Genomic DNA, 68,472 nt, shown 5'->3' with positions numbered 1-68,472 from the left:
GTATACCTATAGAACTGACTGTAGATACGGGTAGATATAGTATACCTATAGAACTGACTATAGAGACGGGGTGATATAGTATATCTATATAACTGACTGTAGAGACGGGGAGATATGGTATACCTATAGAACTGACTATAGAGACGGGGTGATATAGAAGTATACCTATAGAACTGACGATAGAGACGGGGAGATATAGTATACCTATAGAACTGACTATAGAGACGGAGATATATAGTATACATATAGAACTAACTATAGATACGGGGAGATATAGTATAGCTATAGAACTGACTTTAGAGACGGGGAGATATAGAATACCTATAGAACTGACTATAGAGACGGGTAGATATAGTATACCTATACAACTGACTATAGAGAATAGAACTGACTATAGAGACGGGGAGGTATAGCATAACTATAGAACTGACTTTAGAGACGGGGAGATATAGTATACCTATATAACTGACTATAGAGACGGAGAGATATAGTATACATATAGATCTGGCTATAGAGACGGGGAGATATAGAAGTAAACCTATAGAACTGACTGTAGATACGGGTAGATATAGTATACCTATAGAACTAACTATAGAGACGGGGAGATATAGTATACCTATAGAACTAACTATAGAGACGGGGAGATATAGTATACCTATAGAACTGACTGTAGATACGGGTAGATATAGTATACCTATAGAACTAACTATAGAGACGGGGAGATATAGTATACCCATATAACTGACTGTAGAGACGGTATATATAGAAGTATACCTATATAACTGACTATAGAGACGGGGAGATATAGTATACCTATAGAACTGACTGTAGATACGGGTAGATATAGTATACCTATAGAACTGACTATAGAGACGGGGAGATATTGTATACCTATACAACTGACTGTAGAGACGGGGAAATATGGTATACCTATAAAACTGACTATAGAGACGGGGAGATATAGTATACCTATAGAACTGACTATAGAGACGGGGAGATATAGTATACCTATAAAACTGACTAGAGACGGGTTGATATAGTATACCTATAGAACTGACTATAGAGACGGGGAGATATAGTATACCTATAGAACTGACTGTAGAGACGGGGAGATATGGTATACCTATAGAACTGACTATAGAGACGGGTAGATATAGTATACCTATAGAACTGGCTATAGAGACGGGGGGATATAGTATACCTATAGAACTGACTGTAGAGACGGGGAGATATAGTATAACTATAGAACTGACTATAGAGACGGGGAGATATGGTATACCTATAGAACTGACTATAGAGACGGGGAGATTTAGTATACCTATAGAACTGACTATAGAGACGGGGAGATATAGTTTACCTATAGAACTAGCTATAGAGACGGAGAGATATAGTATACCTATAGATCTGGCTATAAAGACGGGGAGATATAGAAGTATACCTATAGAACTGACTGTAGTGACGGGGAGATATAGTATACCTATACAACTGACTANGGGAGATATTGTATACCTATAGAACTGACTGTAGAGACGGGGAGGTATGGTATACCTATAGGACTTACTATAGAGACGGGGGATATAGTATACCTATAGAACTGACTATAGAGACGGGTAGATATAGTATACCTATAGAACTGACTATAGAGACGGGGAGATATGGTATACCTATAGGACTTACTATAGAGACGGGGATATAGTATACCTATAGAACTGACTATAGAGACGGGTAGATATAGTATACCTATAGAACTGACTATAGAGACGGGTAGATATAGTATACCTATAGAACTGACTGTAGAGACGGGTTGATATAGTATACCTATAGAACTGACTGTAGAGACGGGTTGATATAGTATACCTATAGAACTGACTGTAGAGACGGGGGGATATAGTATACCTATAGAACTGACTATAGAGACGGGTAGATATAGTATACCTTTAGAACTGACTATGGAGACGCGTAGATATAGTATACCTATAGAACTGACTATAGAGACGGGGAGATATGGTATACCTATAGGACTTACTATAGAGACGGGGGCTATAGGATACCTATAGAACTGACTATAGAGACGGGTAGATATAGGATACCTATAGAACTGACTATAGAGACGGGTAGATATAGGATACCTATAGAACTGACTATAGAGACGGGTGGATATAGTATACCTATTGAACTGACTGTAGAGACGTGGAGATATAGTATTTCTATAGAACTGACTATAGAGACGGGGAGATATTCTATACCTATAGAACTGACTGTAGAGACGGGTAGATATAGTTTACCTATAGAACTGACTATAGAGACGGGGGGATATAGTATACCTATTGAACTGACTGTAGAGACGTGGAGATATAGTATACCTATAGAACTGACTATAGAGACGGGGAGATATGGTATACCTATAGAACTGACTGAAGAGACGGGATATATAGAATTATACCTATAGAACGGAAAGCTAATATTTTAAACGACTATTTTATGTCTATCTCTACTATAGACGACTCAGGTGTACCTTTACCACAAGTTGATATGAGAACCCAAAGTCGTATAGATAATATATTTTTTACACAAGCTGATATTGTTGACATCCTTAAGTCTCTAAAATTAGGTAAAGCTTTTGGATATGATAAAATTAGTCACCAAATTCTTAAAAACACAGCTCTTTATGTTTCATTTCCGCTATTTCTTATATTCAGAAAGTCTCTTGATCGAGGAATTTATCCCAATTCCTGGAAAAAAGCTTTAGTCAAGCCCATTTTTAAGAAAGGTGATAAACAATGCCCCAGTAATTATAGACCAATAGCTTTATTAAGCACTGTAGGGAAAGTTTTTGAAAAAGTTAATACAAAATTTCTGCATAATTATTTATTAGAAAATTCATTGTTATATAAATACCAATCTGGATTTCAGCCATTTCACTATACAGTGCATCAACTAATTGAAATTAATCATAATGTATGTATAACTCTAGAAAACGGTCATTATACCTGTCTTGTTTTTTGCGACATTTCCAAAGCTTTGGATCGGGTTTGGCAAGCAGGTCTTGTACACAAATTAAAAAGCTATGGAATTAATGGAAATCTTTTAGACTGGCTATCCGAATCAGAATCGCCATCACCAAGTCTTTATCCACAATGTTACTTCTCATACTAAAACAACTAATGCTGGTGTACCCCAGGGTTCTGTCTTATGTCCGGTTTTTTTCCTGTTGTATATCAACGATATAACTGATAACTTTGACAGCCCTTCCCGTCTTTTTGCTGATGATACTTCCCTATCCGTCTCTTCTCCTTCCGCAATTGAACTTGAAACTACTACTAACCGAGATCTTGAAAAAAATCATAACTGGGCAGAAAATTGGCTTGTTAAATTTAGTCCTAATAAAACTGAAGTACTACTAATTTCAAATACCAATGCTGAGCTTGATGTCTATCTTATTTATAATAATGTTAATATTGATTTTATTGAACATCATAAACATCTAGGCATTTTCCTAGATGCTAACTGTAAATGGACTCATCATATTGATAACATTTGTAAAACTGCAGTTAGAAGCGGGGCGTATTGTCACCGGTCTGCCATCTTTTGCTAGTAGAGCGTCTCTTTGTATCGAAACTGGTTGGGAAGTCTAGTCTCAACGTCGCACCCGCCGCAAACTTCAACTTTTCTACAAAATTCACAACAATATGACTCCCTCTTACCTAACTGACCTTCTCCCGCCACTAGTAGCTACTTTAAATTCTTATTATTTGAGAAACTCTGAGAACTATTCCATTCCTAATTTCCGTTTACAATCTTCATTTAACTCGTTCATACCTTCTATTTTAAGATTATGGAATGAGCTTGACACTTATATTAAAACTGCACATTCTTTTAAGAGCTTCACAAACTGCCTCAAAAAACAAAACGAAACATTAAAAGTGCCTGTTTTTTTTATTTAGCCGGTGACCGTAAGTTAAATACTTTACTAACCAAACTCCGTCATAAATGCAGCCCTTTAAATGATGATCTCTTTAATGTTAACCTAATCACCTCTTCTATTTGTGCATGTGGATACCCTAATGAAAATGCTCATCATTTCAAATGTTTAGAAATCTTCATGAATACTTACCTCTAAGCTTAGAGAAATTATTGTATGGCCATGAAGATTATTCGAGTGACGATTTTTTTTTTTTTTATATATGTATGTATCGAGTACTCGCAGGTTTTAATATGGTCACGTTCTTTTGTCTCCTCTTCAACAGTCCTCATTATCTTTCATGTTCATTTCTTAGCTTGACGGGACGGGGAGATATAGAAGTACAAATGTATACGTATAGAACAAAGATTTTGTTAAAGCATGTCACTCCACTGATGTGGAAGATAAATACATGTCGTTTTGGCCTGGTGTAAATTTCGAAATCAAAGAGTACTTTATATAAAAAAAACATTCTTGAAAAAGTTCTATTTCAAGGCTACCCAGTTAGTGTGCACAATACTGAGAACGTTATATAACCTATCTGTATGTAACGATACTAAAGTTCCATCTTTAGTTAAACTGGTTAGGCTGTCTTTTGTCTATAAGTCGTAGAATCGTGTTCTCGTCCTTTAAAATATTCCATTGTTCTTGTCATGTTTTGTTAAAGTTACTGTGCGGTGTACCGTTCGATAAGCATTAATCAGTGTTTTTAAATCGTTTTGGGGATTATAAACAACCAGAACAGTGAAGTGATTGTCGAGTAACTTGCGCAAAAACCCCAACAAAATCCACAATAAAAATGAGGATAGTGTATAAGGAAATTTATTTTTGAAGCTAACAAATTACGAGTCTCCTTAAGACTAACTACCTCTGACACATCAGTGTAAATTGTTACTGTTTATGAGAATAATTCTCCAGTTGGCATTTTGTACCATGGACTGAGGGACCCGAAGTTTAATAAAAAAAAAAACAATGGACTTGGCGTTTTTGTTATTTCTTGTCATACAGTGGAGAGAAGACTTCACGATACCGCTATATTGTCACCTTCTAAATTCACTTAAATTCGCTCGTGCTAGTGCGACAAATTCTAGGATTTGGCGTTTTTGTTATTTCTTGTCATAAATACAGTGGAGAGGATACATCACTTTACCGCTATATTGTCACCTTCTAAAACAGTGGATTGTCACCACCGGCGGACTTTGTTGGTTGACTTAGAAACTTGGAATAGGGAATCGGTATACTGTCTTGTGACTGCCATTTCTTTGATTGAGATATGAAATTATTTAAAATCTGTCTTAACCAAGCTTCTAAAGATTTTTGTATCATATTATCTCTATACTATATTATGTGTATGTTAATATAGTGCTTTTGATTTACACCACCGTAGGCACATAAGAGTGTTCACAACTGTATCAACCAGTTAAATTATTGGTAACATGCACTAAATTATCAAATTATTACGAAATTTTGCACTAAGGTTTCTTTTATTTCTTTTATACAAATATGATCGAAACCCACTCGAATCAACTCATAGAAAACACCCCCTACTTTTGGCAATTATAACCAATCAAAACTGCGCTAACAAAAGCGCACAGGTCATCTATCACGGCCTAGTAAATATACAGCAAAATATTTTTGACACAGAATTCGCCTAAAGTAGGATCGAAATTCATTAGAACCTGACCAATCGAACACAAAACCCCTACTTGTGACACTTTGGCTTCACAATACATCCAGTAAAAACATATTTAATGAAATTTTAACTACAAACCCGTCAACCCCGACCCCCACACCTAATTTATACTAATACTCACAAACATAATTATAAAATGTCAGAACAGTTACAGACGAAAGCCAAGGACACGTTTTATAATAACGAGAACATTTGTATCGAAGGAAAGTTTTCCATAGTGTGCAGGAACTGGATTCGGTTTCAAGAACGGACACCAAAAATCAAGGTTAATTAGCACTTGCATGACACTAACCACTAACCAATAACATCCAGTCCGGCGGAGGGGACTACAATGTATAAACGGTGTCCCGCGTGGGAGGGTCCAACCTGCACGTAAAAGATCCCTCTGTGCATTGTCGAAAGAGTAGGCGCGTTAACGCCGACACAGAGGATAGGGTGGGGTTAGATAAAAATGTTTAAGACGATTCGACGGACTTCCAAAATATAGAACCAAAACAAAACACAAATAGAGTAGTCTAGGGTTATAGGACAGCCTGGATATGGTAGACACGTCACCCTCCTACACCAACGCCATATAATACATCCAGACACGATACGGCCAGCGACCCCCCATCCTTTAATATAATAATAAAAAAAGTAATATATATATATTATTGGCTCAGTAACTTATACATCCCTCCCTTAAGGCCCTTTTAGCTACCCGCTTCCTATCTGCCAATTTTTACTTTTTTTGATTGCTAAAATATTTATCTAACTTTTTCTTTTTTTCTTTCTAATATATATAAGCATTCACCATAGAATTAAAGGTAAAAACCCGCAAACACCAAATTTCATCAAAATATAAGGTAATGATATAGTATTGGTGACTCCTCCCCACCCCCTGAGGGAAGGCAACTTCCCTCACGCCGACAGAACACCGACTTCCGTCAGTGAGATGAAACCCGCATGGGCGGAATCATGTAGGCGAAAAACCCGTCAACCAAACAACCAACCATTGGTAACATGCACGTGTTAACACTATATTCTACATATTGGTTTCACTTAAACTTGTTTGCCGTAATATATATCTTCATAACTAATTAAACCTGTTCCCTGTATACGACATGGTGTTATTGAAAATTGAAAAATTCTTAAGTTTGAAACGAATCATTTTATTTTACAATTAATCTGGTAGGAGACACAAAAAACAGACAATTATTCATAGAAATTATATTTCATAATACATAGTCGTGGAAAATATCTGAAGACGTGTCTTCATGCGACAGGTGAGCTATTTGTGGTTTTATGGTAGGATTACAGAAATAACCCCGACGCCATTAACCGTATAAATATCACTATTAAACTGTACTATACTAAGCAGAACAGCAATAAATGATATCGTATAATACAGGACATGATATGGCATCAAGTAGCATGTCATATCGGTTATTGGATATGCACTGAATATTATCGTGATTATGATGGTGTCCGCATGGCGTATTCGAGGGAGGCTGGACTGATCTATCACGAGAAATCCCCGTAATGATGTATTCGAGGGAGGCTGGATCGACTGATCTATCACGAGAAATCCCCTTAATGATGTATTCGAGGGAGGCTGGATCGACTGATCTATCACGAGAAATTCCCGTAATGCGAAGGGATTATTTTAATATTTGAAAAAAAAAACATGTGGGTGCCTGACTGACAGATTCGTGATCAAAACAACTGTTGTTTATCTGCCTTTTTTTTCTCATTCCATGTTATGTGTATAGCAGCGTGGAATCTTCCTTGCGAACATTGATCAAAATACCCCAGAAGCACGTTTCGTGCCCTGAGAAACTCGTGGCTCGGTTGTAACACCTTTGACCGTGTGTAGTAAAAATCTAGGTCACATACTTCCATATTCGGCAAACTGATTAATTATTCATGAGGTGAACAACACACCTGTTCCATATAAGGAAGTGCGTCATGAAATATTGAAAACGTCATTTGCATAATAAGCAGAGCCTTCGACTGTTTCCGGTGACGTAGAGCAAACATCGGCGGGCCGAAGCGAGAATCTCCTTATAAGGTAATCTTCGGCGAACATCGTGTCTCGGAAATATTTCGGCCGACCAATCAGATCATTCGGGTGTTTACGCCACCACTTCGGTATTGTTGTGATCTAGAAATGAATGAAGTGACTTCAGACAGCATGCTGTCATTCGTTACGAACACGTTGTGTTGTGAAGTCGGGACTAGTGTACCGAGAACTATGCCTCGAGTTGTTCCCGATCAGAGATCGACATTTGAAAATGAAGAATTATTTAGAAAACTTAGTCGTGAATGTGAGGTTAGTGTTGATTTCACAACTTTTTACCATGAGGAAGTTGCCAAGTTTCTGTTGGGTCACACATGACGAAGTTTCGTTACTTTCGTAAATACGTTGTTTTTACTTATAATTCGTCACCGGGAAGTTTTCCAATTGAAGGATCATAATTCTTGTGTTCTTAAAATGGATGTCGTTTTGTGTTTTCTTTTAATCCTGGATTTAATCTTCTGTTCTAGGTGAAATACACTGGATTTAGAGACCGGCCCCCAGAGGAGCGGCAGTTACGATTTCAGACTGAATGTAGGGAAGGGCATGCGGCCTTAGTAAGTAGTTGGCCCAATACACACACTCACCGTTACTCGCTGTTAACCTGCCGTTAAGACCATGACAATAGTCGAAGTGCATGTAGCTTGTTCAGGTTATAATACTTTGATCATATTGGCATTAAAATTAATGTATAAAGTATTTGTTTTTTAAGTTTTATGATCAGTAAAAAGTTCGCGCACAGGTTAACGTGACGTGAAAATTGATGAGTAACGTACATATTTAATTTGAATACATTTCGTTGAAAGACAACGGCTGAATTGTTTTCTGGTGCCTTTTAATTTGTTTAACTAGAAATCAAATTATACATTTAAACAGTAATAAATAAAAGCTTTTACTTCAGTATATATACGACGAGCTAATATACTATTAGTAAAAAAGTAACTGCAGAATATAATATCGAACATTTATAATATTTAGCAGACTATTATCAGTTCCACTCAGCTTAATTTCTTGTGGGTTTTTTTAGATTTTTTTTTATAAATAGATTAGGGTATATAATGAAATATTATATTTTATGAGAAAAACATTTTGTAATATCTTCATAAAAACAGCCGATTCTGATAAAGAATATATAAAAAAAAAATATGAAAAGAAGTGGGCCTAATAATTTTGTTGTTGGTTTTCTTTTTCAAGATTTTTGATATAAAAAATGCAGTTTAAAATATGAAAACAATATTTTTTGCTTATACAAATATTTGCTGAGATACTTATACAAAGTATATAACCTTTGTAGAATTACTCATTATAAACTATGAATATAATTAATTCTCTCTATTTATTATTTTCCTAAACGAAAGAACTGTAGTTGAATCAAATCACTGCATACCACGTTTTACTCATGTCGTATGGTAACCGGGCTAGCTCTCTTCTAAGCAGAAGGGAGGTAACTCCTACAAGCTAAAGTCGTATTTTCGCATATTTTTGTTTCATTTTAATTCTTCATATAGGGTAAACAGCGTAATCAAGTGAATTATCAATTGATGTCTGACTTTGTATGCCAAAAAGGATGATTATTTGTTCTGATGATAATTGCATTTATTGAATTGCTTTATTATTCTTTGTACAAGTTCAAAATAATTCATAACCTGAATTTTTTATGTTGTAAATATTGATTTGTGTTAATTTGAGTGAAAACCAAACCAAATGAAAATGTTGCAATGAAAACAAAAATAAATTATAAGGAGTTACTACAAATATTATTGATTGCTTTTTTGAGGTTGATTAAACCTCTAGATCTCAGCAAATATTAAAAACTTTGATGAAGATTTGCCACTTCCATTTGGTTCCTAAGTTTTCTTTGAAATAATATTTAGTCATACTTGCCTTATTTCATTGTGCTATTTTTTCTTACAGGCATTTGTTTGTACGGGAACAAATCTTGAACTTGGTTTTTCTTCAAATGCTTGGTCGGACAAAGATGAGGACAGAGTAACGACGCGGGAGTTCGTGGATTTTGACAGAGAAAGTGGAAAGGTAGGAAAAGTTTTCTATTTCAAAATTAACTGTTTTGTAACCAAGAACTGGCATAGAAATATTACACAAATATTTCAAAAACTGACATTGTCCGCTTTACTATTAACAAATGACAGTGTACGTATCGTAATAGTCATCGAAACGTCACATAGAAAACTTTATTGGTTGTGTAAAAAAGAACTTTTCATAATCCATACTTACCAACCTGAAGAAAATGTTCAGAAATATTAACAAATTCATTTACAAATCAATTATCCTTACATGTAAATAATATAAAAACAACTGGAAACTTTGTTTTAACATTTTTTTTCATTATTCAAAATGAAAAATTAATACACTATAAGATAACAAGGACTATGATATGAGCTAAACACAGAAAAAAGATACACTGGATTTACTAAATATTACCAACTAGGATATCAAAAAATAGTTTTGCCCCGAGTTGATTTTACATATTTAAACAAAAGATTTATGTATTTAATCAGGGACAGTATACGTCCCTGATTTAATACTCTGCTATATCAAAGTTTTTTCATGACTTCAATATAATTAAACATATTCAGCTTTGTACAAGGTAACTTACAGGCTACCAACAGAGGCAAAAAACTTAAAACAATATAAAATCTGGATTTTAGATCTGGTAAGAGGGAAGCGACAAATGTGGTTACACTAATATAAATGAACAGAAATTAACGAATGCCAAACCCATTTTAATTTTCTCTTCTATTTGACATTCACAATATCTGTGCATGTAATTATTTTTAATCAGCCCAATTCAAAATTACGTTTGTCTTTTACAAAAATGTCATAAAATCTTGTAGTCATCTTACATTTTGCAGGTGTTGAAAACTGTCTATCTGTTTTATCTTATATCTGTTATTGTTGTGTTTTCTCTCAGATAAACAAAAATAACCTTAAATAGTTCATAGATACCTTATAGAGTTAAACAAAAATAACCTTAAATAGTTCATACATACTTTTACCTTAAAAGAATTTCTCTTAAATATGACAACTTTTTCAAAATATGCATTTTGTTAAAATAACATTATAACTTTATTTGCATGAAATATGATAAAGCTGTGTTATATATTGTTGAAAAAAAATCAATGCAATCTAGCCAGACAAAGAAATGATTTATAAAATATATAAAAACAAATTTTACACAATAAAATAATTTGGGTTTTTTATGTAACATTACCCAATAAATACATAAATAAAATTTCAATGGACTTCACATAATTTATCTAATTATAATCATCTCTGAGGCATGGCAACATCCCAACTTTTCCCAACAGTAATACGGTAATGATTTATACTATAATCCTGATATTTTGTAACTCACCGTTACTTCACCGTTGTCGACGTCATACCATTAGTCTTAGACTACTATGGCGCTTCTACTACTGCTACTGGTACGGACTCCCGGTCTATCAGATTTGTTCTTTTCGTTATTTGTTCACTCCTAATTGTTTCATGAGCACATTTATCATAATATAAAACCTCCACCTCAAACCTATAATATAAACTATTAAAAACATCACAGTATCACAGATATAATTATGATGTCAGCTGGATATTATAGAAATTAAAAAGTATCAATTTGTTGACCGCCGTTGGTTTTGACTTTTACAAAGCTGGGTTTCTGCTGATTTGGTCACTATGAGAATTCCCATAATCGTTGTTTATGTGGTATAGCACATTGTGATTTCCATTATCATTAATATTATTCATGTGATATATCATATATTGCCATTCTCATATAGAACATATGTTTTGGTTACCATAATCATTGTTTTTGTAAGAATTAATTTAAGTTAGAGAAATATTCCAAAATTATAGAAATTTTTGGATGGATTTTCATCACTGCTCCCAAGGGAATTTTGAGAGTATTGAAATTATAGCCAAAGGATAGGATAAACCTATGTGAACATGAAAACCATTATAAGATATATATATCATTCTATATATAATAAAATAGGAATTATGTTCCTAAGCATGTATTACTGCATACTTATGTATTCTTAAGTACATGACTTTGCAGATTAGTAAATTACCGGTAAATATACATACAGAAATGATGATCACGATGATAAGGACAGAGAAGTTCTTCATTTTAAACTTAAATAATATCCAAGCTTCTGACTCATTTAGTTTGTCAGTCTATTGGGACATGGAATAAAATTTAATGCTTTCCAAAAAAATGAAGTCTGGTCACATTCATTTGAATTCTATAATTCATGCCTCTCCTATCAAATAAGTGGGGATTACAAGTTAGTTTTTTCACTTCGTATCAAATGAGTGGGGATTTAGGGTTGGATTTTACCCCTCCTATCAAATTAAGGACTGATACTGAGGCTCTTCACCCCTCCTGTTATGTCAGTGGGGGTGGGGTAGGGGGTGGGGAGGGTGGTGCTGACACAGAACAGGTCTAAGTGATGCTATCATATGACAAGATTGCTTCTATAAATCAGATCACTGTTTACACTCATGCAGTAATTGAAATATATTGATGTGAATTCAGAATTGACTAAGTGACGTTTTCTCATGCTCATGGAACAGAATCTTATTTAATTTATTTACCGTCGCTTACTCTAAATGGGAGAAAAATGACGTTTACTCTTCAATTACTATTCTTAAATGAAAATTTTAATACACAACAAATTTATATTCAAGATATAGATGTATGGTCTCGTTACAAATTGTTCATGATGTTAAAAGTTCACTCAGTAATGAGATTAATTACCAACTGATCATTTCTATTAACAAGTTTACTTGCATACCCCTTAGCTGATGTTAGAGGATTGATAACAGATATGGAAGTCACTGATTGCCAGTGGAGATATTGATGTTACCCTTGGGTTATTGATAGGGTTTACAAGAGATCCCAGAGGGATCTTGGCGCCCACCATATTACCACCTTCTATTGTTCACTGAAAAAGCGATCTTCTCTCTTCTTTTATTTTATCTGTTGGATTGAGTCATGTAAACAGTAAATGCACCTTGTGGTAACTTTTGATCAAAGCTTCATACTGCTGTGTATGACATTGTTCTTTCAAATTGAGACTTTCTTTTGAACTATTTACTTACACAGTAAATGTCTAGCAAGGGGAACATAAACTTGAAATTTTAGAAAGAACAATTAAGTACTTCTCGAAGAAATCAAAGATGGCTGCCTGGAGGCCATATTGTTTTCCTTATCAGTCCCAAATGAAACATGCACACCAATTGACCAAGGGATAAACATCTGTTATGTTATTCTTTATAAATAACAATAACAAACTTGAGATTTCAAAATCCAAGATGGCTGCCTGGTGGCCATCTTGTTTTTCTGATCAGTCCCAAAATGAAACATGCACTAATATGGACCAAGGGGAACCTGTAACCGTCATATGAAATTTTGAGAAAATAAGTTGAGTATTTCTGTAGTAATAGTGACAACAAAAATTGTTCAAGGACTGCCCAGATGGGGGCAGACAGAGGGACAGAACAGATCATGAAGGACAGCCATTTGAATAGCCCACCATCTTATTAGGTATGGTGGGCTAATAAAACCTCATGATTACTAACACACAGGAGAGATCCTGTTGGTGAGATTATATTTCATAGTACTAGGGAAATGATTTCCTGGACCAAGTTGTAAAAGTTGTATCATCTTCACAACAACTGTCAAGAAGCTTTTTAATCACAAAGGCTTAAAATTTGCATTTATTTGTGTGTTTCTTGTCTTCTGAAGATGATTTGTTTGTTCCTGAAAGTATTTTTTTGTTTGAAATGTTAGTGGCTTGAAGTTCTTTACAAACATTTGGATGAAAAATTATGCATTAAATGTTTTGTTAAGCTAATAAGTCTTTCATCAACTGAGGTCAGCTAAGCTGTTGTCAAGGTAGGTGGGAAATGTCAACATTATAATGCATAAATATGGCTTCTTTAAGGAATTTTGTTACAAAAATAACCTTTTGTAATTGAAATATTTATTACTTAAGAAAAAAGTTTGGTTAATTAAAGAAAGGGGAAAGAAGTGTCAAGGAAAATGAAATTAATTTGATTCAAGATTAAGTCAACACTAAGCCTGACTTTATCACCATGGGGACAGACATACATCTGTATCAGATTTTAACCTTGAGTGAAATCAGGGCTTGCAGTTGATCATTGACAATTTCAGAAGTCAAATAAAATTTTCTCTGAATTTTAGACAGTCCTAGCATATGCCAAATAAAATCAGTCCTTTAATAACCCAAGATTCAAAGCTCATTTTGAGGACTAAAACCTCAAGGGTCTGCTGAAAGCTCAACAGTGAAAATTGATTTTGGCAATAATGCTGGACAATTTAACTCTGTTAACAATCATTAAGTTATGTAATGTACTAAAACCAGTATTACCTTCAACTGAATGCATGGTAGTCTGATATTGGTTGTGGTGTTGTCTTTTGAATGAAGTAGTACAAAATGTTTATATTATGGGGGGGGGGGGGGGGGGGGGGGTGATTAGTGAATACGATTATGAATATGATTATGTAAGTCTGGACCTAATTTAGTGAAATAGAGAAAAGAGACCACAGCATCAACACCAAGGACAAAATATACAGTCAAAACTGATAAATGAAAATAACAGGAACTGAGGAGACATCAAATCAAAAGGAAGAACATCATGACCTAACCCCCCCTTCCCCCGAACACAAGAAAGGAAATACAAATGGTTCTGTGTTGTAACACCTATTCAATTAGTTTATATAATTGACCTTCATCAGACAAGGAAACTGTTAGAGCAATGTTCTCATCATGTAGCTAGCCAGGTAGTTGTGTCCGTGTGTAGTACAGGTAGTTGTGTCCGTGTGTAGTACAGGTAGTTGTGTCCGTGTGTAGTACAGTTGTATCTTAATTAATGCCATTCAATACCTGCCTTACAATCTGGGTTTGTGGTATCCTATCTAGTTAAATATTGGAATACACAGGAAAATTATAAGGAAAATACTATAGCCAGCTATGTAACTGTGAATAGGTTTTTTCCTGTTCACTTTCCTGTTCGGTAGCAGGGGTTCACCTTATCAAAACTGCCAGAAATCCTAGGTGACTCACTTCATCAGGAAGCCACTCAGGCGTGGAGGTAAGAGTTGAGAGGTCATGACCCCCCTACACCTCTCCTTGTTTTTGGTGTGTATTTATACTGTGTGGGATTGTCTAACGTGGAAGTCATTTCTGACCTCATTCTCTACACTCACTATAGTGATTTTCCATTTCTACGCATGTACTTCCTTTATGTGTAAAAAAAAAATGAAATCAAAACAACCACAGGTTTCCAATTATGAATAATATGTCTTTATTATATAATACGATGAATATTGGATTCAATTTAGTTGGATAAGTTGGTTGTTTATAAATATTGGGTTTTCCGAGTTGTAATCGTTTTGTACTCTATAAGTTTACTTTGTTTAGTGTTTATGGACTGTTAGGGTGAGGGTTAGAAGGTACAAGGTCCCGTGTCCCTACTGTCTACGATTATACATGTTGATATAAACGTAGACAGATTAATTGAACCGTGACTAGATCTGGTACCAAAACATGTAATGAGAGTTAAGGCCAACAAAAAAAAACTGTTTCCTATTTCCTGATTGCCATGATTTTTTGGCCTACAGTAATCTTTTTTGGATAATTTTCAAAAAAATAAATCACTGCAAACGGCTGCACCTTGTGCACTCTAGTTAATATACGGTAACAGAAGTCCTACAATGTCTTTGTTTTCATGTGTAGCAGGAAGCACACCTATTTGGCTTGATCGTTGGGGCCAGTACTACCTATGCCAAGCTTGGGTTCAATAAGTTGTGAATGGTATATAAAGAAGTTGGGTTGGGGTGATATAGGATGTGATCTGATACATGTATGTCATGACTACATCTACTGTACACTCACTGTACCATTGACAGCTAGCTTCCAAGTTGTTTATGGGGCAATTATTACTGTGACGTAAAGAGAATACACAGCCAATGTAAATGAGCCATAACTGACAGTTTACTTTGCATTACGTAAGACACTTAGCATGCTTCATCATATTGTCTGCCAGGGAAGACTTGCATTGCAAAAAATACTGACATATACATATACAGGATACAAATATCTGCTTCTGATTAAAGGATTTTGAGTCGATTTTATAAAATGAAATTACACATCTTGATATTTTCTTCCCAGATATTTGTATTTGTATAAATATGATAAAGAGCTGTGTGGGACTATGCTGAACTGTATGTAGATCAGATAAACATCCTGATATAGACATTGATATCTTTTATCCTGCTATACTGAAGGGTCTCTGACACTGTATACATTTATTTACACTGAGTTTCTGCAAATAAAAACAAACCATTCGGATTGATATGTCTGGCCTGTGTCCCACTTTGACCATAAATGCACAAATCAGTGAAACTAACTTAAACGCAAAAACTTTATGTTGATGGAGATGCTGACAAAGTCAATGGACCATGAAAGGTAGGCTGCATCCAGCATTTGATGCATGGGTTGAGATGTACTACCTAAGATGCATCTATGGTCCAAGTTTGGTTGGTCTAGCACATATACTTTAAGTGAAACTAACTTAAACGCAAAAACTTAATGTTGACGCCGCATCGTCGTCGGAAAAGCAACACCTTAGTCTCGCCTTCTTTGTGGCGGCGAGACAAAAATGATTTTAACTTAATTGTAAACATCAGTAAAAAAAACTAAAAATTAAACTGACTTGTTCATTGTAGTCTTATTATAGGGCTATCAATCTGAACAGAATGAAGTTTAATGATTAACTGACCTGACAATATATTGTGGCATCAAATTAAAGGTGCTCTATTTATTTCATCACCGTCTTAAAACAACAGACATAACAATGGTTAAAATATTCACATAAACTTTCATTGAGATAAAAAAGATTCAATTCATATTTATGAAACATATCTGAAATTGCTAAAGTGAAAGATTCTAGTCATGTTTTCCTCAATGTTTTAATAATTATCTGTAGTAGGTAAGATACAGGTTTGTAATATTTTTCTGTTTTATAATATTGATTACAGTAACCTGGACAATATAAAAAAGTTGATTTTTAAATTAATATTTTGATGACTACAAGCATGTCTATTTCCTTTAACACGTGGTGATTTATCAGTAATCTGTCAATTGAATTCCAATTTAGAACTTCATTATGCAGAATTATGCTTTAGATCTAATTTCAGAATATATTGCAGTTTTCAATTTTAAATTAATTAAATTTATTTAGTCCCAAGTAGAATGTGGAAGGTTAATGAATATGTATGACTTTCATTGTTGTTAGAGTATCTGTCAGTCGTCATGTCAGCCCTACCAGATATAAACATATTGCTCTCAAACAGGTTATCAAGTACATACACCATTTTCATCTTTTTGTGAAAATTAAAATATGTTGCATGACAGATGGCTTGGAGATTTAGAAAAGAAAGAAATATAGATAGGATCTTGTACCCTGAAGCTTCAAGGTGGATCGTTTTATCTGTTCAGGTCGGGATCAGTCACTTGATGAGCTACTAAAAGTTCCAAAATGTCCACCCCTATTTAAATTGTCTTTTTACAATAAAAGTCCCCATCTATGTCTGTACACCACTAGTTGGATTCAGATGGTAAACCACAAAATGTTTCAAAGTTTTTGCGGGGTTCCCCCCCCCCCCCCCCCCCCCCCCGAGATATTCAAGATCATTGTGAGATTATTTGTTTTTATCATACTTGGATTAACAGGATCAATAGCGGAGAATGATTGACATCTAGGTCAGCTGTACATCTACATCAATGTAGGCAGAGATTGCTATCATATTAACTCTTAATTGATTTGACCTAGTTTTTTTAAAAGCCTTGCATCAATAAGGATATATATACTTTCACCTGATATCAAACCGTTAAAGAAAGAAAACTCATAATGCTGTATTTGTATAAGAATGATATCACCAGTGACACAAGATTCAGATCAAATCTCTAGTTTCTGCAGTTTCATTTTCTTAATTAAATCTAAAATTTCCATTAGACACATCTGAACAATCAGAATTCCTATCCTGATCTGACAGGAGAAATCATTGAGTTTCTTTGTATTTTGCTTTCTCACAATAGAGTCGTTCTGTAGTACCAACTCTGTGAAGGAACTAGTTAATAAAACAATTGAAAAATGAAGAAATTAAATAGCCAGCAGTTTGTAGTGTTTCCCCCGAAAACAGAAATCACTTGAAAACATTCCCATGATTAAACTTTTAGTTTTAAACAAAAGCAGAAATGAAGGAAGAAATGTTTGGAACGTCTAATGGATTACTTTACACGTTGTTGGGCATTTCATGCCAGGATCTTTAACAATCAAAACACAAGAGCAATGTTATTGAACATTGGCCCAGTGCTGCCCCTAGTGTCACCACTGGCCACTAAATGTGCCGTGGTGTTAGAAATGTCAGTCCCTCAAAACAGGCAGAAACTGTGTGGCCAACTTAAAACAACGAAAATACAAAAAAATATGCTCGCGGCTAAGTGGGATGAGCCTTGACAATTGAAATCAATACAGAGGATTCACTGAGGCGTGAAATGTATGCCTTGTCGGTGAAATAGAATCGTAATCGTGGGGTGACAATAACTATTGTGAGACACCACAATATGTTTACTTGTGTGGTTTATTGTCACCCAGTTCATGATTTATTTTATAATCTTTCTTTGTTTTAAAAAACATATTGTTGTAATGGGCTGGAATATGAATTCTATGTTTATGGTGGGATGTGATTACTTACTTTTTTTGCATTTAAAATTTTGTTGACAACTTATATTTCATGTTAAATGTGACATTAGTGTTGTGTTTAATGGTTTTGTAAGTGCCTGTCACTGACATGTCTTCATATCAGAAATTGCAATTTTGTTTTTTATAGTATTATTTTAAAAAAAGGATTGAATTGATACATAATTTGTTTTAAGTGAAATGTTGTTTTTTTAAAATTATAGATGTAGAAGTATTTTGTTACCATTGCATAATGAAAAGCCAGAAAGATTAAAACAATCATCTTTCCTAACAGATATCAAATTAATGAAAGACATGAAAATTTGTGTATTAAGAAAAAATAAATAACAGAACTGTTTTCTTTCATGAAACACAGTTTCAGCATATTTTCCATGAATATTTATATACTTACAACTTGTTTACTTTAGTAACAAATGTGTTTACCTGTTATGTGTATTATCTAATTGATGTCAGTTACAAAGGTGAGACAACCACACCTATTGCTGTGAACACGTATAATCTGTTACGTACACAAGATAGCTATACGTCACCCATGATTTATGCTCGTCATTACACACTTATACGGTATCAGATGCCTCGGTTTATGCTGTTACCCTTACTGTGATTATATAATGTTTTACTATATGTTGTCCATTTGTAATCAAGCCTTACACTACGGTCAAGGTACCGAAATGGTTAGTTACCTTATTTTAAATATGTCCTTTTTGGGCACGTTTGTATAAATATTGTAATAATATGCCAATGAGCTGCAAGGCTTAAAGCTAATAAACAATACAATACCCTCACAGGAAACAATGTCCAGACTAATGAGGTTCAAGGTTCATAAACAAAATTTAATTAATGGTTGTGAAATTTAATGACTAGATACCTGGTCAAGTGGTTCAAGTATCAATTAAAATTTTGAAATGTAGCACTCCAATTAAGAAACATTAATTAATTAATATATTAATCATCTAAGTATGTTAGAATCATTCCAGTTGTAGCAGGTGTTAATTGTACATATTATGATCACAGTTGCCTTCTTGCTTCAAAACAGAGGGAGATTCCCTTTAGCTCAATCGGAAGAGCAGTGAACTGGGAAGCTTGGGGTCGCTGGTTCGATCCCCGGAGGAAACCCACTTCTTTCTTTCCTTTACGTTGATACGTTAACTCAACCGTCTCAAAATCATATGTGACAAAACTCTAGGAGTGTTCACACATACAGGTGTGTTAACTCATTCATCCCTGATATTTCACATTGAACTATTCCAACCTTTGAATTGGAAGAGTTCAAATGTGTCTTTAGGGGTGAGGGAGTTAATTACCAGTCGAGGAATCAAATCTACCAATATAGTAGCAGTGATCTAAAAGTGTTACAATTCAACAATTCTATCAATTCAACAATTCTATCAATTATCAATTCAACAATTCTATCAATTCAACAATTCAACAATTCTATCAATTCAACAATTCTATCAATTATCAATTCAACAATTCTATCAATTCAACAATTCTATCAATTCAACAACATATCTAGCATCAACTTTACTCATTATTAGTGATTGTCCCAATAATTCAACAATCTGGGAATCCAATTTACCATTATTGACAACTATCTAAGATCAGGTACTTCAACAATTTGATATCAATCTAACAAGGCTTTAAAGTCTATTAATTCAGCAATGAAAAGTGGAAGTTGATTATAATCAGTTGATGACAGTAAGTACATACCATTGTCTGATCAGAGAGAAAGCAATGTTTAAAGTAGAAATTCAGGTAAAATTGTGCCTGTGAAAAACTTGCATTACAAGCAAGAAAACAAGTGAAAGTACGAGTGTTTTAATATCCACGGTAAAGCACATTAAAATCCTGACAGACAGTGAACGTAAATTGTTGACTTTCAAAAACAAATCAAAACAGGAATCAGGGAAGCAGTGATTAAATGTTAGCAGATTGTGAACTGAAGTTACTCTGAAATAGTAAAGAAAGATCATTGGAAATATTTACAAGATGATTGATTTAAGGAGTGATAACAGGTATAGCTATAGACAGACGAGAGATTGCCCGCGGGCAACTTTCTATGTGATATTTTGATGTGTATGTCAACCCTACGAGTAGGCCGGAGACATCGCATACTGTTGGTGATGCATGTTTTTTCCCCTAATGAACCAACATCTAAAAAAATAAAGATATTTACCGTTTCATCTTCCTAACTGCGCAGTTGAATCCTGTAAATATGTGCAGTACTAGGACATAAACGTGTGACTAAGGTTCTATTTTGTTAATGTAAGAAAACAGGTAATGATTATATTTAAAACACTGGTGTAGTAACTGATTATTGTCTGTTATTGAGGTGTACACCATATTACCCAATCAAATGCCTATTTAAAATTACATTGTCTCCAGGAAATGTGGTCAAATTGAAATTTGTTATTATAATTTTCTTATACAATTCTTGAAATTGACATTTGATCACATTCACCTAGGATATAAAATGATCCCAAACAGGATAATTCAGGATATGGACAACACCTTTTGAAAATTAAAAAATTAAAGTAAATGTCAAAAATGTGTATGATATAATAGTTATGTATAATTATGAAGTACAGAACATTGACTACACAACATTGGACGTGTGGTCATGTGATCATATTCTCCTAGGTTATAAAATGATCCCCAACAGGTAAACTTCTGGAGATGAATAACACCTTTTGAAAATTTAATTGGAAAAACAAAATTTTAAAATTTGTATGATAATATATATTAAGTAGAGAACATTGACTGTGGTAGTGTTGTAAGTACACAAGTATAAGCTGAGAACATTGGACTGTGTGTCGTTGTATTGTATGGCCTCCAGACTTCTACAGGCTATAAAGTACAGTATTATATACACAGTACGTATTTCCTACTTGAGTGTGGGTTTTCCCCGTTTCACAGTGACTAACAGCCCACAGCTGTTTTATGTACTCTGTGTTACAGTATAACACTGTGGTAGGGCTGGGGTTCTGTACACTGTTATTGTTAGGTACAAATCCAAATCCCTTCACAACTCTATTACAGGGGTCAGATATCATTGCCCATCCCCACCCCATATCTGTACCAAATGACCTCTGCACATTGGGAGGGGGATGAATCAGGTGGCCCAGTTATTAGTGTAACACTCCAACCTTTTTACAGGAGGGGGAGGCGAGTCCACAGGTTTTACTGATATGAGTTTAATCTTTTCAATGCAGAAATCTCATCAGACAAATTAGTCATGATAATATACATTCCTAAACTCCCACATAGAGAGGTGTAAAGTGTTAACACACAAGCAGACATGTAATCAAGTAATCACGATTTACAAAGCCATAATGATTACAATGAAATTTAATACCAAACATTTATAAAATGAAGCTGTTAAGTTTCTTTATCGTTACATCAAATGAAAAAAAATTGTAACAGATATTCACAAAATAAACAGAAACTGATCAGGTCTTTTAGATAGTTTATTGTTTTTCTTAAATACTTAATGTTTAAGTTTAACTCATTCACCCCTGAACATTCATAATGAACTATTCCAACCTTTGAATTGGAAGAGTTCAAATGTGTTTTCAGGGGTGAATGAGTTAAAGAAACTATGACTACCTATTCTTCAAATTAAGCTGTATGACATCTGTAATGAGACATCCAGTTGATGTTATCTTTAACATTTTGTCTGTTTGGGAGAAAGAAAAATAAGTCCTAACTGACTAGTTTAACAACATGCTTACGAACACAAATAACACAAAGATTCCTAGAACACTGTGTTGGATTGATTACATTTAGATAAAGAAATCTATTCAAATTCTGTCTCAGAAACTGTTTATAATGATCAGTAGAGGAAGAATCAATAACTTCTTACAACAGATCAGATTACACTTAAGTTCTGTTAGATTTCCCTCAATACCAAAAGGTGTATAGTCTGTTGTAGAGAGACTTATTAAAAATAATTTTCTGTTTTTTCTGCGAAAGGAAAAATAATTAAAGGAGAAATAAATATATCATTGTGATAAACATTAAATTCAGTTGTTTTTATCACGTACAATATTACTCCATGATTACAGAGAGGTTCAAATTTCAGATATTTAATGGCAAAACCAAATTTATTTTGAAGGCCTGGTAATTAGGAGTGTTCTACTATTTTTTACAGAAGGCTTTATCCAGAAGTATTTATAAGCCCGTGTGATGTAATTCAACATTAGTAGGTCTTAAAAGCACTGAACTGCAGGGATGTTAAGTGAAGTAAAAGTTGACAGAAGGCGTGGATATGGTTCATTTTTCACACACAATCCTAGATTTTAACCGTTTTAGGGTTTGCCTGGTCCATGACCTGCGCTGTTAAGCCTTTCTCCCTAGCCCACTCTCCATGGTAAAATGTCTTTAAACCCTCCTTATCTTAATTGGCAGAGTGGGGAGATCCAAGGATTGGCTTCAAGTGTACATCTGTGATTGAAAAAAATCCTGTCATTTATTTGCCTACAAAGTCCGCAAAACGTTTTACGGTGAATGAACATAATGTTTATTATACATAAAATAGTATTAAGTTATACTTGTTTTTCATCACCTACCAATCTAGAGATCATTATTTCTGCATGGGTTACTTGTCAAAAGGGTTCTCTGTCATTTATTTGTAAATAAAATAAATCCAAACTCGCAGTATTAAACATTAAATCAGAAACAAAGACTGAAGAAAATAAAGGTTAAGACCGTTTATGGCCCTTTAAATGGACCATTAAATATATTTTAATAATAAATAATATTGCCCATGGGTTGGACAGTTGGCATAATACATCACATAGGCCAGATAATAAAAACCTTTATAGTTTTAAATCTGTCTAATATTTATACATTTCTGTTTCATGTTCCTAGTTTATATAATAATAATATAACAATGTTGACTGCAAATAAAATGTTTACAAGTAAATTATTTAGGTCAAATGTAGTAATTTGTGAACATGTTTATAATGAATTAATAAGGTCCATTGTAGTTTGTTTTAAATATGTTTTTTTAATTTGTTAATTTGTTATAAAAATGTTTTACTGTGTATATTATACTTAGGTTTAATAACTTAGGTCTTCTATGGCTTGTTATAAACATGTTTTACTGTGTATATTATGCTTAAATTTAATAACTTAGGTCTTCTGTGGCTTGTTATAAACATGTTTTACTGTGTATATTATGCTTAAATTTAATTACTTAGGTCTTCTGTGGCTTGTTATAAATGTTTCCTACTTAAAAAAAAAAGGTCAATATAAATATATTTAAAGAAATTGTTTCTGTTGATGGTCTTTTAAAATATTGATATGTACCGCGTTTACGACGATCTATCTCTTCATAAGAAATAGTGTTCCGACATATATAGTAATGATGTCACACGATGTCGTTGCTTGGTTACGAATGATTATCTGACCTATGACATTGTCTGTTTCAGGTTCACCTAAAGTCACAGTTTATATTGAATGGTGTGTGTGTGATATGGAAAGGATGGGTGGACTTACATCGATTGGATGGAGTAGCGTGTTTAGAATTCGACTCGGAACGAGCAGAGGTAAGTTTCTTCACGATTTCCTTACCTCAGGTTCAAAGGTCAACCTAGATAGATGTGTGAGAAGGAAAGGTCAACTCATTTTTAGAGCGAGCTTTTTTCGTGTGAGGTGAACATATTAGCTCATTCATAGTGTGTGGTGCAAAGGTTAATCATTCATTATTTCAGGAGCTAATGTAAATCATTTGATGTATTAAGAAAAAAAGTTAATTCAAGGTGTGTCACCAGCAGAGATTATTTTATTTGTGTGGGGAGCAATGGTAAACTTGCATATTGTGTGAGGGGCAACGATTGCCTCATTTGTTGCGTGAGGAACAGGTTCTGTCATTTGTTGTGTGATGAGCAAAAGTTAAGTTATTTGATGAATGGATAGTAAGGTTTACTCATATAGTGTGTTTGAAAAAAGTTTAACTTAAACTGTGTTAGGATCAAAGGTTAACTCATGCTTTGTGGAAAGTTCAGGTTTACTCATATGGTGTTTAGGAAGCAGAGGTTAAATTAATTTTCTCTTTGATTTTGAAATACTGCAACAGAAAGTTGGCAATATTAACCAAACAAAACTGATCTAAATCATTAAATATTGTGAATTAAAATTAGCTATTGGCCATTTAATTTTTCAAAAAGTTTCCCTTAAATATTGTGTTATTGAAGTTCTAGCGAGCTTCACGCATTACATGTGACTAATTTGTGTATATACCAGCTCGAATGTTAGAATCTTGTTGAGTCCCTTACATACAATTACCGACGGTATCAAATATATGCAAGTTTCACTGCAAAACCAACAAAATTTGAATAAAAAATAAAAGAATGACCAAATAAGAAATAGCTTATATGAATATGTAAGGCCATATATAACAAGAGGGTGTTGGTATTCATAAATATTAGGAAGGAAATACCTTCAGTGCTGTGTGACTGGAGAGTTCCACCATGGGGAGGAACTCCTGCATTGCATATCTCAGATGTTATACAAACACATATAGGGGTATTTCTGCTTTCATATCGCTGCACCATGCAACTCCAGATGAGCAATGGAATACAATTTGTCGAAGGGTTATGGTGAGGCATATGTATCAATACGTCATGGCGATAGATTTTGTCAACGGTAATGTTGATACTTGTCAGTGGAAAAGCTATGGATAAACACGGCTTTGTTACGCCACAGATTATGCACCTCTTTTAATGTAGCTGTTCTGCATCTGTTGAAATTTGGAAAAGTGAAACAGATTGCAAACTCTTCAAAAGGTGACAAAATTGGATGAGGGGGGCGGATCGGGGTCACACTGTGGAGAAATAGTCCATCGCATCTTCATGATTAATGGGAATGCTGAAAACTGTCTTTTAGTCTTGGAAGTATCAGATAAACTAACTCCCTGGAATCTATTCTAGAGCCTGAAGAAATCATGTAGCAACGACAGGGAAATTATGCCAAAATCACACATTTCTTGTAACAATTTTTGTGAATAATTTCTGGGTAATAATGTTGTAAAATTGGTAAACCTCAAAATGAACAATGAATATAAATTAGAAAAAGAATTTAAACTGACAATAATTCATGCTTTAATTATTGATTGATTTAACGCTGGGACGAATTAGAGTACCAATATCTGAACAAGAAATAATTTAAATTAATTTAACTTAATTTAATTTTTTTCTCTTTTATTAAAATGTTCGCATCTAATTGGAGAAACAGTTATTTAATTCTTTTGGTGTACTTAAATAGGGGGCTATACCAGCACAAATAAAATCATACATTAATATCAATGATAGATATAAATATTCAGTACTTTTTATTGAAGCACAATTTTAAAAAAAATGACTTTTCATATTAAAACAATGTTTCATAATGTAAATATGTACATATATCCTGCTTACATATTGAAAATATATAAAAAAACAATTTCACAGGAATTTACATTTTAATGTTAAATATATTTATCTTCCTGAATATCGATTTATAGTCAATTTCAATTTTTGGAATTTTACGGCTTGACTTGGGCTTTATTAAAAATGTGTTACCAAGATAGTTTAGGTAGAGAGTAAGCTGGATTGTTTAAGCCTAATGTTACACTGTATGTAAGTCTGTTGCCCAATGAAGCTTGAGGGTTGTATTGAACAAGGTCAGTGAGTGAACTATAGCTGGCAGGTCGAGGTTATGTTAGTTTTGTCTGGGAAGAATAGAAATCTAGACTCTAGTATGTTAGGGTCTACTAACAGACATCATCTACCTGTGGTTGCCATGGTAATTAAGTGTGTGTTATTACTCTCAAACGACACCCAATATCCAAGACAGTGCGCCACGCTGAACCCATCCCAAGCTGAATAAATACAAGTACTCATAACATTTCCTGTCTCTTTTATGTTGGTTTTGTCCCTCAGTTGTGGAACTCTTCAATGAAAGAAGGACATATTGTCACCAAGAAGTTGCTTATATGTAAGATTTGAAATCTTAAAAGGACCAGTGGCACATTTGTAAATAAACTGTAGTGGTATTCAGCATGAGGTCCTGGTTCACACTGTTTACCACTGCAACTGTTCTTAGTCAAGTTAGACAAGTTAGACTTGGTTATAGTATGTAGGTCAAACCTTTTTGAAACTATAAATATCTAAGTTTTATTTCTTTCATTGCATAACAACAGCAATCTTTACCAAAATAAATCATTTCTATTGACAACTGAACTTTTCATAGCCCAAATTGGCTTCAATAAATTGTTATTTGATAAATGCAATAGATAGTGTTGGTCCAATTTGTGTCTGTTTCCGTATTCCTGGGTCCCAGAGCTGCTTGGAATGCCACTGGGGCTGCCTTCTGAGATATGTGTTTTGTGCGAGGTGCTTCAGGCAATGTGACCAGCTTGTAACCACACAACATATGGGAGATGGTGACGTGATGTTTGGTTCTGGTTGTAATGTACAGTTTGGCTTGTTTGACATGGTATGTTGACATTTTGGCGTCGTTAATCAGGGCACCCAAAGATAAACATTTCCTCTAATTTTGGTCTAAAGCGGAACTTTGCAAGAGAAAATGGTTTATGATTGTCCTTCTCTACATTTCTCTGGTGTGGTGCTTAATTAAACATCAGGTGCTCGACTGGAATTGGCGTGTTTGGCGCTTCGGACTCATTTTTTTGGAAATGTTTAATAAAATTTCTGCAAAGAATATTAGCACATTGAATGCAGAAATGAATATTAATGTCATAATTAATTCTTGTGGTGATGTCTGATTAAATTGTCCTTGTTTGGTAGGAGATGATTGATTTGGGATGTGTTTCCTACACCATACAATTTTTCATGCCTCTCTCAATAGCTCTGTGAAATTCCAATAATTAATCAGTAATATTTAATTATTCTTTGCCTCTGATATTTTCCTGTTTTATCGTACACACCCAGGCTGTAAATTATGGGGGGACAAGAGGAAGAAGCAGCTGTAGCGGTGTTGTGGTCGGGAGGTTTGGGAAATGGGTGCCGCACTTTGGTCAGGAATCACTTGAGCCCTTAGACCGACCAAGCCAACAGTGCTAAGCAGAGTTGCCTACTGTGTGGGGAGCCTGGCTGTCAGCCTTATCTACCCTTAGTCTGCTGCCTGACCTGGGTGCAGGGGTGGCTGCCTGACTGGCTGTCTGGAGGGGGGGGACAGACTTAATCAAGCCATATGTTACTTCATGTTTCTTATCCCACTATTAGCTAACAGTAGTTAAAGTGCTTTTTTGTGTAGTATTTCCACAATTAGGAAGCTGTGTATCGAGGCGAAGGCTGCTTGCATGGTTCAAACCAATGGAGTCAGGTTGAAACAGTTAGGACTCAGTTACATGGTGATGTTTGACCCCTATGTTAGTTGCATCTGTTTCCTCCTGTTTCCAGTACCAGTAGCCAGCACAAAGGAAACAAAGACACCCATCATGGGCTTGTTCAAGTTCCACACACTTTTTAATTTTTGCATGTGAAGTTTGCATCCAGATTTTGTGTCTAAGGCCCTTAATGCTTCATGCCAGGGTCACCTAACCCAAACTGCCAGATGAATTTCATAAGTCTTTACTTCTGCAACAGAGGGAAATTAAAGTTTTCCCTGGGACAATGGAAACAATAAGACAAAGAAAAAATCAATAAAAGCCATGGATTGAAGTAGAAGTCAGCTGGCATCAAACTTGCTTGGCTTTTATTAGAGAGTAGTTTGTAATAGGGCCAGCAAATGTTCACATCTCTACCATATGTAGCAGGCAAACTCATAGGCCTACAGGGTATGGCAAAGAAAAATAACTTTAAAAACCAATTAAAATTTTACATTGTTTGGATTTTCAAAAAGAAACACATTGAGATTGGCAGCTGATGATGTTTAACTCGTGGCCACTGAAGATGAAATGTTTTTAGATACACCCCTGGGACTGAGACCTAGGGATGCATGTGGCCGCGTGGATTCAGCTGGCGACTGCGTAAACTTCTTAAGCCTGAGCACACGTTATCGGAGTGTGTCCCCTTAATTGAATGATGAAAGCACTAAAAACACCAGGTGAAACTAATAAGAAGATATTTTTTTCATTAAATGAGCGAAAAGTGCAATAATTTATAACTCTTTTCAACTTTTTTGCATCCAAAAGTGAGAGGATGTCAAAAGTTGTTGTGTGATGCGAAAGCTGTTGGCAGGCGCTGTGCACGGTGCTGGTACGATGTTGTGTGAGAAAGAAGGGTGTGGAGCCACAAGGCTCGTGGCCTGTGTATACTGTGCCTGCTGACCCCTCATATCCCTGTTTTGTATTTCCGCAGGTGGAAGCGGCGATGCTGAGAGATCAGATAGAACAGTATAACCGGCGGCTGCGCGAGTTTGAGGAACGGCAACGACAGTATCGTCAGCAGCAGGAGCGACAGGCAGAGCAGGAAGCAGAGGTAGTAGAGGCTTTGTTGTGTATAGCTGAAGAGGGCAAGCATTAGACCCCCACTCCCTTACCCTCCCCCTGCTTTACGCCAACCCATAGGAACTTTGGGGAACAAAACTCACTCACAGCAAAACTTTTGTAAACTTATACAAAACTTTTTAAAATGGCAATAAAGTAGAGTAAAGTATTGTTCGTCAGCACAGAAAGTTTACATAGTGAGGTGTGCACATTACTGGGCTTGTCTAGCTTAGGGTAGGTTTGGTCATGAGTATTGGACTGACCACGGTTGACCGAGGCGTGGCGGGGGAGGGACCGGGTCTGCATGCTGTGTTATCGTTGTGGCATTTCATACCCTGACAGACGCTTCATCCACTGTTTTACACCACTTTCAGGGCCAGCTATGGGACGACGAGTGGAGTTAGGCCTGTGTCACCATGCATGTTTTCTCCGTTGTCATAGGGGACACATTCAGTGTTGTGCAATCGCCTCGGATATCTGTCCGTCTGTCCCTGCTTCCAACCTGGAGGCGCAGACCACCTCTTTCCTCTGCTCCAGTGACTGTTGTTAAGTGTTGTCAAGGCAAAACATTTTCTCTGACACTTGTGATATTATTTTTTCATTATTATTATGATTTCAATTTTTGTCTCAAATTTTCATTTTTGAACTTTATGTGGCCACAATATTTCACTAGAACATGAATTATTTTGAATGCCTATTATGTTTTTCATTCTCACTGCCAACATTTTTTTATGAATGCTTTTCTGTTGTTTTAAGTTCCTGTTTGTTCAGTATTGTGAGATTTTGATGTTGTAAAATGGTATAAAGATCATTCTAAAGTGTTGTATTAAACTTTTCTCAGTCCATATGAAACTTTCTAGTCATATAAAATGGACCGAGATTATGATATGTAGATCATTTGGTAACTTCCATAACTTATGCAATGCCTCAGAATGCAAGATGTAGATGTAAAGATATATTTAGGGTGAGGATAAACTGGTGATATGTACATAGGAAAATCTTCTTTTGCATTAAGTTTAAGTAACTTTGTAAAACTTTATAGACCCCTACATATCTGTGATTGAGTGAATGTGTCTGAATATAATACCCATCAAATCATATAAAATATCATATAATGTTTAAATGAGTTGCTGAAAATGTATAAAAATGGTTGATTTATGTGTGAGAGTACTATATATGATGAGATTTATGAAGGAGAAAGTGAGAGAAGTTTGGAAAGCTAGAATGTGAGCCCCCCTCTTGGGGAGCAACAGATCAGACTGTAGCTATCCACAAGCCAACCCTCACACTCATTCCTATACTCTAAGATGTGTAAAAAATCAATAAATTCTTCAAAAAAGGTTAGAGTTATCTCCCTTCATAGTGTTGATATGATACTGCTGAATTGTAACATAAAATTCTATATAAAGATTATATATATGAATGGTTTATTTTTTGTAAAATTATTATAACCTTTCTGGGTCATATTACAAAGTTGAATAAATGTTTGATTTTACAAAGTTTTTATCATTTCTTATTTGTTTATGTTTTATAATCTGGTTTTACCATGTTTTATGCTTGTTTGATTTGCCTTGTCTTTGTGTTACAGCTATCTGACTCGTTGCTTCCTTTTGTTTCATATGATGCTTCAGCTACATAATTTGTGTCATAAAAGTGCGCGAACACAGCACATGCGAGGACTAAATCTCGCTGCCACCTGCATATATATTTGTACTGCTAGGAGATTCTAAATTACCATTCACATTCACAATACTGGAGTATCAGAGTAGCACAAATATGAAGCTCTCTTCTGTTTTTGTTGAACCCTCTGTTGATTGCACTATATAGGGAGTCAGAGGCTAATAAGCATGCAGATTTCCTGCCTGACACATGTCAGCCCTCCACACTGGCAACAGGCCCAACTCTCTCTAACCCAAAGTACCCAACCTTATTCAGCACATCATGTCACACCATTCAACAGTTTCAATCAAATGCTTTTATTAAAATTATTTTTATGTAGAAATAAATAATTTGCGCTCCAACTTTGAAAGTGAAACAGGGTTTTGTAACACAAATATGTCACCAGGTAGAGTGGAGTTGCCAGTTGTAAGGCTATGTTTTTTATACAAAATCAAAACCTAGCTGTTTTCTACATATTTTTTTTCCAAAACATCCAATACCAAGACAAAGTAATGCTTAATTAAATAATTTATTCAACATTTAGGAAAATTATACTTAATGTTAAAAATTGAAATAGACAAATGTTTAAACACTCATTGTTCCTCGCTTAAAATGTATCGGACCTCTTATTCAGTAGCAAAGATCTACTTCAGCTTCAAAAGTTTCATCTGAAAGATGTAATGGATATTAAGGTCTTAAAAAAGAAAGATCATTTCCCCCTTTTTGAATAGAAGAAGAAATTGGAAATTTTATAATTTTGTCTGTTTCTATTTTGATTGTTTCCATGCAAGTAAATGAGAAACATCCATCTAATTAGGATATATTTTATTCCCAAGAAAGTTTTACATCAAACGAAATAAAAAGTAAATTTGTCAGTTTTGAACAATAAAGTTTTGAAATGTCACAGAAACATAATGAGAAGACGAATCACTAAAAAAGCTTAAGTTTCAATGTGATATTTAAGATAAACATATGTAGCATGTGTATCATAAAAAGTCCTCACCTCGTCGCAAAAGAAACCAGATATTTGAATGAGCTTTGTGTTAAGTGTATGGAAAATAGGTGGTTAAATTTCAAAAGACCTGAAACAGAAATTATGAATATCAGTGTGTGTAATGATATCGTAGAAGGATTTAGCAGGTTTAAAGCCAGCGCTTTCCCATCCATCAGAACAGATTTGATATTCCGTGTGATAGGGGTGGGGATTTGTGTACAGTGATGAGGGGAAGGCTGAGGTTTGTTGACTCACCAAACAGGTTGGTTCTCCATTTCTGGATTTCCTCGAACATTGCATCCTAGCACACATCAAGTCGATGCATTTAGCAATTTCATGCAACAAAATTGAGGTTCTCAATGCCAAGTTTTCAAATAAAACCCAATCTTAAAAAATTAGGCTGTTTTAGTCAGGATCATTATGGATATATTGTATGGATGATACATTTAAAGATAGGGTTTCGTAACTCTGATACATTAGGTTTTCCAGTCAGACTGAAATTAATAATAAAAAAATAATAAAAACCTTTTATTAAAGAGTGACTTTACAAAGTAAACTTTCTGTAAATTTTGGTGTAAGACCATATAGTATCCTTAAGCATCAATAACCTTTTGTATCTACCCAGTAATAAATCAACTTCACATCACAACCGACACATTTCATTGTAGTATCACGCTTACAGTGAAAACTTAACTAATATATATATTGCTGTTAATTCACATCAAACAAACTTGAAATTTGTTTTTGATTTACTTATAAGTATTCTGAACATTTAAAACCCTTTATTTTTGTGAATATGATAGACTAAAAATGAAATATTTTGGAAAAACAGAGTATATTCCGTTGAAATCCCTGACACATTCACTCCACACACAAACATTACTTGCATGGTTGTGTTCACCAGGATTTTCATTTGTAATATTAACAATATCAGTTCTACACAAGCCTGAACATTTAATACATAAATATCCACAACTCTTAATTACACACTTTATAACAGTTGTTATGAATATTTACTAAATTCCCGGTCAGATATCTGTTGTGAATATTTTAAACCTCAGACTTAAAGAAATATACCTGTTGATATCCCCCTATTTTGGCAGTTTTCTGGATTTTTTTTTTTTTAAGTGAGTATTTTACGAGATTTTTGACAAGTGTGCCTTGAACCCTGTAGAATACAGACATAGATGCCCTTCCTTCTGAGGTGAACTGTCAATGCTGAGGAGTGCTATACTCCCACTCAATGGTATACGTTACGCCCACTTTACGCACCAATTAGAGTATAAGTCATCTGCCCCGGCAAACATCTCCATGATTATTATATTTTCCTGATGAGTAATAAAATAAAATAAAAAATTGGTGTTCCTATCCTAAACGAGCTGATATCTTTCTTGTTTCTATTTTTTAGCTTTGAAATCATAGATGACCTTTCATTTATTTACAAAATGACATGAAATATACATTTCAGCAATAGGAGAAAAAGATTGAACTTGCATTATAATTTTTAAAATGAAGACAAAAATTTGTATTGATCACTTGTTTCTGCGTAAAATTGGTAATTTATCACTAAAGCTGTCAGAAACCAAATCTCTAGCTTGTCTAATTGTCAGAACACAGACAGAGAAAGGTCTTACAACGGTATCTCATAGCGTGGATGTTATACTTAAACGGGTCTGGAAAAAATCTGTTAAGTTGAAGTGCCTGGAAAGAAAAAGTCTTTTTACAAAAGGATAATTTGAGTTAAGGTAACCACAATAGTACATATCAGCCTTGCTATCATGATTTCTCTCTATTGTCGGCAGCCGTCAAGGAGTGTCGGCCAGCTTTTCCGGTTTATCACCTTTTTGTAATTTTTCAACATACTAGAAATGAAAAGAATGTCAAATATGTGATGCATGAGTTTTGATATATTAAGTATGAGAGCTAAGAGTAATTTATTTACATCTGTCTTTGTCTACGATTGGCTGGCTGCCTGTGGACACTTAACATTCATCCTTATCACAAACTTGCTACTTTTTGACATTTGTGTAGGACTACAATAAAACCAAAGTCTGATATCAACAGGAGTAAACACATTTTCTTTTATTATGTATGTAGCTATTTCCAAATGAAATAATTACTTATGAATAAAAAATCCCCGTTTCACGCACGAGATACTGAGAAGAATGTTTTTAAAAAAAGTTCATTTCAATAAAGCTTTAAGATTATTATATTGTTCAGTAGATCTCAAATATAAGGCAGAGAAAAAGATTTTTTTTTCTCCACAATATAAAAATTAAACAGTTTAAATGTATATAAAAAATATTACAAACAACTGGATGTATACTCATTTATAGATTATTGAGTAACACAACTGAATAAGGATGAATATTCAACTGTGTATTTAATTTAACACAACTAAATAGATTTGAATATATTGATTTGGTTTAGAACATGATAACACAAAGTATAAAACGCTATTAAATACTGTCAAATACATTAATTTATTGATTCTACGGAGTGTAAAATAACACAAGTAAATAAAGCTTAAATCCGCTATTGAATACAAAGTTGAATATATTGCCTCAAAACGGTATTGAAACACCATATTTGAGGCAATTGAATATTCAATATTCAACTAAGTATAAATCACCAAATTAGAGTTGTTTATGTTCACTCCGCAATATCACAATATAATATAGTTGAATATTCATTTGAGTATATAACTATTTTAAATACGGTTGTATACATTCAAAGATTATAGAATAGCACATTTTAATACAGTATTAACTAGTTTATAACCACTATTGAGTAAAGGTGAATACACCCATTAAACAGAGTAAACAATAACATCGTTTAATGCAGTTGAATATGTAACTAAATATAAACACCTGAAAATTTGGAACAGTATTACTCATTAATAATGTTTTTTGTTCTATTTGATAACATATTTCAATGTACCTTTTAATATATCCTAATTTCTAAATAACTAAAACATATCTCATTCAATATAGCTCATATTTATAGTCCACCTAACACACAAACATGGAGTGAGTTAGCTAATGCTAATAGTACATCACTCAAACACTGAGTAAGTCAGCTTGTGTTTACATAACTCAATCACCGAGTAACTTAGCTCATGTTTATAGTACATCACTTAACACCGAGTAACTTAGCTCATGTTTTATAGTACATCACTCAACAAAGAGTAAGTTAGTTAGTTCATGCTTTTAGTACATCACCCAAACACTCAGTAAGTTAGCTCATACTTATAATACGTCACTCAAACACTGAGTAAGTTAGCTAAGGCTTATAGTACATCACTCAAACACTGAGTAAGTTAGCTCATACTTATAATACGTCACTCAAACACTGAGTAAGTTAGCTCAGGCTTTTAGTACATCACTCAAACACTGAGTAAGTTAGCTCAGGCTTATAGTACATCACTCAAACACTGAGTAAGTTAGCTCATACTTATAATACGTCACTCAAACACTGAGTAAATTAGCTCATGCTTATAGTACATCACTCAAACACTGAGTAAGTTAGCTCATACTTATAATACGTCACTCAAACACTGAGTAAGTTAGCTCAAGCTCATAGTACATCACTCAAACACTGAGCGAGTTAGCTCATGTTTATAGTACAACACTCAAACATGGAGTAAGTTAGCTCATACTTATAAAACATCACTCAAACACTGAGTAAGTTAACTCATACTAATAGTACATCACTCAACACTGAGTAAAATAGCTCAAACTTAAAGTACATCACTCAACACTGAGTAAGTCAGCTCATGTTTACAATACACAACTCAATCACTGAGTAAGTTAGCTCATGTTTATAGTGCATCACTCAACACAGAGTAAGTTAGCTCATGCTTAAAGTACATCACTCAAACACTGAGTAAGTTAGCTCAAGCTTATAGTTCATCACCCAAACACAGAGTAAGTTAGCTCATGCTTATAGTTCATCACCCAAACACTGAGTAAGTTAGCTCAGGCTTATAGTACATCACTCAAACACTGAGTAAGTTAGCTCAAGCTTATAGTACATCACTCAAACACTGAGTAAGTAAGCTCATGCTTATAGTTCATCACCCAAACACTGAGTAAGTTAGCTCATGCTTATAGTACATCAATCAAACACTCAGTAAGTTAGCTTATGCTTATAGTACATCACTCAAACACTGAGTAAGTAAGCTCATGCTTATAGTTCATCACCCAAACACCGAGTAAATTAGCTCATGCTTATAGTACATCACTCAAACACTGAGTGAGTTAGCTCAGGCTTATAGTACATCAATCCAACACTGAGTAAGTTAGCTCAAGCTTATAGTAGATCACTCAAACACTGAGTAAGTTAGCTCATGCTTATAGTTCATCACTCAAACACTGAGTGAGTTAGCTCTGGCTTATAGTACATCACTCCAACACTGAGTAAGTTAGCTCAAGCTTATAGTACATCACTCAAACACTGAGTAAGTTAGATCATGCTTATAGTTCATCACTCAAACACAAAATGAGTAATGTCATACTTATACAACATCACTCAAACACTGAGTAAGTTAGCTCATGCTTATAGTTCATCACTCAAACACAAAATGAGTAATGTCATACTTATACAACATCACTCAAACACTGAGTAAGTTAGCTCATGCTTATAGCTCATCACTCAATCACTGAGTAAGTTAGCTCATGATTATAGTGCATCACTCAAACACTGAGTAAGTTAGCTTATACTTATAATACGTCACTCAAACACTGAGTAAATTAGCTCATGCTTATAGTACATCACTCAAACACTGAGCAAGTTAGCTCATGATTATAGTACATCACTCAAACACTGAGTAAGTTAGCTCATGCTTATAGTTCCTCACTCAATCACTGAGTAAGTTAGCTCATGATTATAGTCCATCACTCAAACACTGAGTTAGTTAGCTCATGCTTATAGTTCATCACTCAAACACAAAATGAGTAATGTCATACTTATACAACATCACTGAAACACTGAGTAAGTTAGCTCATGCTTATAGTTCATCAGCCAAACACTGAGTAAGTTAGCTCAGGCTTTTAGTACATCACTCAAACACTGAGTAAGTTATATCATGCTTATAGTTCATCACTCAAACACTGAGTGAGTTAGCTAAGGCTTATAGTAAATCACTAATACACTGAGTAAGTTAGCTCATGATTATAGTGCATCACTCAAACACTGAGTAAGTTAGCTTATACTTATAATACGTCACTCAAACACTGAGTAAATTAGCTCATGCTTATAGTACCTCACTCAAACACTGAGTAAGTTAGATCATGCTTATAGTTCATCCCTCAAACACAAAATGAGTAATGTCATACTTATACAACATCACTGAAACACTGAGTAAGTTAGCTCATGCTTATAGTTCATCAGCCAAACACTGAGTAAGTTAGCTCAGGCTTTTAGTACATCACTCAAACACTGAGTAAGTTAGCTCATGCTTATAGTGCCTCACTCAAACACTGAGTGAGTTAGCTCAGGCTTAAAGTACATCACTCAAACACTGAGTAAGTTATATCATGCTTATAGTTCATCACTCAAACACAAAATGAGTAATGGCATACTTATACAACATCACTCAAACACTGAGTAAGTTAGCTCATGATTATAGTACATCACTCAAACACTGAGTTAGTTAGCTTATGCTTATAGTACATCACTCAAGCACTCAGTAAGTTAGCTCAAGCTTATAGTTCATCACCCAAACACTCAGTTAGTTAGCTCAGGCTTATAATGCATCACTCAAACACTGAGTAAGTTAGCTAATGGTTATAGTACATCAATCAAACACTCAGTAAGTTAGCTCATACTTATAGTACACCACTCAAACACTGAGTAATTTAGCTCAAACTTATAGTACATTACTCAAACACTGAGCGAGATAGCTCATGCTTATAGTAAGTACATCACTCAAACACTGAGCGAGTTAGTTCATGCTTATAGTTCATCACTCAAAGATTGAGTAAGTTAGTTCATATTTATAGTTCATCACTCAAAGACTGAGTAAGTTAGCTCATGATTATAGTGCATCACTCAAACACTGAGTAAGTTAGCTCATGATTATAGTGCATCACTCAAACACTGAGTGAGTTTGCTCATTCTTATAGTACACCACTCAAATACTGAGTAAGTTAGCTCAAACTTATAGTACNCACTCAGTAAGTTAGCTCAAGCTTATAGTTCATCACCCAAACACTCAGTTAGTTAGCTCAGGCTTATAGTACATCACTCAAACACTGAGTAAGTTAGCTCATGGTTATAGTACATCAATCAAACACTCAGTAATTTAGCTCAAGCTTATAGTACATCACTCAAACACTGAGTGAGTTAGCTAAGGCTTATAGTAAATCACTAATACACTGAGTAAGTTAGCTCATGATTATAGTACATCAATCAAACACTCAGTAAGTTAGCTCAAGCTTATAGTTCATCACCCAAACACTCAGTTAGTTAGCTCAGGCTTATAATGCATCACTCAAACACTGAGTAAGTTAGCTAATGGTTATAGTACATCAATCAAACACTCAGTAAGTTAGCTCATACTTATAGTACACCACTCAAATACTGAGTAATTTAGCTCAAACTTATAGTACATTACTCAAACACTGAGCGAGATAGCTCATGCTTATAGTAAGTACATCACTCAAACACTGAGCGAGTTAGTTCATGCTTATAGTTCATCACTCAAAGATTGAGTAAGTTAGTTCATATTTATAGTTCATCACTCAAAGACTGAGTAAGTTAGCTCATGATTATAGTGCATCACTCAAACACTGAGTAAGTTAGCTCATGATTATAGTGCATCACTCAAACACTGAGTGAGTTTGCTCATTCTTATAGTACACCACTCAAATACTGAGTAAGTTAGCTCAAACTTATAGTACATTACTCAAACACTGAGCGAGATAGCTCATGCTTATAGTAAGTACATCACTCAAACACTGAGCGAGTTAGTTCATGCTTATAGTTCATCACTCAAAGATTGAGTAAGTTAGTTCATATTTATAGTTCATCACTCAAAGACTGAGTAAGTTAGCTCATGATTATAGTGCATCACTCAAACACTGAGTAAGTTAGCTCATGATTATAGTGCATCACTCAAACACTGAGTGAGTTTGCTCATTCTTATAGTACACCACTCAAATACTGAGTAAGTTAGCTCAAACTTATAGTACATTACTCAAACACTGAGCGAGATAGCTCATGCTTATAGTAAGTACATCACTCAAACACTGAGCGAGTTAGTTCATGCTTATAGTTCATCACTCAAAGATTGAGTAAGTTAGTTCATATTTATAGTTCATCACTCAAAGACTGAGTAAGTTAGCTCATACCTATAGTACACCACTCAAACACTGAGTGAGTCAGCTCATGCTTATAGTAAATCACTCAACACAAAGTAAGTTATTTTTGTTTATAGTACATCAATCCAACACTGAGTAACTTAGCTCATGTTAAGAGTTCCCTTAACACTTAAATTAAGTGCACATTTCTTGCCAACACTTAAATTTGTAGTGAGTTAACTTGTATTAATCAAAACAATGAAAGTACGTATTAGGTCACGTTTATAATGTTTATCAATCATTGAGTGAGTTTGCTCACATATATAAGTACACCAAACATTGAGTGAGTTTGTTTACATTTGTTAAGTAAACCAAACATTGAGTGAGTTTGCTCACATTTATAAAGTACACCAAATATTGAGTGATTTTGTTCACATATATAAGTACACCAAACATTGAGTGAGTTTGCTCACATATATAGATTTTACCAAATACTGAGTGAGTTTGCTCACATATATAAGTACACCAAACATTGAGTGAGTTTGCTCACATATATAAGTACACCAAACATTGAGTGAGTTTGCTCACATATATAAATACACCAAACATTGAGTGAGTTTGCTCACATTTATAAAGTGCACCAAACATTGAGTGAGTTTGCTCACATATATAAAGTGCACCAAACATTGAGTGAGTTTGCTCACATTTATAGTGCACCAAACATTGAGTGAGTTTGCTCACATTTACAGTACACCAAACATTGAGTTTGCTTTCATTTATAAAGTGCACCGAAGATTGAGTGAGTTTGCTCACATATATAAGTACACCAAACATTGAGTTTGCTTTCATTTATAAAGTGCACTGAACATTGAGTGAGTTTGCTCACATTTATAATACACCAAACATCGAGTGAGTTTGTTCACATATATAAGTACACCAGACATTGAGTTTGCTTTCATTTATAAAGTGCACCAAAGATTGAGTGAGTTTGCTCACATATATAAGTACACCAAACATTGAGTTTGCTTTCATTTATAAAGTGCACCGAACATTGAGTGAGTTTGCTCACATTTATGATACACCAAACATCGAGTGAGTTTGCTCACATTTACAGTAAACCAAACATTGTGTGAGTTTGTTTACATTTATAAAGCACACCAAACATTGAGTGAGTTTGCTCACATTTACAGTAGACCTAACACTCCAATACTGTTAGAGTATACTCATGTGTATAGTTCACTAAGCACAGAGTAAATTAACTCACAGGCCGGTCAAGTGGTGTTACTCATGAGACCAATAGTGGTCACATTGCATGTTCTGTCACTGGCCTCATATTGAACGTGTCATCAGAGGCCAGCTGTCCTAAAAACTATTTGCCATTGTTAGCGATAGGTCACATGTATCCACAGAACCACTGCTGCATTATCATAACATGTATCCAGTATAATAAGGAACCTGTCAACATGGACCACCTCACTAAACAGACTTATTGACAGTGATGGGATACATGTTTCTTTACATTGGACATCATTGTATGATCTGTCTCAATCATATGTAACCTGTCTTGAGAGATTTCTTTTCTTGAGAGACTTTCTGTCTTAGAAGACCATCTGTCTTGAGAGGCTATTTTTCTATTGTTAGAGATGGGCACATGTATCTTTTGACACATGCGGTTCATCAGTGTATTATGTACTATTAATCTTGCTTAAATATTTATCAAACATTTGATACGTAATTCCAAATTATTCGCAAATCGGTAACATTTCAACTATTTCTTATCTATAGATTATTCAATAGCTATGATTTGAATAACACTTATCAAAGATCAATATAAATCATTAATTTAAAATTTAGAAAAAAATGTTAAGATTCTGTTTCAAATAAAAGCTTAAAAGAGAAACACTTGATACTTCATGGTCTAAGAAAGAAGATCAGTGTCATTCAAATGCTTAATTGTCAGCAATGGCAGTAATTTAAATAAATTGTCCATTTCGGGAGGGAAGCAAGTTTTTCGAGAGAGAGAAAAAGATAAATTGCCAGAACGGATACCCGGCCTTTTCCACTTTAATGCGAGACCTGTAAAATTACATCGGATATGCAAATTGAGCATTTATTTTACCATAGACGATGGCATGATGTCAAAGTTTACTGTTATATCAGACTGGAAAACTAATGGCCTCCTTCATGTCCTAATAGCAGATATAAAATGTGAATCGTTCATGCATGCAATGTGCACTCATGTGGAATCACTGTAGCATGCATGTTGGTTGTAGGTGACGAAAATCATTGCACCTTGTGTACATCATTGAGCACATTGAATTGAAATAACTTATAAATGGATTGTATTTAATTAGAGTTTTGATTTAAAGTCATAAAGATGTTATTTTCTATTTCAACAATAAAATCAGGTGACGTTACTGCACAGTATCAAAAAGTTGTCATATTAGTGATCAATTTGGACTCAATGCTCAAACTAACATTCTCTTTTAAATCATTTTTATTAACTATAGGCAATTTTGATTTTTTTTTCACATCTGAACACAATATGATGTAGTTATGATGATTTATTGAGCAATAACATCTTTTTAATTGAGACCGAAACATGATATTTTATAATTCCAAAATGTTTGGTGTTTTAGTGCATATGCACCAGCTATCATATAAAATGATATAACTAACATGATACAATAACATAATAAAAAGAAGCAGACTTGATCATTTCACTGATTGCAGAAGATTGAGGTTCATATTTGTTGCTACAATTATATACATGAGAACCAAAATTTGTAAATATTTTCACAAGTCAACTTGTAATTAAAATCATAGGGAATTATGATATTTTCAAAGAAATGGTCGGGAGGCATTTTCTTTGCCCCACATCTGTTTGAGGACTATGTTTAGGGAGTGCAGAGATGATTTTGATATTTTATCAATACTTTTTGCTATCTGCCAACCCAGGTGAGTTCATCCCACCAACCCACCCTGCCGGACAGATCATCTAAGAAAAAGTAAGCACTCTGTTTCCTTCCATTGTCTATGGATGCAATGTCTAGATGGAAGATGCATTAAGAGCCGACGCCCAGTTATATAATGTCTTCAAAATTAACATTACTAATGTGCAAACAAATCAGTTCTCAAACACAATAGATCTCCTTTATAACTGTCCCCTAAATCCCTAATTAAGTCCATCTCCAGGAAGGCAACATCTCCAAATTTTCTAAATCCTAGGCAGTGCAAGCAGTCAATACTACTGGGGTCCACTGGAGTATATTTTTCCTTTGAAGACATCAACACTAAACTGACCAACAAGTTCCTTAATTCTTAGTTCTTAGGATTTCCCTGAACACCTCCCAGCCCGTCAGAAAGAAATTTTGGATATTTCTCAATGCCTTACGATTGCAAAGACACCAAATCCCTCTGAGCCAATTAAGAGCAGTCTGAAAAAAGGTTTACATTTATTTCCAATCAGATTTAGATACCAGAAACAACATCAAACTTTCATCAACCAACAAGAAACAGTCTTTTTAGTAATTTCTTTATTTGTTAAAGCTTGGAGATAGGAACAATGCCAAAATATGAAAACAATTTTCGAAAATCTTTCAGAAGGTCAAATATATTCTCATCACCATCAAACATATAAATGCTTCATGTAAGGTTCCTTCATTCCCTTGATAAAGAGCTGAAGGCAATTCACAATATGTTCTTTCTTCAATTGTTGAAGATATTTTCAATCATGAGAAATGATATTAATAAAAGTACACACATTATATAGTAAGCTGTTTCCTGTACAAATCAAATGTGACCAACATTGCCCACCATCAAAAATGCGCCAACATTGTTTTATTTTCTTCCTTTTTCTTTTTATCCTTCACCATAGAACCAAACTTGAAAATTGTAAGTTTGGAACATCCAAAGTCATGCAAATGTCAACAAAGAAACACAATGACAAAATCATTCAACATCCTCAGCACAAAATTGTCTAACATCCTCAGCACAAAATCGTCTACAATCCTCGGCACATAATCATCTAACATCCTCAGCACAAATTCATCTACCATCCTCTGCACAAAATCGTCTACCATCCTCTGCACAAAATCATCTAACATCCTCAGCAAAAAATCATCTAATATCCTCAGCACAAAATCATCTACCATTCTCAGCACAAAATCGTCTAACATCCTCAGCTAAAAAATCATCTACCATCCTCAGCACAAAATCCATCTACCTTCCTCAGCAAATAATCATCTACCATCCTTGGCACAAAATCATCTACCATCCTCTGCACAAAATCATCTAACATCCTCAGCAAAAAATCATCTACCATCCTCTGAACAAAATCATCTACCATCCTCAGCACATAATCATCTACCATCCTCGGCACATAATCATCTAACATCCTCAGCACAAAATCATCTACCATCCTCTGAACAAAATCATCTTCCATCCTCAGCACATAATCATCTACCATCCTCGGCACATAATCATTTAACATCCTCAGCACAAAATCATCGACCATCCTTGGCACAAAATCATCTAACATCCTCAGCACAAAATCATCTAACATCCTCAGCACAAAATCATCTACCATCCTCTGAACAAAATCATCTAACATCCTCAGCACATAATCATCTACCATCCTTGGCACATAATCATCTAACATCCTCAGCACAAAATCATCTACCATCCTCAGCACATAATCATCTAACTAACATCCTCAGCACAAAATCAAATACCATCCTCAGCACATAATCATCTACCATCCTCAGCAAAAAATCATCTAAAATCCTCAGCACAAAATCATCTACCACCCTCTGCACAAAATCATCTACCATCCTTAGCACAAAGTCATCTACCATCCTCAGCAAAAAATCAACTACCATCCTCAGTACAAAATCATCTACCATCCTCAGCAAAAAATCATATACCATCATCAGTACAAAATCATCTACCATCCTCAGCCCAAAATCATCTACCATCCTCTGCACAAAATCATCTAACATCCTCAGCAAAAAATCATCTACCATCCTCAGCACAAAATCATCTAACATGCTCCGCCCAATATCATCAACCATCCTCGGCGCAAAAACATCAACCATTCTCATCACAAAATCATCTAACATGCTCCGCCCAATATCATCAACCATCCTCGGCGCAAAAACATCAACCATTCTCAGCTCAAAATCATCTCACATGCTCCGCACAATATCATCAACTATCCTCGGCACAAAAACATCAACCATTCTCAGCACAAAAGCATCTAACATGCTCCGCCCAATATCATCAACCATCCTCGGCACAAAAACATCAACCATTCTCAGCACAAAATAATCTAACATGCTCCGCACAATATCAACAACAATCCTCTGAACAAAATCATCTAACATCCTCAGCACACAATCATCTACCATCCTCGGCACATAAGCATCTAAAATCCTCAGCACAAAATCATCTACCATACTCAGCACATAATCATCTAACATCCACAGCACACAATCATCGACCATCCTTGGCACAAAATCATATAACATCCTCAGCACATAATCATCTACCATCCTCAGCAAAAAATCAACTACCATCCTCAGTACAAAATCATCTTCCATCCTCAGCACAAAATCATCTTATCTTACATTCTCTACACAAAATCATCTAACATACTCAGCACAAAATCATCTACCATACTCAGCACATAATCATCTAACATCCTTAGCACAGAATCATCTAACATCCTCAGCACAAAATGATCGACCATCCTTGGCACAAAATCAGCTAACATCCTCAGCACAAAATCATCTCCCATCCTCTGCACAAAATCATCTACCATCCTTAGCACAAAGTCATCTACCATCCTCAGCAAAAAATCAACTACCATCCTCAGTACAAAATCATCTCCCATCCTCAGCACATAATCATCTACCATTCTCAGCACAAAATCATCTAGCATGCTCCGCACAATATCATCAACTATCCTCGGCACAAAAACATCAACCATTCTCAGCAAAAAATCATCTAACATCCTCAGCAAAAAATCATCTAACATCCTCAGCAAAAAATCATCTACCATCCTCAGCAAAAAATCATCTACCATCCTCAGCAAAAAATCATCTACCATCCTCAGTACAAAACCATCTACCATCCTCAGCACATAATCATCTACCATTCTCAGCACATAATCATCTAACATCCCCAGCACAAAATCATCTTCCATCCTCAGCACATAATCATCTAACTAACATCCTCAGCACAAAATCATCGACCATCCTTGGCACAAAATCATATAACATCCTCAGCACATAATCATCTACCATTCTCAGCACATAATCATCTAACATCCTCAGCACATAATCATCTACCATTCTCAGCACAAAACCATCTAACATGCTCCGCCCAATATCATCAACCATCCTCGGCGCAAAAACATCAACCATTCTCAGCACAAAATAATCTAACATGCTCCGCACAATATCATCAACTATCCTCGGCACAAAAACATCAACCATTCTCAGCACAAAATAATCTAACATGCTCCGCACAATATCATCAACCATCCTCGGCGCAAAAACATCAACCATTCTCAGCTCAAAATCATCTCACATGCTCCGCACAATATCATCAACCATCCTCTGCACAAAATCATCTAACATCCTCTGCAAAAAATCATCTACCATTCTTAGCACAAAATCATCTAACATCCTTAGCACAAAATCATCTACCATCCTCAGCAAAAAATCATCTACCATCCTCAGTACAAAATCATCTACCATCCTCAGCACATAATCATCTACCATTCTCAGCACAAAATCATCTAACATGCTCCGCACAATATCATCAACCATCCTCGGCACAAAAACATCAACCATTCTCAGCACAAAATCATCTAACATGCTCCGCACAATATCATCAACAATCCTCTGCACAAAATCATCCACAAACTTCAATATAAAATCATGTACCATCCTCAGCACAAAATCATCTTATCTTACACTCTCTTCACAAAATCATCTACCATCCTCAGCACAAAATCATCTTATCTTACATTCTCTACACAAAATCATCTAACATACTCAGCACAAAATTGCCATTTAAACCCCTCAAGGTAGACACATATTCATCTAAATAAATCATTGCATCTTTTTACAAATAAGAACTTGTCTTTATAATGGCAGTGTTGGTGTATTTGGTTAGACCATATGTTTAAACACAATGCTTACGTAGTTAGTCAATGAAAAAGTGATCAATTACTTCCAATGCTCCATCTATTCTTCTGTGTCATTTCAAAAAGAAAGTTGATTTAAACAAGATTGGAGCTAGTCGGACCTGGATTTGGCCGATACCCGCTAATAAATTACAGAAAGCAAATGTTATCCTTGATTGATCACAGAGACGGCAAATATGAAGTGATAATTTATTTTATATCATTGTTCATTTAATCCTGGTTCATAAGTCAGTCATATAAGGCTTAAGCAGACCCTATTGTATTTATCTAAGCTTGCCATTTAATCAAAATTAAAAACAAAGCTTTGATCCTTTAAGTTATCATTTTTTAAGCTTTACTAATCATTACTACCCGTTTTGAATTGCAGAATTATTGTGAATGTCAAATGATTTTTATTGATAGCTCCCTTGGGCTTAGCAGGGACCTGACGGTCATGATCCTGATATGGGACAGTTCACATTTTTTTGGGCTAATTTATGCATAGGGTGACTCTGTAACTTAGGGAGCAGCGACCTTCCGGGGAATAAATGAAGAATAGATGGAGATTTGAGACAAACAGATTTGGATGAAATCAGAATAAGGCAACAGTAATCATAATTAATGCAATTAAAATTATGATAATGAACAAGAAAGGCCTTTAAAAAGTCATATAAAAGTTATCATAGTTCAATATAGGCTACAATGTGACGGGAAGTGTGTTTCTGATAGACCCAGAAGGAGATGAACCATTGTTTAATTGCGTATCCTAGACTTTACATACCCGTAGCATGATACAGGGACTTAGGGCATGACATATGGTCACGATGCTTGCACCATAAACGTAATACACCAGGCGAATTGTAGAAGTGTCAGTCACATCCTGGGAACAGATGCCTCCCTGGCTGCCGACGTTCACGGTCGCACTACGACCAACCCCCTCCCCATAACACCAATAATCCCTACTGTGCCACATTACCATACACATCTAGCAATCAAGGTCACTACCTCATCTATAGCCCTCAAGGTCAAGAGGTAGCTCACAATAGGGACCGTCTTGGTCTTTATTTCCCCAGTACCTTCTTTAGTAGGGATGGGTATATGGAATGTTAGGTTATTCATCATGCTCCAGTAATTTTGCAAAGGTTCTGCCAACATGCCCTTAGACAAGAAATATAAGTGACCGGGGTGGTCAGTTGTAGTCATTATGTCCTTAGCCAGTGGTCAAGTAAAGAGTCTCTGTGCATCTTCCGTCTAGTACACTTCCATCTCTGGCCATTGTTGATTTTCAGTTGGATGGTATCTGTTTATTAACTGTCATTGGATTGTGGGCATGAAATCATCTTGATAAAATTACAAATGCTTTGACAGCAGAACTCTTGAGCATGTGGAGGCTAAATTGCTATACATATAATTCAAATCTGATTTTATACTCTTCTAATACTTGTCTTCTCCACATTAACAGTTTTCTGATATCAAAGATTTGAGTCGGTGTTGTCCATTCTTGTTTTGTTGGTTTACTTTCTAGCTGTTTTATTTTGCAATTTAGTTCTGCATGTGTATTTATTTTAATTTATTAATTTTGTTTATTTGTTAAATTTTGTAAGGTACACACCTTTTAATCTCTGAAATACAGTAAATCGATCAGATATACTTCTAAAAGGTATCTATTTGGATTACCAAATCTGATTTGTAGTACTCCAAGCAAAGAACTTGACATAAAATGGGTTTGAATCCTTTGATTGGAAACAATAAGTAAAATTAGAACACAAATTTCATATTGCTTAAACATCTAAATTTGTTAAATCATCCAGGTTCACTGACAAAAGATTGCCTCGTTTTTTAATACATATTTGAGGTTTTCTATGCATTGACGAGTACGTAGTTAGTCATAACTGCCAAAATATACATACCATTGCTAGTATGTGTTTTGACCTAAATGACTTCACATTCAAATCTACATTGAAACTTCCGTTAAAATCCTAATTTTAGACCCCACATGCTAACTACCTTACATATTATCACATTCATAACATTCCAAGAAATATCAAATATACTGCATTCAACCTACTTAAACAACAGTAGTGTCATGCCATACTGAACTAACTGGTAAATTATCTGAATCAGGAAGCAAGGTAATTTTGAAATTACAAATATAGATATGTATGTATCGTAATACAATCAGACACATCAGATGTTTCATCTCCAATACATCTATGTTAGTGTTAAATTTATGATGATAGCCGAGTGAGGGTAGATAAAAAATATTTTACATGTAGACAAAAAAACAGAAAATAATAGGGTGAGGATGCTTAACTCATTCACCCCTGAAATTTTATTATGAACTATTCCAACCTTTGAATTGGAGGAGTTCAAATGTGTCTTCAGGAGTGAAAAAGTTGATATAGATGATTAGTAATACATATATACTATGGTTTATCTGAAATTCATCACTTCAATGACCTAGTTTAATTCAAAATAAAGAAATAAAAAAAAATCAATTCAATTCAATGATTTCCTTTATTTTTTCTAGTTGTCTCTCCCTGTAACGATGTTTATAGATTAGTTTCTATGCTGTTAACTGGACAGGACACAGTCATAGCTTGGTTTGTTGATATGTGATGTCCCTCATTATTTAGACTATTGAATACGTGGTGGATGTCTCAGCAAGCATGGACATAGTTCTATTAGATATCAACCTAGAAAACAAATAACTAAAAAAAATAAAAATGTATATATATAAAAGAAAAAAGAGAAAGTTTTGCAATTAGAGGAAATAATATGCACAAAAATATTGCTCAAGTTATTGGACGTAAAATGTAAAATAATTAATAAATACATGTCAATGTAGACTTTTGTCCCCACAAAGATTTCCTAAAGTCTCCATCATGTCATGAAACTTTGAGTTGGCTGCTGTTGTCCTTTGTTTAATTAAAAAATGAGGCTATCCCTCGGCATTAGGTTATAGAGTCAATGACCATCGTATAATCATTCGTCCCTCACGTGACGAGATGGGCAGCCCGAGGGGAGAGGGCTCAGCTTACGTGTTTTATTTATTGTGTGGTAACGCTGTAGTAAACTTGTCAATTTGTTTTGCTTTTTATTGGTTTCAGTGCTGCAAAATGATTTTAATCTTTTTCTTCCTGTTTTTGATTCTTTTTGTTGCTTATGATCATTTATTTTTATTTTGTAAAACCAAATATGTATACATGTACTTATAAAAGGTTTAATGTGAAACAGGATTATCATTATTTTCCTTCAGAATGTTTTTTTTTATATGATTTTAAACCATGACTTAAATTTTCACTTTTTCATTGAGTGCTTTTTTTAAACCTCTGCATATTTTGCTGAGATATTATTCACATGTATTTGACATGAACACATTACTTTGTGGCTTGTTACACTTTTATCACTGTTTCAATTTGTCAGTTTTGTGTGAGATGATTTTGAATTCTATCTTGAATTAAATTCAAAATTATCAAAAGACCAAAAGTGTATAAGTTACCGGACTTTTATTTGCGTATCACTTAACTTCTCGGTAAGAGTTTAGATAACAATACACCATGGACCGGCATGACAATACCATTGTCATAAGCTCTCCGGCACCTCACGATGGTGGTCCACTGTTGGCAGATTACATCCAAGAGCTTTCAACACCTTGTGTACGTAACGGCTGGAAAATGATTTGACCGAGAGCACACAAAATGTTAATTCTGTCAGTAATGGTGGCACTCTTAATCTTAGTTGCTCTAACCGGAGCTGGCCTCTAGTTGTCCGCAAACCTTTTTTACATCATTAGGGTCATTAAGGGTTACCCCATAGACCATGGGATAGTTTTTGTTGGTTGCGATCTGTGACAATGCCTGGGAAAGTGACCTAGATGTGATCTAGAGGACATGTGTGGCCAGCCTAATGAGTTAGGTCATTAATGATTCCAGATACACAGTCCGGTCATTAAAGCCATCAAATTGGATTCAGCCACAGCATTAAGGGTCTGGTACCATTTCTTAATCAACCAATGGTCTTACAGCATGGCTGGAATTGTACCACACATCAAACCAGTAACTCAAAAATTACATTTAATGGAGCTAATCATGCTCATTTATATGGCCCAAATTAAAAAAAAAAATCATCAGTTGTAGGGTTGCTGAGACCTGCCTGGTCCAGACTGATTTAGACCTTTCAGTATGAATTTGAAAACTTTTGATGATTTTTTTTTAATTATTTATATGGTCCTAATTGAAAGAAATCTAGTCTTGAAGATAGTTTATGTTTGCTTGCTAAAATTTGCCTGGTCAAAACTGTGTTCTCTATACTTCTGGCACGGTCAAAAAACTTGGGGTGAAGCTAATGTTTCTCAATAACAGAGTCCAAATTGGAAGTTAAATAACTCTGAAAAATTACTACAAAAGTTGCTTGGTCAAAAGTGTGTCTGAACTCTTTGGCAGGAATTGAAGGATTTTGATGGAGTCGGTGATTCTCATTATGAAAGTTCAAATGAAAAAAAATATCGGAAAAGTATTCTCAAAGATTATAGGTATAAAGGGGATGCTTGTTAAAGCTTGCTTGGTCAAAACAGAATTCAGCGTGACTGCTGTCACTGTAGCAGCTGATCAGTTGACCTTTTTTGTCCGTGAGGTGAAGAGTTTTCTGCCCCATTGATAATAGAAGGGTGGTGGACCCTTCAGGGCACAATGGAACCAGTTACATGACAGCCATGTAATAGAAATTATAAACAGTTTACTCGAAGAAGAGCTTGAAATGAACTTGAGATATCTGTTTGATTTCTCTTGTCACGATCTACTGAGTGAGATGAGAAAAATATCCAGTTTCGCACACTTGAGGAGATAAAATACTTTGAAAGGATCAACAAAAAATTAATCAACATGGTATTCCATGTCACTGAGCAAGTTATGAAATTGAGTCTCATTGTCCAAGTTTTCTGGATGTTTGGAACAAAGGTCAATTTACAGTGGTCACACAGCACATGGAGAGAGTACATTGTTGCAGAATTTAAGTGCTTTTCAATTTCAAAAAGCCTCTTGAATGAATCAAGTATGACGCGGTACAGAGTTAGGTGCTTCTTACGTTTGGTCATTATTTGTTATCTAGGATACATGTCATTTGATTAAAAGTGGAATTCTTCAATAAGGACATGATAATGGAGTAAAACTTGGTTCTATTTGGTCAGCTGTTGGTGGTGAAGCAATACTGTCATTCTTTGTGTTCATAACCTTTTCACCTTCCACGCCAAAAAATAACCCATTGCCTTGATCCCTGAAATGTACCTCCTTTCTATAAACAAGATAGATTGATACAGTATCCGTGAAATATAAATCTTATTGCAATTGTTCTGTGAAGTATTTTATTAAAATGCTTGTGAATTTATTAACTCATTCACCCCTGAAGACACATGTGAGCTCTTCCAATTCAAAGGTTGAAATAGTTTATTATGAAATTGAGCTCTTCCAATTCAAAGGTTAGAATAGTTCATTATGAAATTTCAGGGGTGAATGAGTTAAAAAACAACAACTCAAAACTCAAGAAATGCAATGCTTGTGATTGTGTTCCCAGGAGAAACATAATCCTTGTGATTGTGTTCCCAGGAGACATATAATCCTTGTGATTGTGTTCCCAGGAGAAACATATCCTTGTGATTTTGTTCCCTGGAGAAACATAATCCTTGTGAATGTATTCCCAGCAGAAACATAATCCTTGTGAATGTGTTCCCAGCAGAAACATATCCTTGTGAATGTGTTCCGAGGAGAAACATAATCCTAGTGATTGTGTTCCCAGGAGAAACATAATCCCTGTGATTGTGTTCCCAGGAGAAACATACTCCTTGTGATTGTGTTCCCAGGAGAAACATAATATATCCTTGTGAATGTGTTCCGAGGAGAGACATAATCCTAGTGATTGTGTTCCCGGGGGTAACATAATCACTAGGATTATGTTTCTCCTGGGAACACATTACAAGGATTATATGTCTCCTGGGAACACAATCACAAGGATTATGTTTCTCATGTGAACACAATCACAAGGATTATGTTTCTCATGTGAACACAATCACAAGGATTATGTTTCTCCTGGAAACACAATCCAAAGGATTATGTTTTTCTGGGAACACAATCACAAGGATTATATGTCTCCTGGGAACACAATCACAAGGATAATGTTTCTACTGGGAACACAATCCCAAAGATTATGTTACCCCCGGGAACACAATCACAGGGATTATGTTTTTCCTGGGAACACATTCACAAGGATTATATGTGTTCCCAGGAGAAACATAATCCTTGTGAGTGTGTTCCCAGGAGAAACATAATCCTCGTGATTGTGTTCCCAGGAGAAATATAATCCTTGTGAATGTGTTCCCAGGAAAAACATAATCCCTGTGATTGTGTTCCCAGGAGAAGCATAATCCTTGTGAATGTGTTCCCAGGAAAAACATAATCCTTGTGATTTTGTTCCCAGGAAAAATATATCCTTGTGATTGTGTTCCCAGGAGACATATAATCCTTGTGAATGTGTTCCCAGGAGAAACATAATCCTAGTGATTGTGTTCCCGGGGGTAACATAATCTTTGTGATTGTGTTCCCAGTAGAAACATTATCCTTGTGATTGTGTTCCCAGGAGAAACATAATCCCTGTGATTGTGTTCCCAGGAGTAGCATAATCCTTGTGATTGTGTTCCTAGGAGAAAAATAATCCTTGTGATTGTGTTCCCAGTAGAAACATAATCCTTGTGATTGTGTTCACATGAGAAACATAATCCTTGTGATTGTGTTCCCAGGAGAAACATAATCCCTGTGATTGTGTTCCCAGGGGTAGCATAATCCTTGTGATTGTGTTCCGAGGAGAAACATAATTCTTGTGATTGTGTTCCCGGGAGTAACATCATCCTTGTTATTGTGTTCCCAGTAGAAACATCATCCTTGTGATTGGGTTCCCAGGAGAAACATAATCGTTGTGATTGTGTTCTCAGGAGAAAAATAATCCTTGTAATTGTGTTCCCAGGAGAAACATCATCCTTGTGATTGTGTCCCCAGTAGAAACATAATCCTTGGGATTGTGTTCCCAGGAGAAAATTAATCCTTGTGATTGTGTTCCGAGGAGAAACATAATTCTAGTGATTGTGTTCTCGGGGGTAACATCATCCTTGTGGTTGTGTTCCCAGTAGAAACATCATCCTTGTGATTGGGTTCCCAGGAGAAACATAATCCTTCTGATTGTGTTCCCAGGAGAAAATTAATCCTTGTGATTGTGTTCCGAGGAGAAACATAATTCTAGTGAATGTGTTCCCGGGGGTAACATCCTCCCTGTGATTGTGTTCCCAGGAGACGTATAATCCTTGTGATTGTGTTTCCAGTAGAAACATAATCCTTGGGATTGTGTTCCCAGGAGAAAATTAATCCTTGTGATTGTGTTCCGAGGAGAAACATAGTTCTAGTGATTGTGTTCCCGGGAGTAACATCACCCTTGTGATTGTGTTCCCAGGAGACGTATAATCCTTGTGATTGTGTTTCCAGTAGAAACATAATCCTTGGGATTGTGTTCCCAGGAGAAAAATAATCCTTGTAATTGTGTTCCCAGGAGAAACATCATCCTTGTGATTCCTTGTGATTGTGTTCCTAGGAGAAACATAATTCTAGTGATTGTGTTCCCAGGAGAAACATAATGTGATTGTGTTCCCAGGAGACGTATAATCCTTGTGATTGTGTTTCCAGTAGAAACATAATCCTTGGGATTGTGGTCCCAGGAGAAACATAATCCTTGGGATTGTGTTCCCAGGAGAAAATTAATCCTTGTGATTGTGTTCCGAGGAGAAACATAAGTCTAGTGATTGTGTTCCCGGGAGTAACATCATCCTTGTTATTGTGTTCCCAGTAGAAACATCATCCTTGTGATTCCTTGTGATTGTGTTCCTAGGAGAAAAATAATCCTTGTGATTGTGTTCCGAGGAGAAACATAATTCTAGCGATTGTGTTCCCGGGGGTAACATAATCCTTGTGATTGTGTGCCCAGGAGAAACATAATCCTTCTGATTGTGTTCCCAGGAGAAACATAATTCTAGTGATTGTCTTCCCGGTGGTAACATCATTCTTGTGATTGTGTTCCCAGTAGACACATAATCCTTGTGATTGTGTGCCCAGGAGACATATAATCCTTCTGATTGTGTTCCCAGGAGAAAATTAATCCTTGTGATTGTGTTCCGAGGAGAAACATAATTCTAGTAATTGTGTTCCCGGGGGTAACATCCTCCCTGTGATTGTGTTCCCAGGAGAGACATAATCCTTGTGATTGTGTGCCCAGGAGAAACATAATCCTTCTGATTGTGTTCCCAGGAGAAACATAATTGTTCCCAGGAGAAACATAATTGTTCCCAGGAGAAACATAATTCTAATGATTGTGTTCCCGGGGGTAATATCATCCTTGTGATTGTGTTCCTAGGAGAAACATAATTCTAGTGATTGTGTGCCCGGGGGTAACATCATCCTTGTGGTTGTGTTCCCAGTAGAAACATCATCCTTGTGATTCCTTGTGATTGTGTTCCTAGGAGAAACATAATTCTAGTGAATGTGTTCCCGGGGGTAACATCCTCCCTGTGATTGTGTTCCCAGGAGAGACATAATCCTTGTGATTGTGTTTCCAGTAGAAACATAATCCTTGGGATTGTGTTCCCAGGAGAAAATTAATCCTTGTGATTGTGTTCCGAGGAGAAACATAATTCTTGTGATTGTGTTCCCGGGGGTACCATCTTCCTTGTGATTGTGTTCCCAGAAGAAACATAATCCTTGTGATTGTGTACCCAGGAGAAAAATAATCCTTGTAATTGTGTTCCCAGGAGAAACATCATCCTTGTGATTCCTTGTGATTGTGTTCCTAGGAGAAACATAATTCTAGTGATTGTGTGCCCGGGGGTAACATCATCCTTGTGGTTGTGTTCCCAGTAGAAACATCATCCTTGTGATTCCTTGTGATTGTGTTCCTAGGAGAAAAATAATCCTTGTGATTGTGTTCCGAGGAGAAACATAATTCTAGTGGTTGTGTTCCCGGGGGTAACATCAGCCTTGTGATTGTGTTCCCAGGAGAAAAATAATCCTTGTGAATGTGTTCCCAGCAGAAATATAATCCTTGTGATTGTGTTCCCAGGAGAAACATAATCCTTGTGATTGTGTTCTCAGGAGAAAAATAATCCTTGTGAATGTGTTCCCAGGAGACATATAATCCTTGTGAATGTGTTCCCAGGAGAAACATAATCCCTGTGATTGTGTTCCCAGGAGAAAAATAATCCTTGTGATTGTGTTCCCAGGAGAAATATAATCCTTGTGATTGTGTTCCGAGGAGAAACATAATTCTAGTGATTGTGTTCCCGGGGGTAACATCATCCTTGTGATTGTGTTCCCAGTAGAAACATTATCCTTGTGATTGTGTTCCGAGGAGAAACATAATTCTAGTGATTGTGTTCCCAGGAGAAAAATAATCCTTGTGATTGTGTTCCCAGGAGAAATATAATCCTTGTGATTGTGTTCCCAGGAGAAACATAATCCCTGTGATTGTGTTCCCGGGGGTAACATCATCCTTGTGATTGTGTTCCCAGTAGAAACATTATCCTTGTGATTGTGTTCCCAGAAGAAACATAATCCCTGTGATTGTGTTCCCAGGAGAAACATAATCCCTGTGAATGTGTCCCCAGGGGTAATATAATCCTTATGAATGTGTTCCCAGGGGTAACATAATCCTTGTGATTGTGTTCCCAGCAGAAACATAATCCTTGTGATTGTGTTCCCAGTAGAAATATAATCCTTGTGATTGTGTTCCCAGGAGAAACATAATCCTTGTGATTGTGTTCCCAGCAGAAACATAATCCTTGTGATTGTGTTCCCAGGAGAAACATTATCATTCTCTAATAAAGAACTTGTTAAGTGACTTCTAATAAAGAACTTGTTAAGTGACTTCTAATAAAGAACTTCATTGGATGGTGGGGTGACCTCTTTCTAAGAACTTTCATGTACCTTTCGGTGATTTATGTTACGGACCTTGTTCAATGGCTTGGTGATTTCTGCTGATTTTTGTGTGTGAATGGTTCGGTGGTCTATACATTCATACAAGCCTTTTCTAAATATTTTTAGCATATGAATTTTTGATTTGTTCTAAAGGACTTTTAATGTATGCTTTGGTGATTATAAATCAAGAACATTTAGTGTAAGGTTAAATGATACATACCCCTACTTAGGAAGCTTCAGTGTGTGTATGTAGTTTTCTTGATATCACAGTGTCTGTCAGGTTGTCCATCAAAACATCCATTCTACAGATTATATAAGAACCTAAAATTCTTAATTTTCTGAAACTTACCTGATGACTCACTGCTATATGTAGATCTGCAAGAGGAGTTTAAAAAGTACCGAAGGTCAAGGTCAAGGTTATTGTAACAAAAAATAGAACAAGGTGGTATATTGTCAAACATACATTGTAATGTCCCTTTCTTACCCACCAGTGTTCATTTTGGTGGTAAATAGTACTTGATGGGTGTTGTACATGAATAGCATCATATTTACCAGCATTCTGAAATCCAAGATGGTTGCCAATCAAGGTCACTGATATTGAAAATAGTTGTTATACTGTCAAATCTTCAATGTATGGCCCTTTCTTACTTGTCAGTGTTTGTCTTCATTGCAAATGTTTCTGAATCCTATGTAAATGATCTCATATTTCCCAGATTCCAACATCCAAGATGGCTGCTGTTCATTGCTTCTAATTACCTAAGACATTTATGGCTATGACTTTTTCTGTTGATACAATTTTGTTCATACTTTGTGTTTAGTGATGCTGAATGAAAACATATTATCTTGAACCAATAATCCAAGATGGCTGTCATGGCTTCTGATTGGCTGAGATCTTTCAGGCTATAACTTCTGTTTTGCAGGTCTGATTTTGTTTATATTTAGTGGTAACTGGCATATGTTGCATTATACTTATGTAATGACTTCTTACCAATATTTCACAAAACATGTTCATATTACCTTCTCTTAGGTGATTATTGGGGATATGATATTATATGGTCAAGTACATTGGGGGAGGGGAGGGGGCTGATATGTTAGTGTTCAAGTTTTATATCTACAGCAAAAATAAGCATTGAATTCAATGTAATTCATCTTATTTGAACAACCAGAATCTTAATAAACAAGATGATCCCACTGATCAGTAGACTTCCAGTGAATGAGTGATAATGAGATCATATATTACATTACAATGCTAAACAGTTATTTCATGGTCAAAACCTTTTATCTAGGAAAGGTCTATACGGTACAAAGGTTCAAAGGTCTGTTAACTCGTTGATGAGGCTGTTCCATCTTGTCTAGGAATGGTTTGTCAAGAAATGTGGACAGGAGTAAAGATTACCAGAGGAAGGTAGTAGAGTTCCAAAGTTTAATGATCTGATGGTATCAAGTTTACCAGAGGAAGGTAGTAGAGTTCCAAAGTTTAATGATCTTATGGTATCAAGTTTACCAGAGGAAGGTAGTAGAGTTCCAAAGTTTAATGATCTGATGGTATCAAGTTTACCAGAGGAAGGTAGTAGAGTTCCAAAGTTTAATGATCTGCTTTTCTGATGGTATCAAGTTTAGCAGAGAAAGGTAGAGTACAAAAGTTAATTAATCTGTTAATTCTTTTATCAAGATTTGTGGTCAAATAAAAGCTTTCTTCACTGAAGATGCGCAAAAATGTTTATTTTCTATTATGATAAATTGTTTTAAATTTGTGGTCAAAAGATAAAGTTTCCTGAGGGAAGGAGCGGGAAGGAATATTTTTGTACAAATTGAAAGTTTTTCATACATTGTGGTGAGTTGTGTGCAAGTGATTTAATCAGACAAACATGTCCCCGAGTTAATTTATCAAGACATGTTGGTGCTTTTAAGATTGTGGTTGAGATACCAGGAATAGTCCACTGAAAGAAACTCTCACCTCTTTCTGTTACCGATCAGTGCCATTCAATTGCTTTCTAATCTGAGTTCATTTGGATTTTTCACCTGATCAAATAATGTTCTCCGAAGTTTCACAATTAGACAAACATGTTAAGGAAATCGGCTGAATGTTATTATATCTTGATTTGAGATTTTATAGAAATGTCTGTCTAAGAGAACACAATGATTTGGAACATTTGATTCAGTTTTAGATTTAATGATATGTACTAATTATCACTCCCTCCCTGTTTAATTTCCAATGCTGTTATTTAAAAGTGTTATCATTGTGTGTTATGGACGACTTGTAACTAGGTACAGAGCTTTGATCTCTCAGATTTCTTCATTATTTTTGTCACTAATGATTATCTGATTTATCAGTTGCTGGAGCATAAATAAATCTTGTAAAACATTGGACCAACAGCGATGACAAATAGCTAAGAATTCCGGTTCTTTGTGACACAGTAATACTCCTGGGAAGAAACCCATTGTAAAAACTGTGTCAGCGATCTGTTAAAAGGAGTTTATTGTCACTGTTATGATTTCTGTTCTATAGATAACTACATTAAAACCAGGAATTAGGAGATAGACTTGAGGATAGAGTTGTTGCTGGGTATAGAAGGGACTTGGAATGTGGTGTGTTGGTAACTCAGCTTTTTGTTAGCATTATTCTCACCTGGGGGTATAGGACTCGCTGAAACTTGACAGGTAATTATCCGTCAGATCAAAAAATCACCCGCACGGCTTTCTAAGGCGGCGTTACCACCGACCTAAGTACGTATGTGTAGAGAGTTACGGAGGAGCCAATATACGTGTGTCTCGCACGCGACCATCGCCGCGGTATTGTATAAAAAAACATGTGAGGAATCTCTGATTGATTTCCTATCGGCTAGTTTTTTTCATCACCTGTCATCAACAAATTTGAAATAATTTTTCTCTCAATACTCGTGTTGGTCCAGCAGTGATTTAAGCGTTTTTTTCCACACCACTGATTCCATTATTCCGGGTGAAAATGTCACGATCTTGTTGCCATGTAGAATTAAATGGTCATTGATTCAAATTGCAGGGCAATGGAAAAAATAGCCCAGAGGACTGTAAATTGTCACAAACAAGTCATAAACCAGGCTCAGTTTTTATTTCATTTTATTCGAAGATCTTCTGGTTGGCAGCTTTGTTGTCCGATTTATAATCGCCATGCCATAATGACCAGGCTGGTGAAGCTTTAACCCGATTAAGCCTGGAGGCTGCGACAGACATAAGTGTGACATTATTTAAGATGATACAATAGTGTCGTGTCCATGCCAGGCCGTGTGACCCTGGCCGGGAGGTGTGGACGCTCGGACGCTGATTGGACGTAAGGCACGCCTGTTTGTTCCTCAAGTCCACACCACCAGGCGTGCTCAGCTCACATAAATTCATCGCGTGGCGGGCAAATAATTTTTAGCTCTTTGATAATAGAAAAGATAACTGGCTATTTCGTTTCTCATCCCAAATAGATCACCTTACCGTTACGCTACCTTCAGACCTACGCCAGTGAAATTTCACTTTGTTATTCACCGAGGCGACCTGGTATCAAATCATCTTTTTGGCATCTCTAAAAAAAAATAAAACATTGCTTGTAAATGAGATTCATTAAAAACAAAACCCTTTGACCATTTTTATCCGTTTTTGATACCACAAAATCATAACTGGTGATTGAAATGACCTGATCAGTTAATGTCATTCGTCCCATCCATCACACACAACTGGCCTGCCTACCTACGGTCACCAAGGCACATATTGTTATCCGCTATATCATAACGGATTGGAAAATAAAAAGATGTTAATTAGATTTTTATTTCCTCTTCTCTTTCCCTATCTGTACTATGTGTACAAAAACCTGCTGAATTTAATTAACGGTAGTTAAAAATAAATAAATCTGATATGATCTGTATAACATTAACTGACCCAACAGTGAGTTAATGTGGGGTTTATTTGTCTTGGTGTACATCTCATTAACATTACAAAAACTTATGTTGGTATTTAAATCAAGGAAAGATAATACATGATCAATTTTAAGTTTGACCATGTGTTTTTTTGTGTCAGCTTTAACGCTTTTATGTTCATTCTTGGTGTGTAACAGTCCCTTAGGTACAATGGGCCTGCATCACTCACCTGGTATAAATCTCACACTTGTAACCTTAAAAGTGATCTAAAACAAAGCTACATGCAAAATATCAGTATTTATGATTAAAAGTCATTCAAAAGAACCTGTTAATAGATTTAAAAACATTTTACCCCTTTGACCTTGAAAGACGAACAAGGTCATTATGTTGAACAGATTTTATAGCCGTTCATCTCAGGATGCAACTTGCAAAATATCACCACCCTATCCTTTTGTTTATTAAAGTTAGGTCATTTAAATGTTTATACATATTTGACAAAATGTGACCTTGAAAGTGGGTCAAGGTCAATCACATGAAAAAGCTTGATTGCCCTTCATCCAAGCATGCTACTGGCTAAATATCAACATTCTGGGACTCATGGTTATTCAGAAGAAGTCGTTTAAAGATTTCAAACAAATTTGAATCCTGTGACCTTTAATATAAGTCAAGGTCATTTGATTTAACAAACTCTGTAGCCCTTGATCCCATCATAATACTGATCAGATATCAACATTCTAGGCCTTGAAAATTGGTGAAGGTCATTTATCTGAACAAACTTGGTAGTCCCTCATCCTAGCATGCTACTGGCCAAATATCAACACCCTGGGCCTTTTGGTTATTAAGAAGAAGTTGTTGAATATTTGATCCCTGTGACCTTCAAAAAATGTCAAGGTAATTCATTCATCCTATCTTGTTATGGGCCAAATATCATCATCCTATGACTTTTTGTTATTCATGAGTCATTTAAAAGTTTCAAACATATTTGGCCAATGTGACCTTAAATAAAAGTCAAGGTCATTCATTTAAACAAACCTGGTAGTCCTTCATCCTTTTCTGCTACTATCTAAATATCACCATCCTGGGCATTTTTGTTATTCAGAAGAAGTTGTTGAAAGGTTTTAACATATTTGACCACTGTGACCTTGAATATGGGTGGAGGTCATTCATTTGAACAAACTTGGTAGCCCTTCATCTCAGCATGCTACTGGTCAAATATCATCACCCTGGGCATTTTGGTTATTCAGGAGAAGTTGTTTAAAGATTTTAAAGACAATTGACCCCTGTGACCTTGAATATAAGTGAAGGTTGGTAGCCCTTCATCTCAGCATGCTACTGGTCAAATATCATCACCCTAGGACTTTTGGTTATTAAGAAGAAGTTGTTTTAAAAAAAATATTGACGCCGGACGCCACACTAAGCTCACTTGGAACACTTCAAATCGTCTTCTTATAAAGAATGTTACTGTATAACTGTCCCTTACATAAATGTGTTACTTCCCTGTCTGTATAACTGTACTTTACATACAGGTATTACTTTCCTGTCTGTATAACTATACCTTATATACAGGTGTTACTTCCCTGTCTGTATAACTGTACGTTATATACAGGTGTTACTTTCCTGTCTGTATAACTATACCTTATATACAGGTGTTACTTTCCTGTCTGTATAACTGTACCTTATATACAGGTGTTACTTGCCTGTCTGTATAACTGTACCTTATATCCAGGTATTACTTTCCTGTCTGTATAACTGTACCTTATATACAGGTGTTACTTCCCTGTCTGTATAACTATACCTTATATACAGGTATTACTTCCCTGTCTGTATAACTGTACCTTATATACAGGTATTACTTCCCTGTCTGTATAACTATACCTTATATACAGGTGTTACTTCCCTGTCTGTATAACTATACCTTATATACAGGTATTACTTTCCTGTCTTATAACTGTACCGTATATACAGGTATTACTTTCCTGTCTGTATAACTGTACCTTATATACAGGTGTTACTTCCCTGTCTGTATAACTATCCCTTATATACAGGTATTACTTCCCTGTCTGTATAACTGTACCTTATATACAGGTGTTACTTCCCTGTCTGTATAACTATCCCTTATATACAGGTATTACTTCCCTGTCTGTATAACTGTACCTTATATACAGGTGTTACTTTCCTGTCAGTGTAACCTACACATTAGGTACACTTGATATATGTACTTCTTTTTTCATATAACTGTTCTTTATTTATATTTTTTTTGTACATTTTGTACTTTACTTTTACCTTATGTATAAACAAGCTTGACAATCATTATTTAGATTATTTTAAATACTGTTTATTGAAGTGTAATAAACATTCTGTGACTGTAATATCTTGCAATAACAGAGGTGTTCTACATGAAGGTTGACAGGCAATGGTTACTGGAGTCTTGTAATCAGCCATATACAGTTCTTCTCATCAATACTTCCAATTTCATCATTTCATTGTTCCTGTTTTGAAATGCATGAATGCAGAATTGATAATGATAGAATGTCTCCTGAAATTTCAAAGATTTCTAATTCCTTTTGAAGAAAGAACGCAAATGTGAAAGTTAATGAAGATACTCCTCCCTTCTTCTTCTCCCTGAAATTGATAAGCGAACTAAAATAGATACCATAGAAAATATCTGTTTTGTTATCCAAAGCTAAATCTTTATAACTCACTACAAATCGAGTTATGAAGGTGTCCTTATTTATAAAGTTATCCATATGCCAAATGGGCATTGAAAAATTCATGAATGAAAAAGTACCTTTGAACTTAATTAAGTTGTTTTTTTAAATGTTCAAATGCTATCTCAAATAAACTATAAATAATATCTTAACAAAAATCAATCCAATTTTAAATAATTGTCAGCTTATAGAAAATTGATGAACACTTAATCTAATTCTACTTAACAAATTTTAATTACAAAACATACATACCTGTATTGGCAACAATTTTTTATTGTTTTTAGAAATAAAAAGACAACACAAATTTTGTGAAACAAATACAAGATTCCCTTCAGGTGAACACATATTTTTCAGCCTTATAATATTCAAAATTGATACAACGAAATCTAACAAGAAAGGTCGTCTTGTTATTTGAAAAAAAAAAACTTCTGACGATAACTAAAATTACAAAGGAATCATTTTCATTGATCACAAAAATATGTTATGTTAAATGTGAGGATTTCTTTTAGTTTATGTATAAAAAAAAATATTGCAATTGATAAAAAAAACCTTTCAATTATTAATTTGATAAAAATGAAAATTTCACAGCTTATAATGCTTAAAAAGTAAATGAAAGAACAAGCTTTAATACTTAAAGGCCTTATAACAGTTATAAAGTGAGATTTTTTAATGTGCTATTCTTCCGAGGATTACATTAGAGTTTAAAGTATGGGAGAGAGGAGCCAGCCCCTTTGAACTTGTGGTAAGTCAGTGTTTGGTATCAAATCTACCTGTCAATTTATCAGCTTTATGGTAAATGCTGTGTTTGAACAAAGGTGAGGACTACAATAGATTATATAAATAACGTTCACCTGGATCTTAAAGAAGAGGCCAACCCTGATTGAAAATGCACAATTATATTGTAACGTGACACACATGGCTGGTCAACCATGCCGCACCACCCGCCGATGCGTGTAACGATATAGCTCCTCACAACTTCATTCACGGATAGATATAAAAAAAAAACTGTCAGAACCTAAGGTCCATTTACATTGGGCTAGAAAGCTATCATATAGAACAAAGGCAGAGGGGCGCGAGAATCCCGGTAAATCACGGGTGCGCGTGCAGACAGATGATTGCGGCGATCTCGAGGACAGGGTCTTGGCTCAGCAGTAGTGATATTACAGGATTACATTTTGTAGATGATATCGGTGGCGGAATTGACCGCCTTGCTTCTGCTTTTGTATCTCTACATTTATCTGACATTATTCCCATTAAATGCCATTAAATGCCACTGAAGCATCCAGAGTGAGTAATTTGTGTCGCGGAGGTAACTCTTATGAAAAAGCTAGTGCTAGCTCTATTACAAAACAACAAAGACAAGTTTTTCAAAACCATGGAAAAGCTTTTATTCCAATAAATCTTGGTTATCTCAATAGTTTCACTGTATCACTTAATTCCTACAAAGGCGTTTTAAATGGCAATTACCCATATGTAAGTCGCGACGATTTTCCCACAGTAATCTATCATTACAGTGCAATCCATCCCATTATCAAACACAAACAAATAAAAACGTTCTTTCCTAATTTCCGTTAATTGTGCATGTTCATATCATTTTTCAAAAAAAACACTCCCTATATTAAAATCAGGTGATATAATTGGTGAAACAGATATTCATTTTTTTTAATTTCAATGATTGCATAAAAATAGTATTTATTTAGATAAACGTAATTTGTAATTTACTTCTCATAAATTTAATGAGGACAGATTCATTTCATTTGTGAACAAAAGGTAAAATAATTGCTTTTCCTTGTTTTCGGTTGTTCAATATGCGATCTTGTGTGGGAATAATAGGGAAAGAGGTCATTCATTATGTCCTTGTATTTTCGATTAACTCATAAAAGCTTATTATTTTTTTCCATCACTGAAACGTCCTATTTGATGTTAAACATAGATCTTTCATGAAAAATATTGGAAAAATTGATACCATTGTAAACAAAGTTACAGAGATTTTCTATAATTAAAATAGAATGTAATATCTAATACTTGTATTAAATCCTGATGTGTTTTCATTTTGTAATTTGAAAGAAAAAAAGGTTAGATTTCTTCACTGAGAAGAAACATTAACATGCAGAGCTTTGTAATTTTGGAATTATAATTCTGACATTGTTATTGCACTATTGAAATATTTGTTGTTGTACCAAGTGGTTTCTGGCAGTCTAGGGACACTCAAGAAGGAAGGGTGGACTGTGAACGATGTAACATATTACAGGGTGTGACAGGTGTGACAGAGTTCTAGTAATTACCATATGGCCCCATCAGATGATCCCGTTGTAGAAACCAAAGTTTGTCACTTTACTGAATACTACAAACACCTTTGTAAACACCGTGAATATCTGTGCATTACGTTTTGTGAGTTGTAAGGCTAGCTGGCACATTCAGTAGTCGAGGACTTGTGCACGTTTAAAACGTTCCCGATTAATCAATGCTTAAATACAGCGTCCATAATAGCCACGTCTTCAGGGGGTTCCACAGTCAGGGTGAATTTAGAGAGAAAAATAACAGAAAAAAAGGAAAAATAACAAGAAAAAAATGTGATTCTTTTTAATAGAACATGAGTAGGATTTTTGAAGAATGAGTTTTAAAATAAAGATATTGATGTCTATTGTAGAAAGGTAATGACATGGACACTAATAATGTCTTGGACATAAAAGACATGATAATTTTGATGGGGGTTAATGGAAATGGGGAAATACATGTAAAGGAGAGGACTAAACATACACTACCTTATCTATGTAGTGTAAGGTGATATAATTAACATACACTACCTTATCTATGTAGTGTAAGGTGATATAATAAACATACACTACCTTATCTATGTAGTGCAAGGTGATATAATAAACATACACTACCTTCTCTATGTAGTGTAAGGAGATATAATAAACATACACTACCTTATCTATGTAGTGCAAGGTGATATAATAAACATACACTACCTTCTCTATGTAGTGTAAGGAGATATAATAAACATACACTACCTTATCTATGTAAAGTAAGGTTATATAATAAACATACACTACCTTATCTATGTAGTGTAAGGTGATATGATAAACATACACTACCTTATCTAAGGTGATATAATTAACATACACTACCTTATCTATGTAGAGTAAGGTGATATAATAAACATACACTACCTTATCCATGTAGTGTAAGGTGATATAATAAACATACACTACCTTATCTATGTAGAGTAAGGTGATATAATAAGCTATGAAAATCTGTTGAAATGTTGGACTTAATATCTTGGTTAAATAGGGTACCTGTACAGGTGTGTTATCCGCTTTTTCATAACACAGCTAAGCTTGATATAAGCGACCATTGTTTGATGCCAACAATACCTTTATTTCTTGGAGAAGCTTGCCTTTATGCTTTCACAATAATGAGGCACCTGTATCAAACAGTTATCCTATTTTCCTCAGGTAATTTTTTTGTGTGCGTGTATAAAGCATTGAAAGAAAAAGAGAAAGAAAATAGATTGTTTAACAAAAGGCTAATAATAATAATGTCGGAAGCCATGCAGTACCTGTATTGAGGTGTTTTAGAGGCAGCATCATATTTCTTAAGACGGAAATCCTCACAACAGCTACATAGAAAAGCCGTCGGCATCATGTTACGCTTCATATTCAAAATGCAAATTTGAACACCTCTGTGGCGTCCACACAACCTGTGTCATTGACCAAGCACAATTGAAACAATTTTCCTCAAAATTAAACAAAATTTGGTCATGACCTATAATTTTCTCTGAAACTTCTATACAATATTTAACCCTGGCCCGCATGTTTCACCCACCCGTCGACATATAAAGCTGACGGAATATCAAAATATTGAATTTTAGGGTTAATCTTTCTTTGGTAATGTCACGACAGGATGAAAGACATCAAAGCTGTTGTAACGTCAGACATAATTTTGCTATAGGGGCATCACAATGCTTGTTAAACAGAGTACCTACTCTCTAACTCCAGTGATATATAACCCGCGCGTACCTCAACGCAATGCTTGTTGAACAGAGTACCTACTCTCTAACTCCAGTGATATATAACCCGCGCGTACCTCACCACAATGCTTGTTAAACAGAGTACCTACTCTCTAACGCCAGTGATATATAACCCACGGGTACCTCACTACAATGCTTGTTAAACAGAACCTACTTTCTAACTCCGGTGATATATAACCCACGTGTACCTCACCACAATGCTTGTTAAACAGAGTACCTCCTCTCTTACTCCAGTGATATATAACCCACGCGTACCTCACCACAATGCTTGTTAAACAGAGTACCTCATCTCTTACTCCAGTGATATATAACCCACGCGTACCTCACCACAATCCTTGTTAAACAGAGTACCTCCTCTCTAACTCCAGTGATATATAACCCGCGCGTACCTCACTACAATGCTTGTTAAACAGAGTACCTCCTCTCTAACTCCGGTGATATATAACCCACGCGTACCTCACCACAATGCTTGTTAGACAGAGTACCTACTTTCTAACTCCGGTGATATATAACCCGCGCGTACCTCACTACAATGCTTGTTAAACAGAGTACCTCCTCTCTAACTCCAGTGATATATAAACCATGCGTACCTCACCACAATGCTTGTTAAACAGAGTACCTACTTTCTAACTCTGGTGATATATAACCCGCGCGTACCTCACTACAATGCTTGTTAAACAGAGTACCTCCTCTCTAACTCCAGTGATATATAACCCACGCGTACCTCACCACAATGCTTGTTAAACAGAGAACTTACTCTCTAACTCCAGTGATATATAACCCGCGTGTACCTCACCACAATGCTTGTTAAACAGAGTACCTTCTTTCGAACTCCGGTGATATATAACCCGCGCGTACCTCAATACAATGCTTGTTAAACAGAGTACCTACTCTCTAACTACGGTGTTATTTAACCCACACGTACATCACCACAATGCTTGTTAAACAGAGTACCTACTCTCTAACTCCGGTGATATATAACCCGCGCTTACCTCACCACAATGCTTGTTAAACAGAGTACCTACTCTCTAACTCCAGTGATATATAACCCGCGCGTACCTCACCACAATGCTTCTTAAACAGAGTACCTACTCTCTAACTCCGGTGATATATAACCCACACGTACATTGTCACAATGCTTGTCTTTGGACACTGGTCATGGACTGCAACTTGTGTTTGGACACTGGTCATGGACTGCCACTTAGTGTTTGGACACTGGTCATGGACTGCCACTTAGTCTTTGAACAACACTGGTCATGGACTGCAACTTGTGTTTGGACACTGGTTATGGACTGCCACTTAGTGTTTGGGCACTGGTCATGGACAGTCACTTAATGTTTAGACACTGGTCATGGACAGACACTTAGTCTTTGGACACTGGTCATGGACTGCCGCTTAGTGTTTGGACACTGGTCATGAACTGCCACTTAGTGTTTGGACACTTTTCATGGACAGTCACTTAATGTTTAGACACTGGTCCTGGACAGCCCCTTAGTGTTTAGACACTAGTCATGGAGTGCCACTTAGTGTTTGGACACTGGCCATGGACAGCCACTTAGTCTATGGACACTGGTCATGGACAGCCAATTAGTGTTTGGACACTGGTCATTAACTGCCACTTACTTAGTGTTTGGACACTAGTCATGGACTGCCACTTAGTCTTTGAACAACACTGGTCATGGACTGCAACTTGTGTTTGGACACTGGTTATGGACTGCCACTTAGGGCTTGGACACTGGTCATGGACAG

At 35.3% G+C, this 68,472-nt stretch overlaps 1 protein-coding gene across 2 annotated transcripts; it reads left to right on the top strand.

Moving 5' to 3' along the window:
- The first annotated feature begins 7,778 nt into the window (after positions 1–7,778).
- Positions 7,779–30,439, top strand: LOC110443229 (core-binding factor subunit beta-like). 2 transcript variants are annotated; one of them, XM_021487312.1, is made up of 6 exons: positions 7,781–7,965; positions 8,181–8,267; positions 9,625–9,744; positions 23,952–24,068; positions 28,824–28,943; positions 29,326–30,439. In XM_021487312.1, exons 1-6 carry the CDS (start codon positions 7,804–7,806, stop codon positions 29,353–29,355), a joined length of 636 nt encoding a protein of 211 aa, XP_021342987.1. In that variant the 5' UTR covers positions 7,781–7,803; the 3' UTR covers positions 29,356–30,439. The 2 variants fall into 2 exon arrangements, with proteins under 2 accessions (XP_021342986.1, XP_021342987.1); XM_021487311.1 differs by lacking the exon at positions 29,326–30,439 and having other exon boundaries at positions 7,779–7,965; positions 28,824–29,319.
- The last annotated feature ends 38,033 nt before the right edge of the window (positions 30,440–68,472 follow it).

The sequence above is a fragment of the Mizuhopecten yessoensis genome, unplaced genomic scaffold (assembly GCF_002113885.1).
Source record: "Mizuhopecten yessoensis strain PY_sf001 unplaced genomic scaffold, ASM211388v2 scaffold716333, whole genome shotgun sequence".
Lineage (NCBI taxonomy): Eukaryota > Metazoa > Mollusca > Bivalvia > Pectinida > Pectinidae > Mizuhopecten > Mizuhopecten yessoensis.
Note: the sequence above shows the minus strand (reverse complement) of the source record. Positions and strands in the feature narration are given on the sequence as shown.

What these genes read in the sequence shown, in the direction of transcription:
- LOC110443229 (XM_021487311.1), top strand. Translation starts at nt 7,804, where the DNA reads ATGAATGAAGTGACTTCAGACAGCATGCTGTCATTCGTTACGAACACG. An exon ending in AACTTAGTCGTGAATGTGAG is followed by an intron (nt 7,966 to 8,180) that starts GTTAGTGTTGAT and finishes CTTCTGTTCTAG; the next exon opens with GTGAAATACACTGGATTTAG. An exon ending in TCGACTCGGAACGAGCAGAG is followed by an intron (nt 24,069 to 28,823) that starts GTAAGTTTCTTC and finishes GTATTTCCGCAG; the next exon opens with GTGGAAGCGGCGATGCTGAG.